General features: G+C 31.2%; 1 protein-coding gene and 3 pseudogenes across 2 annotated transcripts; 3 read left to right on the forward strand and 1 right to left on the reverse strand.

Moving 5' to 3' along the window:
- The first annotated feature begins 30,504 nt into the window (after window positions 1-30,504).
- On the forward strand, window positions 30,505-31,773 carry LOC100782673 (serine/threonine/tyrosine-protein kinase HT1). The gene has a single exon (XM_006598591.4). The coding sequence runs from the start codon at window positions 30,505-30,507 to the stop codon at window positions 31,489-31,491; it is 987 nt and encodes a 328-aa protein (XP_006598654.1). The 3' UTR covers window positions 31,492-31,773.
- Window positions 31,774-33,165: 1,392 nt separating this feature from the next.
- LOC100783214 (pentatricopeptide repeat-containing protein At3g49170, chloroplastic-like) lies at window positions 33,166-34,460 on the forward strand (annotated as a pseudogene).
- LOC121173516 (sucrose synthase 2-like) lies at window positions 34,460-36,823 on the forward strand (annotated as a pseudogene).
- An 8,706-nt stretch (window positions 36,824-45,529) lies between these two features.
- Window positions 45,530-49,149, reverse strand: LOC100782493 (vicianin hydrolase-like; annotated as a pseudogene). The gene is made up of 13 exons (XR_418606.3): window positions 48,964-49,149; window positions 48,470-48,539; window positions 48,034-48,092; window positions 47,870-47,945; window positions 47,713-47,784; window positions 47,534-47,621; window positions 47,188-47,440; window positions 46,942-47,057; window positions 46,614-46,828; window positions 46,486-46,517; window positions 46,213-46,315; window positions 45,978-46,086; window positions 45,530-45,878 (listed from the first exon to the last, which is right to left on the reverse strand). The product of XR_418606.3 is annotated as a vicianin hydrolase-like (transcript).
- Between the last annotated feature and the right edge of the window lie 11,799 nt (window positions 49,150-60,948).

Here is a 60,948-nt window from a genome sequence, read left to right on the forward strand (position 1 = left end):
CTTCAAATGAACAGAAGGTTGTTTAACCCTTTTTCCTCTACCAAGTAGTTCCTCAGACACCATGGGTCCTTCTATGTTGGTACCCCCTTGTCTACTGCTCTAGTGTTTACATCAATAGGCAGCTCCACATCATTACCAATCTTAACATTCACTTCGTGCTCCACACCTGAGGTTGGAACTTGCTGCTCCTCCATTTCATTTTGTACATATGAGTTCTCATCGTCTGCGGAGTAATCCGTAACCCCATTCTTGGTTACGAAAGAGCTTGCAATATTGGTAGAATATGGAAACTTTGTTTCAATGAAGACAACATCTCTTGAAACAAAATATTCTTCCTTTTCCAAATCATACAACCTCTAGCCTTTCCTTCCAAATGGATACCCAATAAAAATGCACTTTCGACTCCGACTAGCAAATTTATCTTTATCCTGATTATGATCATGGGCATAGCACAAGCACCCAAAAGTTTGAATATGTTTATAGGTAGGCACCTGTCCCTATAGCATCTCATACGGTGTTCTTTCATCCAAAATAACGGATGGTGTTCTGTTAATCAAATATCCTGCTGTAAGAACACACTCACCCCAAAACTCAATAGGTAAGTGTGCTTGAAAGCGCAAGGCTCTTGCTACATTGAGAATATGACGATGTTTTCTTTCGACACACCCGTTCTGTTGGGGTGTCCTGACACAAAAAGTTTGATGCAAAATTCCATGTTCATCAAAATAATCTTTCAAACACATGAACTCAATACTATTATCACTCCTAACAACTTTCACATCCTTTTCAAATTGTCGTTTAACCATTACGATGAAATTTTTAAGAGCACAAGCAACCTCATCTTTTCTAATCAACAAATATATCCACAGTGCACGAGAATAGTCATCAACGATAGTCAAGAAATAAACAACTCCACAAGAAGCAGGAACTCTATAAGCTCCCTACAAATCATAGTGGATCAAGGCAAAACATTCTGCAACTTTATTATCACTAGAAATGAATTCTTCTTTGGTTTTCTTAGCTCTAAAACAAATGTCACAAAACTTATTCTTGACACTATCACTTCTACCAACATTACTAATTTCAGAAATTAAATCTACTATCCTAGAAGAAGGATGTCCCATTCTTCTATGCCAAAGCTCAGAAGATGCAATATTGGTTGTCTTGTAAACACGAGAAGGAGCCATTTCTTTGAGAAAATAAGGCCCCTCGAGCTATTCACCCGCTCCAATCATCATCCTCGATGTACGGTCTTGTATAACACAAATTTTATTAGTGAATTGCACAACAAAATTGGAATCATCAAGCAACTATGACATAGAAATCAGATTGCACTTCAATTTAGGTACAAAAAGAACACGCTGCAATTTCAATTTCTCTCCAAGAGTCACGGTTCCTTCTTTCAAAGCTGTGGTCTCTGCCCCATTTGGCAACCCAATCGGACATGGTGTAATATCGTGCACTTCACTGAAACATTCATATGTACTGGTCATGTGATGCGAGGCCCCTGTGTCAATAATCCATGGCAAAAAATTTTGTTTACCTGTCAACCTCTCATTAACACCTCCCTTGTGTAAGTTTAACATGTTGAGCAGTGTGGCCCATTGTTCGTCATTTAAACTGGTAATTCCTGTTCTATCAAAATTAGACACAACATTTTTCCCACCACCAGCTCCTTGCGCTTGAACTGCGTTGGCACAAGCAGTCCCTCCGCGCCCTTGTCCTTTACTAGTACCCTGCTAGACCCCACGTCCACGTCCACCACTGTGTCCAACTATGGTTGTGCGTGGCCTGTCGCCCCACCATTATGGATAACCAATCCGTTGAAAGCAACTATCAACATTGTGTCATTTCCGCTTGCAATTTGAGCAAACGACATTCTTGTCCTTTCCATCCCCCCTTAAGTTTCGACCACCAACTTGCACCGCAAAACTAATAGGGTTCCCTCTTTCTTCCTTTGTTCGTGTCATGGTCCGTACTCGTTCTTGTTGCACGACCATAGCATATACTCGATTCAGATTTGGCAAAGGGTCAGTGCTCAGGATATTGGAACGTACTGTCCCATATCCATCTTCATCTAATCCCATCAAGAATTGATGAACTCTCTCTTCTTCTCGCTTCTTCTCCAATTGAGTGGTAATGTTACAACTACACCTAATACAACTACATACTGGGATCAAGTCATAATTTTTCAGTTCATCCCAAAGAGACTTGAGTCTACCATAATAGACGACAATGGCCTGCCCTTCCTGCTAGTAGTTTGCAAGGTCTAACCTCAATTGTTGTACACGTGGACCATTCCCAATGGAAAACCGCTATTTGATATCTTTCCAGAGATCCTTCAGGTTCTCCATATAAGATATGGTTGATCGAAGTGCAGGTTCAATGGTGTTAAACACCCGTGAGACAAGCATTGAATTGACATTCCACCAATCTTCAAGCTCTGGTGAATCGTCCCCTGGTTGTTTAATGGATCCATCGACGAAGCCATATTTCTTCTTGGCTCGTAATGCAGTACGCATAACACGCACCCATTCATCATAGTTCTCACCTTTCAACTGAACTTGGGTAATTATATTACCCGGATTGTCATTCGAAGTCAATGCATAGGGGGTCAGTATTTGCTTGTCAGATCTAGAAGTTTTCGGGTTAGAACCGGAACCCCCTCATCTCCTTTCTTCTCATCATCTTCAGCCATGATGGTGCCTGGCTCTTGATACCATGTAAAAGAAGGTTAATTCCCTTCGTTGCTTTTCATTCTCCTGGATGATAAATATATATACAGAGAAGAAATACATCAAGAATCTTAAATACGGGAAACTATACACATAAAATCCTCCAAGAGAATATTTACAGATAATAAATCAATATTTGTCTAGCAAAACTTAAGCCTAGAATCAAGAATTGCCAACCAAAATAAGAAAAGAAATCATGTCTACAATCTCAATCTCCAATATAAAGTCAAAATATTAATCAATACTACTTAAGAATTGCCCTAGAATCCACAGTCCACACCATGCACATTTAATTCCACATGTTGACTAGTCATGTTTGTTTTTGGGTATAAGGTGTTTCATTCAATTGGTTAAATAAAATATTTGAATTATTATAAATCACAAAATCTTTGATTTCTAAATATAAAAACAAAATAAAATTAATTTTATTATAAATTACCTTTCATTATAAATTTCATATTAAAATGTGTAACTATAAAAAGTTAATTTTTATTACAAAACAGATGAAACCTTAGATTTTGCATGCCTTCAAATAGAATTTGGGCGCACGTGAAAGTTTTTCCTTTATATAATTGTTTCGAAAACTGTAATTTTTTTTAACTCAATATTTGGTAAAATTTAAATGAAACATAATATTGGTGACTGCCTTTATATTGAAATTTTTTAATCAACTAACATGATAGAATTGGAAAAGGAATATGCCTGCTTCAAGCTCAGAAATGGTAATTCCTAGGAATGGTTTCCAGACCAACGACATGCATTCTTTCATAATTTGGCTTCGAATGTTCTTGTCGGATAAAAATCTCCCTACAAGACAAAGAGAGAGATCAACTTTGAGTTCTTCAGGTGGTTTAAAGTTTATTTCCAGACTTGCATCTTCATCCATGTGTAGGTTTTCCATATTTTGTGTTTCCATGAAAGGGAAAGGGTTGGACGTGTGCAGAGAAGGTTGAGGGATAAAATCACTCAAGTTAAGGGATAAGATCACTTAGAAAAGATAAAGGATCAATAGCTCACAGGGAAGAGGGCAAAACTCTCATTGGAGAGAAAATAGTATCAGGAAGATTATAAATGTTGGATTTTTAAATAGTGGAAATCAAATTAAAGAAATAGGCTAGTTTTTTTTTTTTTTTTTTAAATTAAAAATTTGTAAAATGAAATAAGAAGAAAAATAAATAAGAGAAAAGATGAAGAAAAAAAAGAAAAAAAAAATGTGTACCTGGTTCCAATTCTTAGCTTTAGTGTGAATGTGTTAAGATTGACTAATCAGACATCTAAGCACACTATTAAACAACAAAGACAAAAAGAAAAGAAGAAGAATGACAAATTTGAATCATGAGAAAGAAAAGACAAAAAAAAAGAGAAAAGAAGAAAAAATAATATAACCAAAGATAATTATTTGTATATATGTTAATGCTCTTCCTCTCTGATCATCCTGACTCAAATGAAATATTGAGAAAAAATTTCAGAAAAAGTATTACATCACCGCACTTGATCAAACATAACAAAAGCATAATAAAACAAAATCCATTAATAAAGCCAATATTGAACGCAATTTGAATTCAAAAAACAAATACAAAATATGTGAAATAAAAAAATGAAGACATAGATGATATGAGAAGAGAGAATGAAGTCAGGGAAAAATTGTAGCAATGAGTATTGGAAGAGAATGAGGGTACCTTTGTGGAAGAAGAAAAGATTGGAGAGAGACTTCATCATCATGGAGAATTTGCAGTCAATGAGATTGTAAGTGGACAATTACGAATAGAACCAAGTTTTTTTTAAAATAAAATAAAAGGATGAGTCGTTACAATTTGAAAGTAAGTGTAATTTTATTTTGATTCAATTACGATTTAAAAAAAGAAGAGTAAGAAGAAGTCACATGTCAAAAGTAGAATGAGACAAATGATATTTTTTCAAAATTAATTCACAAATTTATAGTATATTAATTGATTGATATTGATAAAACAAATTTTATGATAAAGTTTCAAAATTAATAATAAATTTGTATAACATATTATTTCATTTTTTAAAATCTTAAAATCGATAATAAAATAATTTAAAGTCGATGCTGATGACACTTAAAACTATCAAAATAAGAACTTGTGATATTTGTTTATAATTGCTAGAAAGTTAGCAAAATAGCTTCTATACAGCATTTAGCATTTTCATCACACATAATAGTCCTATTGCCAATCATACATCACAGCCAGGTATCCACTAATGACTAAACCACTGTCTAACATATTTTACATTTGTATTTGTAATTTTGATTGATATAGTAAAAATAAGGAACTTAAGGATTAGGACACATTAAGTATTCAAAAATCACTCTCAAACATTAAAAATATGATTCAAATTTAGACATTCAAGTCAGGTCATGTTTAATTCCCTAGCTTGTGTTTGACTCAAATTTAATTTCTCGACCGATTCTCAACTATTGGTTATTTCTGTTTTTTAAAGACAACACTATTAGCTTTTGACTTTAAACTTTAAATTAGTTAGGTTTCAAATAAATGTGAACTGATTTTTTCATGTTAAAAAGACTTAAAATTTCATTTTATTAGAAATTATATTATATTACAATTACAATGTTTTTTAAGGAATTTTACAATTACTATTAACACAAAGATTTGCTATGTTCTTTCGAAAGATTATAAACAATCAAACATACATCTTGTGTCTGTATCCTACGAGTAGATGAGTAGTATACTATCATACCTTGGATCATACCTATTATACTATATATACTGAAACCTAAATTATATATTTTAATCCAAAAATAAACTTCAAATAACTTTTGAGTTTGATTAATTGAGTCTGCGCGTATTTCTAAACATTACGTAAGCATTTTGTCCCTATTAATTTCTTATTGTTTTTTTGTATTCATATTTTCTTTAATTTTAAGACGTCATGAGCGTGACAACAGGTTCTGTCGATGTTTTTTTTTTTTTTTTTGGAATTTCAACTTAAATGTTAAAGAATTCAATTAGTCATTATTTTATAGTATCATTCTATAGTAGTTTATAAAATACAAATACAATGTAAATCGATTACTAGAGTAGTTTTGATTAAAAATCGTTTAAATATATACTTTTATTAAAAAAATACCATTTTAATCTCATAAGAAAACATAAAATACGATCATGTTAAGAAATACTTGGAGTAATGTGTACTTTACAAGAATCTTGAGCCTGTGACACTTGCTTCACTCCCTTTACGATATTACAAGACTTCATGACTTATTTACATATTATTTACGTTTTCATTCAATAAAAATAATATTTTACCTACACTAATTGCCGTTTCAATATAAAGAAATCACATGCATATTTATGCATAAAATTTGATTTCAATTATCAAATGCATGAACAAGCTAGATAGTTGACATGGAAGCATGTGACAACATCTATCATATATATCTTACTCCTAAAATTTAAAAAATATTATAGCACTATATATATCACCACCATATCACATTGATCTCATTAAGCTTGTAACAATCATTAATTAACGGTCACAAACATTTGTTTATTTTATCCCAAGAAACCCAGCCTTATTTTATTGAGACCTGAATCTTCTTAAACTGCATTTACTTTAATCATTTCATTATCAATACTCCCTCCAATTTTTTTATTATAAGGTTGAAATTAAAAATGTGATTTGATCATTTTTATAAGGTTTAATGTAAAATATCTTATATATTAAGTATTTTTTTTTTATTAAAATGTCCTTTATTAAAATCAGTTTTAGAACTACGCAATAGGAAGAAAAATATAACTCATTAATGTTTGTTAATTTTATTTATAAGAATAATTTTTTTTAAAAAATAATAATTTAAAATAAATTTAATATTCTCGACTAAATTAATCAATTTTTATAATTTTAATAAATTAGTTAATTAGACCTTATAATAAACAATAAAGAGAATAGTTGAGATTAGTTAACGTATTTAATTAGTACATATATAAGTACAACATTATCAAAATATGAAATTCATGAAGTTTAATTTCTAGGCTATCAATTTAGTTTTCGATTATGCTAACTTGCTATAACATTAATTTAACAGTTCTACAAAATAGGGGGAAAAAAAGTTTGTCACACTTTTTCTTTCTTTTTTCTTGTTACTCCAGTTTTTCCACATTTTCCCCCTGGTTAGCAACTTCTTTGACACGTTCAAATTATAATCCAAGTGATGATATCGTTTTGTCAAAGAAGTTTCTTTCACGAAAATTTTCTAGCTCATCAAATTAATTATTATACAAGCTAGAAATGTCCAAAAATGTGTAAAAAATTTGAAAATCAAGAATTGATTGTCACTGCTTAACTACAGCAATTGGACTAATGGTTTGGACCTCAAGAATGAGATTATTATATTAGTGACTTATTTGTTTGATTATATGTGATTATTGGGTGGTTGTTCATCGCTTCTAACCACTTAACATTAACAATATTGTCATACTTAGTCGAAAGTGGGTGTATTATTAGTTGTCTATATGTTCACAACTTTATACTTTTGGTTGATGGTTCTAACTACCAACGCGACGCACATTATATATACCAGTGGAAACATAGGCGTTTGCATATGTATCCGCATTTTTATCGCGCTATCATATTTTATTGTACTAAAATTTATATATTAAAATAATATCTCTGATTATATGTAAATTGATGTGCATATTAATTTTTGTTTAATATGTTTTTAATGTATAGATAATATTACTTGTGTCTATTTGTTTATGATAACATGATATTAATATATTATATTTGTAAATACATGTCTATGTATATATAATTGATGAAATCATTTGTGATATATATTTAGATATCATTTTATTTAATAAATGCATTATGAAATATAGAAATGGTAATATTATTATGTCACTTGTTGAATTTTCTTCTTTTTATTTTGATTTTTAATTATCTTTGCTCTTAGAGTGTATACACTTCAATTCTAAGGATTTTTTTATATATTTCCAAGTAAGATATGTGGTGAAGAGAAAAATAAGAGAAATAGATAAATATATAAAGTAAATATAAAATGTCTAGAAAGTAAAGATTATCCGAACAATTTTTCTAATTGTAATTTCAAAATAATAAAAAAAATCATTCAAGTCATGTTCCCTTTGAGAGTGTTTTTGAGTTTATTATCATTTTTTAATCATTTATATCCAAAATTAACAAATTATAGAAATATACAATAATATATGTTTTTTTGCTAGCATTTGATAAATAAGAAATTTCTTGGACAGTGAAAATAATTAATTAATCTTTTTATTTACTTTTTTAGAAGGAAAAAAAATTAAGGATAATATCATTTTGAAATCATTATAGGAACACGTTAGTTTAAAGATATTAAAATTCATGTTTTTTTTTGTATCGGAACATTCATGTTTCAATGACTTATATAAATTTATTTTATAAACCCTTCTTAAGAGGAAAAGTAATTTTAAATATCTTACAAAAATTCAATAAAACTATTTCCTAATATTATCAACTATTGATTAAACCATTTTTTTTTTCATAATTTGATGTTTATGATTCAAATATAAAATTCAGAAATTTTTTTTTATCCAAGTACAAATCCAAAAATCAAGTTCAATACAAATTTGTACGACTAAATATTATAAGCATGATATGATCAGAGACAAAAAAGAGAGATATATATCATCATATGCTTCACAATTAGGTTCCTTTCTTCTTTTTTCTTTTCTATAGGCTCATGACATGTACACTTCAAATCTTTCAACTACACACAAAAATGAGAGAAAAAAAATCAGAGGAATAAAATACAAAAGGAAATTAATAAAAGGAAAAATTAATTGAAAATGTAAATAAAGTTAACACATAAGAAGACAAATAAAAAATCTATAAAATGTAAAGAGGTTTCTAACTTTGTCTATCCTATTTCTTCTCTATTCTCTCTTCATATCAAAAACTTTATCAACACAGTAGTACCATACATGTTTTTACCATCCTTAAATATTAAAAAATTATTTATTCCCAAGACTTCGGTTCCTAAAGGCACATTCATATTGAGATTTCATTCTTCGACCAAGATATGAGGATTCCATGCATTTAACCCGAACAGAATTTGAAGGAATTGACGGAGTAAACATGCACAATCTTCCACAAACTTCTTCCCTAAACTCTCACAATTTGTTAGTTAGTTTGACCAATTCCAAATAAAACAAATTTTTTTGAAAGTAAAAGACAATAAATAAACAAAGAAAAACATATGCAACATCATGCATATACGGAAGAGAAATAATCATAATGCAGATGACAAGTATAAGAAAGGAACTAAAAAATGGTGCAAATTCTGGAATCATCATTGTTTCTGCACCATATAACTGCGACTCATCATGGATGAGAATGATTGAATGTGGAGAAAAAAAATAGTGACAATATGAATGAGACATAAAAGTATAACATAATTGAAAAGAGAAAACGATAAAGAAACAAGAATATTTGGAAAGTTGAATGAAAAAATGTTTCCATTAATCTATTTGGGGGAATGGTAAAAAAAGAAAAAAAGCCGGCATTACATTTGTAGTATCAATTTAATATTCTACAACATGATTTTAAAAAGAGTGGACATTCAGTTATAATTTAAAAAATAATAATGTAACTTACTTAAATTTGTGAATAAAAAGTACGTATTGTTGATGCAGTTTAATTACTCCAGCGAAAAACTCTTCATCCTTTAGTCGTCCAAGTGGAAAAACAACTCTGTAGTTTGATAATTAATTGGTGAGTAAATACTTTTTCACAATAGCGTGCGTGAAATAAAGTGTTTCATTTAGCTTATAGACGAAGAAATTTTATAGTGGACCTGACTTTTGGAATATGCTAGAAACTTGCATAATCAAAATCAAATGCCAGAGAAGAGAGTCGTTTAGTTAATCGTCATTATTATAGTTATCTTCATTTTGAAGTTGGAAGATATATATTAGGTTATATGGTTTTTTTTTATATTTATTTTGGGAAAATTTAAAAAATAATTGAAGCAAAAAATGGGTTGAATATACGAAGAGGTAGTTAACTGGTCAAAATCATAAGAGCAATTCATTTAGGAACTATATCAATGAAAAGGGGAATGATTCTATTTTAATAATAGCAATAATTGGGATACTGAAGTTGTGGTTGAAGATTAGTTCACGATCAAATTTGCTTAGGTAGGAAGGGTTAGAGGACATGGTTGAAATACGGCATAACAACTCAAGTTCTTGAAACTTAGCAATTTTTTTATCATTAAAAAAGAAAAGTCACACAAGCAACCGATTGAGCAAGTTTGGATTGAAATATTTACCCTTCTCTCAAGATAACATAATATGCATGTCGTTGGCTTTGAACTAATATACTGCACATTATTGTCATAATATTTTCTTTAAGTATAATTCAAGAAAATAATGTGTCATATGTTCTGCAGGAGAACGCACAAACTTCAACCCCTCCAAAACCGATAATAGCAAAAGGAAAAGATAAAATATATTGCACTTGCTCACATGGTTTGCAAATTATAATAAAGAGGTAAAGTAAGAGGATTTTCTTTCCACAGAGATCTACGTGAATTTGTTGAAAATGTTGGGAAGTCAGCCATGTGAATGGATTAGTCCGTTCTGTTCTTGATCAGAATAATCTTGCAAAGGTTTGTACCTTTCGAGATTCCCTTGGAAATTAGGTTAAATTAAATAATGTTCATTTGGGTAGGGATAGAATCATGGGAATCCAAGGCACTCTAAATTAATGTGAGGAAAATATGTCGTGTTGGTTTCATTCTATATCATTTAATAGGATATTTGGGTATTACATCATCAAGAAGTTAAACTTATCCAAAACAAAACCCATGTGTGATTGTGTGCCCAGCTTGGAGGACAAACAATCAATTGCAAGCTCCTGATCGTACAATTGAAGTTGTGTTCATGAGGAAATGCTAATCATGGAGTTGCCTGTATTATAGGGATAGCTAGAGAAACAACAAAGTGGGTCACGGACCAAGCACTTTTCTACAACATATAAGCCCACTATGTGTGAAATTACTAAGTAACCCATGTGAGTTTGAGCAACTATAAGGAATAAATGATTATTTTAGTCTTGAATGTGTAAGTCTCTAAAAATTTAATTCTTAAAAAATGAAAATGTTGATTTTAGTCCTTGAATGTGTAAAATGTAACATCATGTTTTTGGTAAAATAAATAAAAATTAATATAATTTTTAGAAATTAAATAAATGAGAGGAAATAATTTTTGTTAATTAAAATAAGGATTTCATAATATTAGAAAATAAATAGAGTAAAATGATGTTTTAGAAAATAAAGAGATATTTTAATTGGTTATTTATTTAATGAAAGAGTAAAATATAGTTTCTTTTTATAAAAAATAAAATAAAAAAATAGAGTAAATAATAATCTTAGAGTTCACTACCTTAGCTATAAATATAGACATATTAGGTCAGCTTTTACCATTACGATACATCTCTACACTCTTTCTTCTTCCCAAATTCATTCTCCCTTTTTCCTCTCCCAAAACTTTTTTTTTCCTCGCATACACCCAAACTTGTTCTAGTAAAACTATAATTTAGGATTCGTTAACCGTTGGATCTTTCTGGAATTTGGTCATCACAATCAAAAATCAGTTTTGCACATTTTCACCGTTGAGATTTTTGAAATAATGTCTATAGAGATAGAAATAACCCTTGCATGGAGACAATGAAATTGAAGCTTCAATTCATTTTCCTTCTCTCTAACGCTTAGAAATCCTAGCTGAACAAACAAAGAAAAAGCTTAAAGAATCTTAGGATGAGTTATGGATGAGTTTTCTTAGAAGTAATGGATGGGTTATTCACAGTTGGAAAGTAGTGAGAACATGTGTAGGGATCCTTAAAGAATCAATTGAGATGGGTTTTCGGGTGTTTCTAAAATTTTGATTTTATCTTTACAACTATAATTGTGAATTATATATGTTTGACAGACCAATTGATGTCTCCATGTGAAATTGTAGTGTTCTTGTATTGAGTGTGAACCCTAGAAATTGAGTTTTTTTCTTCTAATTAGCGTGAATTGATGAAACTGAATGATTAATATGATGTCTTTACTAGTTAATCTGGATTATGAGTTTATATTTGAATTTAGCATACTATGATAAAGAATAAATGGTCAAAAGAAAAAATCCCTCTTAGTTTGTTTTGCATATTGCGGTAGATTGAAAAAGGAAATTATAATGTTATATTAAAATAATTTTTTTAATTAAATATGCCATGCAAATATTACTACTCTGTGATGTGTATATGATTCATAAAGCGTGATAAATTGTTATATTGAGATTATGAAATTGTGATTGAGATTGTTTGTAAGTGATAAATTGAGTTGTGAGTTATGAACTTTACAATCACACAACTGTAATACCCTTTAAAGGCGACGAGTTAATGCATGAATAGTATTGTGATGAGATCCATTATGGGAACCTAACGGGTTGAATCACTTTGAGGCGCAATGAGTTAAAATGATTTTGAAAACAATTGAGTAGTTGTATGTATTGCATAGTTCATAGGTAAAGTCTGTGTTTGTGCCATGTATAAATTAATATTATGTGATGTGTATATGATTCATGAAGTGTGATAACATGTTGCTTTGAGATTATAACATTGTGATTGAGATTGAGTGTATATGATAAATTAATTATGTGTTGAATTGTAAGATACATGTGTATTGAGATATTGTAAGCATTGAGTTGTAAGTTATGAACTGTACAATCATACGACTGTAAGACCTTTTAAGGGTGACGAGTTAATGCGTGACGAATATTATGACAGGATCCACTGTAGGAACCCGACGAGTTTAATCACTTTGAGGCACGACGAGTTAAAATTATTTTGAGAACAATTGAGGAGTCATGTGTTTTGTATAGTTCACAGATAGAGTCTACGTGTTAAAATATTTTTTGGGTTAGACTCGAATCAGGGGGGGGGGAGGCCGTGACAGACTCTTCAAAGTCTAGGCCTTGGGGGTAATTATACTTGATTTTGGTGCTCCTTTAAGTCTGTGTCGATCCCACATGATTGGAGTATTCTCGCAAAATAGCATGACCTTGATTAGTCTCCCTATGATTTTACCTAGTGAAAATGTCTTGACTTACCAGTGTGTGGTTTGTTTTGTCATGTACTCCTAAGTACCCAATGACATTTTTTACTAACATGGTATCACATTGCATATAGGATTGAGTCTTAGTGTATCTGTTGTATAACGCCTGTGTAATGATCATTATGACTTGTTACATGATGGTGGATAATGAATTATGTGAGTGCGAGATGTTATGTGGTACTTGAAATGTATTGTTCTAAACACGTGATTAACGAGAAGGTGTGGAATATGATGAAATCATTGAGACAAGTGATGTTATGCAATAAGTGGTAACGTGAAGAAAATTGTGCTAAGTTAAGCTTGTTAAACTTATATGTGTGTGTGTGTATGTGATTTCGTTTATCTCTACCTATTTAAGAATGTGATAACTCGCTCCCTATGTGTTGTTTGTGTTTGGATCCTATGATGATCTCGAACCTTATGTTCGTGGGAGCAGATGGTTAGGTGGATGACTTTAAAGAATCTCATATTAGAGGACGCTGAGACACAATGCTCTAATAGGATGTGACATTGGAACATGAGTTTCTGTATTCATTGCATAAAGTTCTAAACATGTAGTTTTTATTATTTTTGTTTCACATGCTGAGTCTTTAGTTCATTCTCTAGAGTTTTGAACAACCTTGTTTTGAGTCGAAAATGTTTTCATACCCTTAATTGATAAGTTTTTAATTTGATGATAAACGCGAATGTGTGCATGGACCTTTTATCCATGTGAGCTCCTTTATGTTTATTGAATAAAATCATTTTATGTAATTTTGTATTTTCATGTATTTTATTATATAAATATGTATATCGGGATAGAGAGTGTCACATAAAAGATGCAACAATTATGTTCAGTTATACAACTTAATGGCTCTACAAAAAATTGATGTCAAATTAATCATTGAACATTACAATTTAATAACAAAATAGTTTCACGAAATTTAATGACAAAATATAATTATCGTACTTTTTATACATTTAGGGATAAATCAAAATTTTTATTCTTTCAAAAATTAAATTGTAATCTATTTATACACTTAGAGACTAAAATGATCATTTACCTAATGATAGATAACATATCCCATTGCTCTTGTACAAGTAATTGAATGGCCCTTGTAGCTTTTATGAGGACAAACAAAGCATATACACAATGGGGTTCTGCAAAGGGTGGCCCATTTGAGGCCATGATTTGGTCATTAGGGGAATAACGCTGGACAATTGGCTTGGCAAAGAGGATACGGAGAAGAGTTGATCAAATGCATTATAAGAAACCAAAGTGGGAATGCTTCGAATTCAACAAGCACAGCAATGAAGGACCATGTTTGTAACATGTGAGGATTGTCCCTCTGCCATGTGCATTTATTGGATCTTTTTAGGCGTTCAGTCACATAAGAAATGCAACTTTCTACAATAAATTTCAACTGCATTTTATATAAAAAGGAGAAAGATAAGAAGAAAATTAAGCAAGAGGAAGTATTATAAACCAAGAAAATTAGTATTATCAAAACTATTATAAAAATATGTATAAACGATAAAACTTCACATATATAGTCAATTTATCTTGTTTTTGAGCTAAAGCATTCAACTTGAGTATGGGGGAAGATGTTCTAACATCGTCAATTTTCGTAAGTACAATTTTTTTTAGAAAGATTTCAATTTTGCATATTCGTATTATATTTTGTATATTTAGATGTGTCTGGTTTAACTTATATAAAATACTCGCTTTTGTTTTTTAAACTTTTAGATTTGAAAAATAAACTAATTATTTCCTCAAAAATAATTTCAACCAAACATGGGATTCTTTTTTGTGGGTAGATTACCAATCGCATAATTGTACTGCTCAATGCATTAAAAAGATGTGATGTGTGTAGGTTGCAAGTTTTCTCTCGATCGTATTCCCTTAATAAAATCTTTTTTTTACTGTACAAAAGAAAAATACTTGTTCAAAGGCCAAAAATATTGGAGTAAAGGGTGGAGTGTAATTTACAGTCAACCCCAAGATTTATAATTATTTTTACAGTCTCAAAAGTAATAAAATATTATTATTAAGCCTAAAGAAGCTTTGTTAAAGAAAAAAAAAAAGCCTTAAGAAGCTGAAGAATGATACTTGAACTAAGTTTCTATTCACACATTATCAATCAAGTGGGTCATTAGGGTAATACTAAGTAGTTGCATGATCCGAACTTACTAAACTAGTCTCTGATTGAAGAATTCAAAACTCGTAGCATGTTTGTTTTAACATTACAAGTACTGAAATGAACGTTGACTTCAAAAACAACTCAGTAATTGTTCACATTTAATTGCTTTGGAACATACACTAACAGGCCTGCCGGATAATTTGGTAACTAGATGGTAATTTGTTTTTAGTGTTGGCCAAGTCAAACCTAGACAACTAAGCTGGTTCTTATTTTAACAAAATATATAGTTTATTTATCCTTTTAATATTACAGGTAAATTGTTTTTTTTATTGAAAAATATAAAATACATTTCATATGGTTTTTTCTTTAATTGTTGCTGGAAATTTTCAATTCAACTGTTTGATCCATAATCAAATAATTGTTCCGGGGAACCAACTTTTTGGCGAAGTCAAATAAACTCTGATCGGGTGGACCACCAAAACTATAACTTTTGAATGCCAAAGATGAATATAGTCAATCCACCTTATAGTTCATCAAGAGTTTATGTGAATAAAATTTAGACAATTATCATTATTTTACTTTTAAAGAAGATGCATCCACTCATTTATTTGTGCTTTCTAAAACACCTTTTTTAATTGAAATGCATATGAAAATATTACGATAATGGAATAAGATCTATGAATAAATTATTTTTTTTTATTGTTTTTTAATTAAAAAACATAAAACACGAAAGACAATCTTTTTATCCATAGACATAATCAAACCCCAAATAAGACCCACTATCAATGCATGAGAACATAATATCATTAGTGCTTTTCTCTCTCCCTGTGAGATGTTTTTCTCTTTGTGAGAGTTCCAATTATCCCCATCGATCATCTCTTCCACTACCTCGTTTTCCTAGTGAGTTTTTTTGAGCCTTAAACCTTTGTTAGTTGAGTGTTAGTGTTACGAGCTCCTTAGCTAATGGGCCACAGATGACAACAAGGCCCAAGTCACCTAGACCTCAACGTGAGAAGAGGCCCCCCTTTGGACCAAGGACTTTGTCTAACTTTCAAGGCAATTGCTTCGTGCACCCAGCATTCTTCTAATACACCCAGTATATTATTGTAAATTTTAAAAATATTCCTGCTAATAAACATACCAATCCTGAAAGGTGGTCCTTGGAACTTTGACAAACATCTGCTGATTCTTAGAGTGATCAAAGAAGGAGAAAGCCCTGCCAATGTCCCACTATTCAATGTTCCTTATTGGGTCCAAGTTCATGGCTTACCTATTGGTTTTATGTCCCAATCTATTGGCCAAAGTATAGGTAACTACATTGGTGATTTTCTTGAGTATGATGAGAAGAACAACACAAGCTCTTTTCGGCCATTCATACGTCTAAGGGTTCTTTTGGATGTTCGAAAATCATTAAAGATATCCAAAAAAAATAAAAAAATCAAGAAGCCAAAAAGGGTTTCAACTGAAGTTTTTTTTCAAGTACAAGAGGCTTGGTCCTTTTCGCTTCTTTTGTGGTTTGATAGGGCATGCTGATAAACTTTGTGAAAAATTGTTTGCTAATGGTGTTAATGATGGAGTTATCTTGTGGAATGGAGATCTTTGGTCACAAGCACGTGCAAACACCAGCATGAGGCTCCCAACTTAGAGGCTCATAGGTTTCCATGGCATCCCTGATCGTGAGAAAAGTCTGATTCATGGAATATCTTGAGGAGTTTGTATGAGGATTAATCCCTTCCTTGTTGTATTTTTGCTGACTTTAAGGATTTACTGTCTAATGATGAAAAAATTGGTCTCTTAGATCACCCCTCTTGGCTTCTTAATGGTTTTCATAGTGTTGTTTCAAATTCAAATCTCCACGACCTTCCTATGGAGGGTTACTAATACACTTGGGCAAAATGAAGAGGTAAACCTGATGCCGTTAAAGAGAAGCTAGACAGAGCCCTAACAACCCTTTATTGGATCGAACTTTTCCCTCTTTTGAGGCTGATTAATTCAGTGTGCTCTAAATCTGACCACTCCCAATTCTCATCAAATTGCATGGTGTTGGTCTATAAAACCAAGAAGACCTTTTCATTTGAAAATTCATGGCTACTTGAAGACGAGCTTGTTGATGTTGTGAAGCACGGATGGCTGAACTCCTTTGATTATCTAATGGAAGAAAAATCAAATCTTATTCTGCTGAAATGAATGACTGGGGGAAAAAAAGATCAGAACCAGATTTCGTGCAAAAATTGATGGTTTTATTGTTTTTGGTCAGAATAATATTTGTAAGGTTGTCTAGAGTTATTTTGACTCTCTTTTCCATAATAATAAAATTTCCCATGCTAGTTATTTTCCGGTTTTAGAGCATATTCCCTCTTGTATTACTTCAGTTGACTATGATACCGCCCCTTTCTCTATTGATGAATTCAAATGGGCTCTTTTCCAAATGAACTCAGATATATCCCAGGACCTGATGGCCTAAACCCAACTTTCTACAAACGCTTCTGGCATCATTGTGGACCAGAAATTTTCACAGCAGCTACCTCTTGGTTAGAAAATGACACTTTTCCTCCTCAAATAAACAATACAAATATTGTCCTTATCACAAAAAACAATAACCCTTTCTCCATAAAAGTCTTCAAGCCCATTTCCCTTTTTAATGTTTTGTACAAAATCATCTCTAAAAGGCTACTCAATTGCCTTAAACCTCTTCTCTCTTAATGCATTTTTGAGAAGCAATTTGCTTTTGTTGAGGGTCGTTCAATCTGGGATAATGTCATGATTGCTTATGAGATTGTCCATCATATAAGGTGCAACACAAGGAGAAAAAAATATGAGGTTGCTCTTAAAATTGATGTAAAGCCTTTGATAAAGTGGAGTGGAATTATCTTTTCAGTCTTATGTCCAAAATGGGTTTCAATCAAAAGTGGTTGGGTTGGATACAACGTTACCTTCAAATAGTTCAATACTTAATCATGATCAATGGAGAATTTGTTGGTCCTATTCTTCCAACGAGAGGACTTAGACAATGTGATCCATTATCACCCTATCTTTTAATTCTTTGAATAGAGGGATTATTAGCTCTTCTAAAAAATAGTGAGAGGAGAGGAGAAATTAATGGTGTTAAGGTATGTAAGGAATCACTAGTCCTCTTTTACACCTTTTATTTGTTGATGACTGTTTTCTTTTTTGTAGGGCACAAGACAATGAAACTAAGGCTTTAAAGGATATTCTAGAAACTTATGGCAATGTTTCTCGCCAGCAGACTAATTTCCAAAAGTCTTCCCATAATTATTTTTTCAGCGGTAACACTCCACATAACCTGTGAGCGAAATCCCATCTCTTCATTCTTTGGAGTCACTAAAGTTCTCGAGAGAGGAAAATATTTGGGTATTCCTTCTTTGATTAGTAAAAAAGAAAGAAAGCAGTATTTGGTTTCCTCAAGGATAAGCTTGTTAACCATTTAGCAAGTGTATCAAAATTTTCAAGTAGTAAAAACTTGAAAGTTCGAGTGTCGATTTTCATAGGGACTTTGTTTTGTACTTGTATTGGATAATTTCCAATTTATAAGAGAAAAAGATGAGATAAGGTGAAACATGAGCTAAAAGAAACAATAACTGAAATAATAGATATTAACAAGAGACAAAAGATATAATAGATAAATTTTAGATTTTTCTCTATCAATTAGGTGAATTTTTTTTACTCACATCTATTAGAATACTTGTCCTTGATGTCTCACGATGACAAGCCTATCTTATCAATCTATCTTTCAAATGTCTTTGCAAAGATTTAATAGATAAAATGCATGAAGTTCTAATTCTAGATATTTGCTTTGATGCATGAGCATAATGCAATGACTGTATATCTAACAATGATTTTATTAAGATACATCTTCCTTTTATTTATATTAGAAATTACCCTCTGTCGAGCGACTAATCTCTAAGACAGATGCATGCAAAACCTTTCTTGTATTTCTATTAAGGATTACCCTCTTTCAAGCACCTAATCTCCAAAAATGATGCAAGGATGAAAGATACATGAAATTAAAATAAGAAAGGATAATAGGAAAGAAAATACCTGTTTGCATTGATATATATGAAGCATACAATATATCTTTTGGCTTTTTAGGCTTGTCAGGTCCTAACTAAGGGTTTAGCCTCTCGTAATCATAAAGAGTGTTACACTTGAAAAGGGGTATAGAAACTGATGGAGGAGAAGGGATGGAAAAAGGGAATAGAAAATAATGAAAGAGAAGAAAGAATTTCCTAAGGAAGAGTTCTTAGGCTTTAAGTGTGTATTAAAGTGCTTTGAGACTCGATGTGTCTTCTCTCTTTGGTTTAGACTCTCTTTGGCTTGACTTTATATATATATATATATATATATATATTATTTTATGTATCTTTTTGGCTTTTAACTCCTCCTTTTCATATCTACAAGTCATGAATAGGAAAAACATCAATTCTTAACAATTAAGCATAAATAAATGATAAATAAATATTTTTAAGATTATTTTCATTATATTTTTATTATAAAAAACAACTTATATTTAGTCGTTATCAAAGCTTTTGGAAAAGGATCAACCAATGGTCAAGGAAATTGCTCTCAAAAGCAAGCAAGGAAATACTTCTTAAATTTGTTACTCAATCCATTCCCTGCCATTGTGCGAGTATTTTTTTTATTTCCATTTATTTTAGAGAATGAGCTCCAAAAAATGATAAATTCCTTTTGGTGGGATTCTCAAGATTCTTCATCTATAGGAATTAAATGGTTGAGTTGAGAAAGTATATATGACAATTAAAAAAGAGGATGGTGGAATTGGTGGAATGGGATTTAGAAATATTTATGCTTTCAATTTGACAATGCTAGAGAAGCAAGGTTGGAGACTCTAACCAACCAAAATACTATAATTTCAAAAGTATTCAAGGCAAAAAAATTTCCTCAAGGAAATTTTTTTGGTTGATCAATTGGGTATGGCGTAGTATCCAGCTTCATAGGTAATTGTTAAGCAAGGCATGACATGGAAAATCGGTGATGGATCCCTAGCTAATATTTGGAGACAATCTTGGCTGAGATCAAAGCATAATTCCTTTATTTCTTCGCAGCCAATGATTGGGAATGAGCATGCTACTGTCAATGCCCTTATTCACTCAAACTCTTTCCTCGTGGAAGTATGATTTGATTGTTCAAATTTTTAACCAACGTGATGTGCAGGAGATTCTACCCATTCCTTTACTCAACAAGGATGACACTGATCAAATCATACGGAAACAAAGTCCTAATGGTAGCTACACAGTTCGTTTAGCATATCACCCCACTCATGGATTCAATTGTAGATATCTCGAGTTTGAAGGTCCCTGGAAACTGGAAGCTCATCTGGAATTTAAATATTCATCCCAAGATCAACCACTTCATTTGGCGTTATCCTTTGGAGCATTTGGAACTCAAGGAACGACAAAGTATGGCAAGAAAATGACAATCCAGCTCAAGTGGTGGTATCTAACAGTTTGCAATACTTCAACGATTGGAAGGATTCAAGTGCAATGTCGAAGCGACTCTTTTCAAAGAAGATCTTTCTTTTGGCGTTGGTATGATTATCCGCGATCATCAAGGTAATTTCGTTAAAGCTCAAACTCTTGTACAAATGGTTTGCCTGAGCCTAAAGAAGCTGAATCATGCGGCCTTCTCCAAGCTGCAATCTGGATTTCCTCTCTTAATATGCACAAGGTCACCTTTGAGTTTGACTGCAAATCAGTCATGGATACGATCAACACAGCAACTCAAGGAATTTCAGAAACAAATGTCATCCTATCTTCATGTACTCAATTTCTTCTTGATTCTCCAAATTGGGTGATGAGTTGATCATGTGTTCATAGTCTAGTTAGAGTGTCAAGATTATATGCTAGCAACTAAGTGTTTGATTGTATTCCTTAACATATTTACCCAACTCTTAATGATATAAAATAAACATATTTCTCTTTTAAAAAATAAAACATGAAAATTGAGTGTTTTTCTTAAAAATAAACAACATGAAATTACCTCTAGAGAATTGCTATTCTCACTCTCATTTTTTTCTTCACACCCTATATGCATTAAAACAAGATACTCTAAAAATACCCTTTTAACATAATCATGTTTTTGTCATATAAAATATATAACAAATATGTGTTTTCATTGTGTAAGAGGGGATGACAACAAAATATATAATCAAAATATGTTTTTATTATATACTTTTCTTTTCACGGAAAATCGATTCTGTTGACAAAATACATAACATAATTATGTTTTTATTGTGTATTTTATCAACAAATTGTGAAAAAAAAATTGGAATAATTTTTTAAACCATATGAGGGTTGTATATAGTAATTCCACTACTTGTTTACAAAATATTTTGGGCCTCCCTATATGTAGTCTTGAATGAGTAAGCACAAGAAGAGATTAAATACAAGACACCTTGGTTGTGGTGCGACTGAAAGGGTACAATTCATTTTTTGTATTTTTAACCATTTTTATTTTTCAGTTATAAGTATTGTTTTCATTTTACTTTTCATTTTCATTATTATTGGTTAGCACACCATGCCTTTATCTATTTTTTTTTTGAAAAAGATAATAGAAGTTAAATGATAGTTAATGGTTTGCAAGATGTAACTCTTAGTATAAATTGTTTAAAAAGTTTTATCAACCAAGAGAAAGATATATTGTTGTTGGGTACAAGGGGTACCCCATGTACAAAAGGAAATGATCATGTCAATAAAGGTTGATCAAGTTGGCAAGTAGTTATGTCGCATAAGGACGTGAATTCAAATCCCGTTGTCAATACAAAGATTTTGTTTGTAGGCAATCTATAAATATTTTTATAAGCGCTTAGTAAGTCTTGAGGTATGTCGTGACCCTAATCACATCCTCTAACCCAACTCACCTAAAAAAAATTCATAAAAGAAAGGAAAGGACCACAATATTGTATGAAGTGATTCCTAGGCTCCAACATTTTGTATTCCTAACCAATTGTGTATAAGTGAACTTGACATCACATATTAACGCAAAACTTTTTCTTCACTTATATGATGTTCAACCTTCTCATCCCTATACGATGAGAGACTTTACCTGACCCTTGTACTCTAACAAAGAGTGTAGTTACAAAGATTAAAATAAAAAGATATTTGTGAACGCAATTATAAGAGTAAAATGGGATTAATTTTTTTTTCCATACCAAACTTATATATACTTTTATAGATGATAATATGAAGCCCCACCCTCTGTTACACCCTGATTTTTCCTTTTTAATATTATATATATATATATATATATATATATATATATATACTATTATTAAATATTCTATTTTTGTTGATTTTAATTAAATAAATATTTTGAGAGTATTTTTAGAGTTTGAAATTGAGAAAATGAGTTTTTAGAAAATAAAAGAATTTTATAAGCTAAAATGTATTTCTCTAAAAATTCTCTAAAATGCATTTCTCACTTTTTTTTCTCATTGAGAATTTCGTCATCATAATTGCAAATAAAAAGAGTGAAGGAAAAATCATGAGGAACCACCATTGCTCTTGCTCTCTTGTCGTGGAACCGAATCTTTTTAGGTAAGGGAAGTGGACACCTAGGATGCACCAAAACAGGGATAGGGACGGGGACATATATGGGTATGGAAATGGAGACGGGAAACGAAAAATCTAAAAATCCCAAGATATGGGTACAGTTAGGAAACGACAAATTATTTTAATATTTTTATTACTTTAAGATACAAAGTGCAAAATTAACATTAAAAAATACTACAAATAACTTAATTCAATGTCTAAAACAACAAATAAAATAACATCAAGCATTATTAACATAATATATTTCACAACACAATTTTTTTCCCTAAAACATGGGGTATATTAACATACTATTATCTTTTTCAAAGTTATAAGTTTTGTTTTCATTTTACTTTTCATTTTCATTATTATTGGTTAGCACACCATGTCTCTATCTATTTTTTTTTTAAAAAAGATAATAGAAGTTAAATGATAGTTAATGGTTTGCAAGATGTAACTCTTAGTATAAGTTGTTTAAAAAGTTTTATCAACCAGGAGAAAGATATATTGTTGTTGGGTACAAGGGGTACCCCATGTACAAAAGGAAATGATCATGTCAATAAAGGTTGATCAAGTTGGCAAGCAGTTATATCGCATAAGGACATGAATTCAAATCCCGCTGTCAATACAAATATTTTGTTTGTAGGCAATCTATAAATATTTTTATAAGCACTTAGTAAATCTTGAGGTATGTCGTGACCCTAATCACATCCTGTGACCCAACTCACCTAAAATTTTCTTTCATAAAAGAAAGGAAAGGACCACAATATTGTATGAAGTGATTCCTAGGCTCCAACATTTTGTATTCCCAATCAATTGTGTATAAGTGAACTTGACACCACATATTAACATAAAACATTTTCTTCACTTATATGATGTTCAACCTTCTCATTCCTATACAATGAGAAACTTCACTTCACGCTTGTACTCCAACAAAGACTGTAATTACAAAGATTAAAATAAAAAAAATATTTGTGAAGGCAATTAAAAGAGTAAAATGGGATTAATTTCTTTTTTATAGCAAACTTGTATATACTTATAGATGATAATATGAAGTCCCCACCCTGTGTTACACCCTTAGGCCTAAGGGCCAGCCCACTCGACCCTGCATAATGGCCTAATAGGGCCTTAACCCCATTAATAAGAGTCCCTACAGGGCCCAAACCACACAACCCAACTTAATATGGGGCTAGGGCCAAGGCTAGCCCACAGGTCAAGCTATTTTAAAAATGGTTTTTTTAACTGTTCAAAAAATATATTTTTAAATCAGTCGACTAGGATTAATTTTAGTCAACCTCGATTAAGGTTATTTGCAGTCGACCTCGACCAAGACTTTTTTTGGATGATCTCAATGGAGAGTTTTTTCCCTACCTCAGATAGATTGTTTTGTTGACCTTAGCCAGAGCATTTCTGATCGAACTTTGTCAAGGTAGTTTTTGGTTGACCTTGCTTGGACTATTTTTGGTCAACCTTGGTTGGGACTATTTTTTTATCAACCTCGGTCAGGACTATTTTAGGTTAACCTTGGCCAAGGTTGTTTTTGACTGACCATGGTCAAGGCTGTTTTCAGCCAATCTCGACCATGACTATTTTCAACCTACCTCAGTCAGGGTAGTTTTTGGCTGACCTCAAATAGGGTTATGTTTGACCAACATTAGCTAGGTTATTTTTTTACCAACTTCAACCAAGCTTGTTTTCTTTCGACTTTGACCAAGGCTGTTTTTGGGTAAATTTGTTTAGATCTATTTTCGGCCAATCTCGACCATGACTATTTTCAACCTACCTCGGTCGAGGTAGTTTTTTGGTGACCTTGATAAGGGTTATGCTCAACCATTATTAGCGAGGATGATTTTTTACCAATTTTTGCTAGAGTTGTTTTCTTTCAACCTCGGATAAAGTTATGTTCTATATCAACCTCGGCCAAGTCTATTTTTGGCTGACCTTAGTCGAGGTTGTTTTCGGTTAACCTCGAAAGAGCTTTTTTCGCTTGACCTCATTCAAGGTTGTTTTTGGTTGACCTTGACAATGTTCTTTTTGGTTGACCAAACTAAGGTTAATTGCGACCAACATTGGCTAGGATTATTTTTGGTCGACCTCGGCTAAGACTATTTTCTACCAATCTTGACTAGCGTTAATTTTGGTTTATCTCACCCAAGGCTATTTTCAGCCGACCTCATCTACAATTAATTTTAGTCTCAATTAGAATTATCTTTTGCTTATCCTGGCCAAAGTTATTTTTAGCCAACCTTAACTAGGATCAATTTTGGTTGGGATTATTTTTGGCCAACTTTGACCAGGGGTAATTTTTTCCAATTTTGGTCAACCTCTTTTATACAATTTTTTTACATACTATTTTATACAAATATAAAAAAATATTATAATAAAATATATATTTGAATTATGAGAATTAAAAAAAGTTCTAACTTTTTAGCCCATGGGCCGACCTTAACCCACAAGACTTTATGGGCTTTTTGGTCTTATGGACCATTTATATATGTGGCACATTTGTCCCTTTGGTCCATATTTGTCCTAACCCACATGGGCCAGGACCAAATGGATTAAGATTGACCAACTTGATAAGTAAATTTGACACTACACTTTAACTCAGAATCTTAAGATATTAGGTTTATTGGTTTTTTCACATATATATTATTCAACTTGCTTATTTCTATCAAATATTACACTGCACATTCACACTTGTATTACAATAATTGGCAGGCTAATAGAGGCTCAAATTCATTATTTTTGTTTTACGGGTTTGATAGAGTATTCTTCCAGGCGAGTTTGCTAAGTAGGATCATTGGACCAAAATAAACGAGAATAAGGTAAAGATTAAATTATAGTAGATGAATAACAACCATTTTACCCCATTCTAAGTTTGGATTGTTTAGTTAAGAGACGCTATCATGTTGCTAAACAAATATCATGTGAAGTGAGAAGATCAATGGGCTCCTCTTCATAATTAAGGCACCCCATATAAGATTAGACATTTCCTAGGGAAGGTCTTGCATAATGCTTTTTCGATCATAACAAAAAATTTTGCTATGAAGCATGGCTGCGCCTATGTACTGTATTTGTTGTCCCATCTGGTGCAAGAGAAGGATCAACATATATATTACTCTATCCCTCAAACAAAATTAATCACACCTACATAGGATTGTGAGAACACAACAAAGATGATTACACCGTAGGAAAAATAATAATGAATACAAGAATTTAGTGGAGTTCGACACCTCTTGCCTACGTCCACGGAACCGTCTCAAAAGTATTTCATTATCATAAAAATGATTACAAGATTGTAACTCTCCCTAAATTGTGTATCACTCTACAAACCCGAGTACCTGACTCAATGATTATAAGAAATGATAACACTTTCACACAAAGACACTTTTCTCTCAGCAAAGTGGCTTTGTTTCACAATCTCTCTTCTCACACATCCTCTTTTCATGTGTATCTTTTTCACTAATTTTCTTCTCTATTTATAGTGAAGATTGCAACCAATTATAATAAATAAGTTATGTTGAAAATTGAAACAAAAACAAGTATTGATGCATCCATTCAAATAGGTTTCATCTACTAAAATGTAATCTTTGGTTTTGCATTTAAATCATTTAAACCTTAATGGTAAAAGTTCAATTTTCACTATATATTAAATGAACCTTATCTTTTTACTTAAAACTCTAGATTATGCGCTCTCTCCCGTGAATTTGGAGCAGTTATTTTATGTTTTTGGTGACTTGGTTTGCAGGGTAGATATACATTTTGAATACATCTACATCATTGGATCTTACTCCTAGCGTTGCTTTAGTTGTCTAGGTTTCAAATTCTTCACTCATAATTTTATCCATAGATCCCCATTAATGAAATCAAACCCCCCAGTTGTTCAATTAATATTCACTCACTTATGAGTATCTATATATTTAAGATGTGATGTAATTCAAATGTTACGGTTTATATATATCATAAGAAGGAACCCAAGCATCCTTTCCTTCCAGAAATTCCACGAGGGAAAGTGTACAGTCAATAAGGTCATTAGGAGAAAATCATTACACTGAAGTTATTATACTTTACATACCAGACGTGGAAAATTCATAATACGTGCATTTGTAGATTGGCGCGTCTGAAAATTGGAATTAGGTATGCACTAAGGTTTCGTATATATGTGAATTGGAATCCGTTGTGCACTGAGTTTGTTTTCATTTTAGAAATTCTTAAAAAATAGTTTGTTTTAAAGGTTTTAAAAAACTATTTCTCTTATCATCACTTCTTTTTTAAATTTTCTTTCATTATTTTTTTCTTCCATCTTCTGATCCTTATGTTTGTATTGCTGGAGTGATTTTTTTCTTCATCTATTTTCAAAGTGTCAAACATCTCTCAATCTCTACGAATATGCTTTGAGGCAGCATAATCTATCACCTATTTTGTTTTAGTGACCTCATCATTTTCATTTTCAACACTTTTTACTACATTAGCTTGGGAGTTGGCACCATTTTTGTTTATATCTCTTAACTTCTTCAAGTCCTCCTTCATTTGTTTGCACCTAACTTGCACATGACCATTCTCCCCACAATAATAACATTGCATTGTTACTCATACCTCGTTGCAGATGTGATTGCGATTTTGATCTTCCTCTTGGCTCATCATGTCTCCTTGGATGATTCCTCCCTCGCTTAGACTCCACCACAACTAGTGCATGGTGTTCATTATCAACATTTTCAGTTCTTATCATTCTCTCATTTTCTCTAAGAATGACAGTCACCTCATCCAACTTCAAAGTTGATCTTCCCATAAGCAACATTTGAACCAAAACTTTGAAGGACCTTGGTAGTGAGGCCAACAACAACATTGCTTGCTCCTCATCAGAGAGTTAATCATTTGCATTCAACAATTGACTTACTAACTGATTGAACTTGTTGATGGAGATCTCCTCCCATCTCCATTTTGAGTTGATACAACTCCATCTTCAAACAAAGGCGATTGGTTAACGACTTTGATGCATAGATATTATCGACCTTCTCTCACAAGACCTTTGGTGTTGTCTCCTTTAACATGTTGTGTTTTATCTCGGGAGCAAAGGCTAACCGAATCGTGCTCACAACCTTCCTTTGGATCTTAGTCCACTTAATTTCATTTATAGAAGTCGGTCTTTCATCTTCTAATGCCTGATCAAGACCTTACTGCACCAAAAGGTCTTGAATAGTACTCTGCCAAATCATAAAATTTATTCTTCCATCAAACAACATCTCAAACCTTTGTATGCTCTCGGCCATAGCTCTGATACTATTGTTGGGTAATCAATGCTTCCTCAAACAAAATTAACCACACTCACGTAGGATCGTGAGAACACAACAAAGATGATTGCACCATAGGAAAAATAATAATGAACACAAGAATTTAGTGTAGTTCGGCACTTCTTGCCTACGTCCACGAAACAGTCTCAAAAGTATTTCACTATCATAAAAATGATTACAAGATCGTAACTCTCCCTAAATTGTGTATCACTCTACAAACCTGAGTACCCCACTCAATGGTTATAAGAAATGATAACACTCACACAAAGACACTTTTCTCTCAACAAAGTGACTTTGTTTCACAATCTCTCTTCTCACACATTCTCTTTTCATGTGAATCTTCTTCACTAATTTTCTTCTCTATTTATAGTGAAGATTGCAACTAATTATAATAAATAAGTTATGTTGGAAATTGAAACAAAAATAAGTATTGATGCATCCATTCAAATAGGTTTTATCTAGTAAAATGTAATCTTCAATTTTGCATTTAAATCATTTAAACTTTACTGGTAAAAATTTAATTCTTACTATACATTAAAAGAACCTTATCTTTTGATTTTAAACTCTACATTATGCGCTTTCTCCCGTGAATTTGGAGTAGTTATTTTATGTTTTTGGTGACTTGGTTTGCAGGGTAGATATACATTTTGAATACATCTACATCATTGGATCTTACTCGTAGCGTTGCTTTAGTTGTTTAGGTTTCAAATTCTTCACTCATAATTTTATCCATAGATCCCCATTAATGAAATCAAACCCCCCAGTTGTTCAATTAATATTCACTCACTTATGAGTATCTATATATTTAAGATGTGATGTAATTCAAATGTTACGGTTTATATATATCATAAGAAGGAACCCAAGCATCCTTTCCTTCCAGAAATTCCACGAGGGAAAGTGTACAGTCAATAAGGTCATTAGGAGAAAATCATTACACTGAAGTTATTATACTTTACATACCAGACGTGGAAAATTCATAATACGTGCATTTGTAGATTGGCGCGTCTGTAAATTGGAATTAGGTATGCACTAAGGTTTCGTATATATGTGAATTGGAATCCGTTGTGCACTGAGTTTGTTTTCCTTTTAGAAATTCTTAAAAAATAGTTTGTTTTAAAGGTTTTAAAAAACTATTTCTCTTATCATCACTTCTTTTTTAAATTTTCTTTCATTATTTTTTTCTTCCATCTTCTGATCCTTATGTTTGTGTTGCTGGAGTGATTTTTTTTTTTTTTAAATCAAGCGAAGGATATATCTATTTCTTGGTTTTAAAGATTAGTTTTCATTTTAGAAATTTTTCAAAATTATTTTTCATTTTAAAAATTACTTTTCTTATCAACACCTTTCTTTTTCTTATTTCTCCTTATTCTTATCTTTGGGATATTAAAGAGAATCCTTTTTGAAAAAAAAAAAAAATCAAATCAACAAACTCTCGAATTTACTATCGAGTCAATCAGTTACCAAGTTAAAAAAAATTAAAAAGTCATTTTCATCTTAATAATATTAAACCCTTGTTCTCTAATAACATCAAACTCTCGATGAGAATTATTATTAACATCAAACTCTCTCTCTCAATGAGAACTATTATAACATCTACAAGTTAATTGATAATTGATTGTCTGATGTATTATTACTAGACTTGCTTATTTAGATATTTTGAACTTTATAATTTATTGTTTTGTTTGATTATATTGTTGAAATATTTAATTAATATGTTATTTATATATTTTTTGTTATTATTTTTATAAAAAGTAGACTCTTAGGGTTCAGTCTATAGATATTTTGTTATTATTATATTTTGTTATTATTTCTAGAACTCTCAGAGTTTTTGGGTAAACTCTAGAGGTTGGTAACCTTGAAATCAAGGATATATTTGTTTCTCATTTTTTAAAATTTGTTTTCATTTCAGAAATTTTTTAAAATTTTTGTTTTAAAAGTTATTTTTCTTATCATCACCTGTTTGTAGTTTGTTACAACGAATTTCCTATCATCCAGTAAATTTGTTTTCAACTTATTGAAAAAGTAGTTGTTTCAAACAACTGTTTTTAAACATTTTTTCTCTGTTTTAAAAAAAACTAAAGAAGCGTAACAAATTTTATACTTATTGTGTTTCCATTTACTGAGATTTAAAACTGCCCATTTTTTTTAATTTTAAAATATACCAATTTGATTTAGTATTAAAAGCAATGGATTTTTTTTTTTGTAAGAGCAATCGATTAAATTTATGTTTAAAATGTTTTTTTAAACTTAAAAAATAATTTAATGTTTTTTCAAAAATCAAAATTGTAGTTTCAATTTTTTTTTTAAATTTTACTATAATTTGTTTTTTCAAAGCTTACCCAAATGCTCCTTATTTTCATAATATATAATGATAATGATAGGATTTTTTTTTTTAACCAGAATGATAGGATAGTTAAGAAAAAAATGCCTAATTAGTTTTAAAATTTGAATTAGCATAACACTTTAAGAAAATGGACATTTGTTAATTATTATGGCGGGAAGTTGATATAGGATATAAACAAACTTTTTGATTAGATCCGACTAACTAGGAACTAAACACTACTCATTCAGGTTTCGATCAAGAGTTTTTAGTTTCAGCGAAATCATAACCAGACACCATTCTTCTCATAAGAGAGTTATTAATTTATTATGGGGAAGTTATCAATCAAATTGCACGATAAGTGCAAGAACCGCAAGGAATCATCATCATGGCCATTAACAAAGTGTTTTCAGCATGGTAGTGGAAGAGATGATGCAATTGGAATTACACAAGAATGGGGTATTGACTTTTCTAATCTCTTCATTGGGCACAAGTTTTCTCAAGGTGCTCATAGTCAAATTTACCATGGTATATACAAAAAGGAACATGCTGCTGTTAAATTCGTCAAGGTTCGATATAATGATCAAAAGGGAATCCCAAAATCCCTTTTAGAGGCTCAATTTTTAAGAGAAGTCACACATCTACCTCGTCTCCACCATCAAAATGTTGTGAAGTTCATAGGCGCACACAAAGACACTGATTTTTATTGCATTCTCACGGAGTATCAGCAAAAGGGATCTTTAAGGGTGTATTTGAACAAGTTAGAGTCCAAGCCAATTTCTCTGAAGAGGGTGATAGATTTTGCTTTGGATATTGCTCGTGGAATGGAGTATATACATGCACAAGGGATCATTCATAGAGACCTTAAACCGGAGAATGTACTTGTTGATGGGGAAATTCGCCTCAAAATTGCTGATTTTGGCATTGCTTGTGAGGCTTCGAAGTGTGACTCCTTGAGGGGTACGTACCGTTGGATGGCGCCAGAGATGATCAAAGGCAAACGCTATGGGAGAAAGGTTGATGTGTACAGTTTTGGGCTTATCTTGTGGGAGTTGGTGAGTGGAACAGTACCATTTGAGGGCTTGAGTCCAATCCAGGTTGCTGTTGCTGTTGCAGATAGGAATTCAAGGCCAATTATTCCTTCACATTGCCCACATGTTTTGAGTGATTTGATAAAGCAGTGTTGGGAATTGAAACCAGAGAAGAGGCCTGAGTTCTGCCAGATTGTTCGAGTTTTGGAGCAATTAGATCAAGGCTGCAGCTTCTTGCCCCCCAAGAAACTCAAGCAACACCCTCTTTCATTACGAAAATGGTAATCAAGAGTGTACTTTTACATTCTGAATTACCCTTTCGGTAATGAAAGGGGGTCGTTGACATTGAAGGAACCCAAAACATGGTGCAAAGGTGTAGTAGCCGGGATCATTATCATCATTAGAATGAGTTTCCTCTTTGTATTCATAAAATTGGTCATGTGCATTAAGTAGTGGCCTGATTTTTGTAACTTGGTAGTTCAACCATTCCTTTGTTTTTAGAAAGGAAGAGTTAGTTGTTTTAGATATTTATCATCATGTCAACTATTTCATTTTGTTTGAATTCTGGAGTCAATTGTTCATTAGAAAAGAAGACATGAATTGATCGTCTATGTACAAAAGGTTTATATATATATAATACAGTACAAAATCAAAAGCTAATGGATGGTGTGAGTGAGCACTTTATTTTGCTCACTTTTATTCAGTTAATTTCAATCTTTATTTCTTTCTCTATTTATATTCTTTCATCTTTGTTTATAATTCACTATACTCTCTTTTCAAATGTTTGCTTGCTTAAGCAAATGCTGATTGAGTGGAAGTAGAAAACTGATAATTTATTACTTATATACTCAGTTACTCTCGTTCAACATTTTCTATTGCAAGCTTTGTAGTTGTTCATTTTGATATCCATTCATTTGATCAAAGATTTGTTGATCCCATTCTTGCCCTCCAGCTGGTGGAACATATCATTTTGTAGGATTTCTTCTTCTGTTGTTGTGTCACGTTGTGTATGCGTCATGAATCATGATTGGATTATAATTTGAAAGATGTGGTTAATACTAACTATGCTAGAAAATTGCTAGTTATACACGTTTTCCTTTTATCCCTTTTTATAGTCGTGTATGAACATATTGTCCCTTTTTATAGCCTTCCCATGGTGAGAATTTGGTATTATGATTTATGACATATTCTGAATTGCAGTTGGTTTTAATTTCGTATACAGCTGGCCTTGGTGCTCTTTGAATTCTAATTCATTGTTTTCACCTTATGAGATCCTTTGCACTCATTCTGTTTGTGATGTTGAACCTTACAGTAAGAGTAACAATGTTTAATAACATGAGAAGAAGCCAACAGCACTAGTATACTTTTCTACCATACTGAAATCAATATCAGAATTAGATATATGGTGGCACAACCCACAAACAATCTAAACAAGACAGTTGCTTGCTGCTGTATATTTCCAGGATTAATGGACTTCACTCATTACTGGATTCTCAATCAATGGACAAGGAAGAGATTCCTGCTTCTTGTTCAAAGAGATGTTATGCACCCAAATTAAGCCCAATTGTTTTGCCTTTGCTAGTGTCATTAGTGCCTGTGTGGGGAAAAATGGGGCACTTCAACATTGTTCAACTCTTCATGCTCATGTCATCAAGTGGGGCTATGATACTAACAATTTTGTAGTCAGCTCATTAATTGATTGTTACGTAAATTGGGGACAAATTGATGATGCTGTATTGTTATTTGATGAAACTAGTGAGAAGGATACTGTTGTATACAATTCTATGATCTCTGGATATTCTCAAAATCTGTACAGTGAAGATGCATTGAAACTATTTGTAGAAATGAGGGAAAAAAAAATTGAGTCCTACTGATCATACTTTATGCACCATTTTAAATGCTTGCAGCAGCCTTGCAGTTCTCCTTCAAGGAAGACAAGTGCAGTCTGTTGTTATTAAAATGGGTTCAGAAAGGAATGTGTTCGTGGCCAGTGCTTTGATTGATATGTATTCAAAGGGTGGTGATATTGACGAGGCTCAATGTGTGTTAGATCAGACTTCTAAGAAGAATAATGTGTTGTGGACATCCATGATCATGGGTTATGCTCAATGTGGGGGAAGTTCAGAGGCTGTGAAACTTTTTGGTTGTCTATTGACCAAGCAAGAGTTTATTCCTGATCATAATATCTGCTTTACTGCTGTCTTAACAACTTGTAATCATGCAGGATTTCTTGACAAAGGGGTGGAATACTTCAACAAAATGACAACAAATTATGGCCTGTCTCCTGATATAGATCAATATGCTTGCTTGATCTTTATGCAAGAAACGGAAATTTAAGTAAGGCAAGGGATTTGATGGAAGAAATGCCTTATGATCCAAATTATGTAATTTGGAGTTCTTTCTTGAGTTCTTGTAAGATTTATGGAGATGTAGAACTCGGGAGGGAGGCTGCTGATCAACTTATTAAGATGGAACCCGGTAGCGCAGCACCATATTTAACACTAGCACATATCTATGCAAGAAAAGCTTTATGGAATGAAGTTGCTGAAGTCAGAAGGCTTATGCAACAAAGGAGAATAACAGAACCCGCAGGATGGAGTTGGGTAGATGATAGCACCATATTTGTGCGCACCTTGAAGTCAGATGTCGATGTGGTTAATGTTTTGATAACTCTGTATGTGAAATGTGGGGATGCCAACACTGCTAGATTGGTATTTGACAAAATGCCCCAACATCATCCTGTATCATTTCATGATTCTGCATTTCCTACACTGGCCTTTCACCTCGACCACACATGGAACCAGGATGGTTTTCAACCGAATCTAGAGATTCATCTTCTTCCTTTACTCTCAATGAAACCTGAGGACACTTCTTTAGAATTCAACTCCAGGGACTTGTTGTTTTGTTTGAAGGATGTCATATTTTTGCCTCCTTTTGTGGCAATACCAGTTCGTCCAAGACCTGGTGTTTGGGAATATGTCCATAATAATGTCTCTGACCTCAGCGTGGAGCAATTAAGCATTTCTGAATATCTTTGCTTCAAGGAAGAACTTGTAGATGGAAAGATTAATGACAATTTGTATTGGAGCTTGACTTTGAGCCATTTAATGCCACATTTCCTCGCCCATTCCACTTCGCATACATTGGCAATGGTGTCCAATTTCTTAATCGCCACCTTTCACCAATTATGTTTCGCAACAAAGATTCCTTGCTTGATTTCCTCCGAGCTCACAAATACAAGGGCCATACTCTGATGACAAATGATAGAGTACAAACCTTTTCCAATCTTCAGTCTGCATTAGCCATGGCCGAGGATTATCTTTCTAAGCTTGCTAGTGGTACACTCTATTCAGAGTTTGAATATGTATTACAAGGAATGGATTTTGAGAGAGGTTGGGGCGATACTGCTGAACGGGTATTGGAATTATCTGATATGCTCCTAGATATTCTTCAGGCTCCTGATCATTATACACTAGAGACTTTTCTTGAGAGAGAGCCAATGGTATTCAATGTTGATATATTATCTCCTCATGGCTACTTTGGACAAGCCAATGTCTTGGGTTTGCCTGACACTGGTGGGCAAGTTGTTTATATACTAGGTCAAGTGCGTGCCCTTGAAAATGAGATGCTCCTTCAGATCAAGAAACAAGGACTTGATTTCACTCCTAGAATTCTAATTGTTACCAGGTTAATAGCTGATGCAAAGGGGACAACATGTAACCAGCGGTTAGAAAGAGTCAATGGTACTGACCATACTCATATTTTGCAAGTTCCATTCAGATCAGAGTTAGGAACTCTCAGTAAATGGATCTCAAGGTTTGATGTGTGGACTTAGACTTATGTAGAAGCTGTTGCAAGTGAAGTTGTTGTTGAGTTACAAGGGCATCCTGCTTCCATCATTGGAAATTACAGTGATGGGAATCTTGTTGCATCTTTATCGGCTTATAAAATGGGAGTTACCCAATGCACAATCATGTATGCACTTGAGAAGACAAAATATCCAGATTCAGATTTATATTGGAAGAAATTTGAGGATATATCCCACTTTTCATGCCAATTTTCTGCTAACCTAATAGCCAGATATAATGTTGATTTTATCATCACCAGTACATACTAGGAGATTACAGGAACAAAAAATACTGTCGGCTAGTATGAGAGCCACACTGGTTTTACTCTTCCCGGGCTCTATAGGGTTGTCTATGGCATTGATGTTTTTAATCCCAAGTTCAATATTGTCTCTCCTGGAGCTGATATGTCAACATATTTCCCCTACTATGAAAAGCATACTAGGCTTACATCCCTGCATAGTTCAATTGAAAAGCTGTTATTTGATCTTGAGCAGACCAATGAATACATTGGTTCATTGAAAGACAAGTCAAAGCCCATAATTTTCTCCATGGCAAGGTTAGACAGTGAAAAACATAACTGGATTGGTAGAATGCTTTGGTAAGAACAACATATTGAGGGAACTGGTCAACCTTGTTGTAGTAGCTGGTTATATTAATGTAAAGAAGTCCAGTGATAGAGCAGAAATTGTAGAAATTGAGAAGATGCATAAGCTCATGAAAAAGTATCATTTGAATGGTAATTTTCGTTGGGTTGCTGCCTAAACAAATAAGGTATGTAATGAGGAGCTGTATCGCTTCATAGCAGACACACTTGCAATCCTTTACAACCTTGAGGACATGGTTGATTTTCCAAAGGTGGGTAATGATAGCAATACCAGCAGCACCTACCAGGCCCAAAAGGAATGTTTCTGTTAGAAATTTGGCTTTTCTGCCTCTTCTCTCCATTCATCTCTATATATAATACATAGCATTTATAACTACTTTAATGACAATTGGTCCTAATTCCTGATTTGTACAACCTAAATTAGGAATCCTAAATATATCTAATTAATAGGCTGAATACTATTCCTAATTTATAATAGGAAATAAATATACATATAACAGAGCAGCTGATTTTTAGGAAGATAATAATGGTCCAGCGAATTCCTTTTCTAACATTACCCCTCAAATTGATGCGGGTGGTCAAGGAGCATCAATTTGTTATTGAGAAACTCATGCCGAAGACGAGGAACAACCTTGGTAAATATATGTGCAAGCTGAAGTTGCAAGGTAATGTGGGGAAGAGAGACAATACGATTATCAAGAGCCTCACGAATGGAATGACAATCCACTTCAATATGTTTGGTGCGTTCATGGAAGACTGAATTGGCAACAATTTGAATGGCGCTAGTATTGTCAGCAAAGAGAGGTGTAGCCTCGGTTTGAGGGAAACCAAGCTCAGCTAAAAGACCATGAAGCCAAATAATTTCAGAATAGACTAGAGACATAACCCGATATTCAGACTCAGTGGAAGACTTAGAGACTCGAGCTTGCTTTTTGTTTTTCCAAGAAATAAGTGTAGAACCAAGAAACATGCACCAACCTGTGACAGATCTTTGAGTATCTCGACAACCTGCCTAATCAGCATCACTATAACCCACCAAATAAAGAGACGTCCCAATAGGAAAGAATAGCCCCCTATGAGAAATACCTTTCAAGTAACGAATGATATGTCGGACAACAGCTAGGTGAATGTGGAATCGAGGCTACACCTCTCTATGCAGACAATATTAGCGCCATTCAGATTGTTGCCAATCCAGTCTTTCATGAACGCACCAAATAATTTCAAAACAGACTAGAAACATAGCCCGATATTCAGACTCAGTGGAAGACTTAGAGACCCGGGCTTGTATTTTGCTTTTACAAGAAATAAGTGCAGAACCAAGAAACATGCACCAACCAAGTGCATTTCCTTTTCTCGAGTCACCAAAATATGTGATGCAGAAAAATGGGTCCGGCATATTTTGTTGACAAACTCTGCCTTCTAACTAACTAATTAGGTGACCCTACGTTGCATGGATTTTTAATGTTTAACATTAAATATGATTTTAGTTTTATTTAATAGACTAATATTTAAAATATAATTTAAGTAATAGTTTCAATTGATGTATCTGACCAAACTATTTATAAAAAATTTGGTCAAATTATTTTAATGTGAAAATATCAATTCAAATATATTTAATTATTTAAATATATGTATGTATAAGATAAAATAAAAACTCATTTTAAAATTTAATAATCACATGATTTACTTTTTCTTTTTTATGATTATGTTTACAGCGTTATCATTCATTAAAAATGGCATCAACAAATGACCGCATTTAAAGATAAATTCTTTATTTCAAAATTTTAAATAAGCATAATCTTTTAAAGCAAAATAATTTAAGGATATTGTATAAACAAAGACACAATTTTCATGATATTTAATGTGAACAATTATTTTTTCTGTAATATGAGACAAAAAAAAAAAAGAGCAAATCTTGTTGTGCATAGTAGTCTAACAAGAGTGTCAAATTTTTACGCAAGTGTTTGAGCATATCTAAGTTGTATCTCTTCTATTATTCTTCCGAACGAAACCACCTGTGCATGCGGTTGATAATTATTTGCATGACATAATTAATTGATTTTGAAGGATTTTATCTAAAGAAATAATAAAGAGGACGGACACTAAAAAGAAAAAACATTTGATAGTGTTTGACAATATATCTATTTGATCATGTAAATATTTTATACACGGTTGTTTAATAACAAATCACTATATAATAAATTTTAAATTTTTATAATAATTATATTAAAAATCATACTAATTTTTTAACTAATTAATAAAATAAAAACTTATACACTCCAAGAAAAAACATGCATTTGTTCACAAATGGAAATTGAATTTAGGTGAAGTTAGTTTCTCATGACATGATAAATTGGTTCAAATGCTTATTGAAAGAGATGCTTATATTTTTAATGTTAGATTGTATTTTGAGAAAAATTACATTGCTTGGTTTAAGTGTTCATTTTTTTATTTTTTGAAATTTTTTTTTTAATTTTAAGATTTAGAAAACATGTCTCAGGAAAAAAATTAATTTAAGGTGTCATTGCGTTTTTACTCATTCAAAAAATACTGAAAACATTATGTTTTTTTTTTTTTAATTTTTGGTCGGTCTTTCTGAAAATATTTTCCAAATTTTAAATAAACGTATTTTCAATCTTATGTTCTGTTTTCTTTTAAAATGAAAATAGAAAACACTCATCAAATCAAATTTCAGCTAACTTTGTGGTTAATCTTTGTTGAAATACCTACTACTTGTATTTTTTAATATTACCTATTGCTTTAGTTTTCAATGAGATATTAAAACTTTTTTCCCCAAAATTGCTCCAAATAAATTATACAAATTTTTAAGCACAATCATTAATCACTTAATAATTACAATGTATAAATAATGCATTTATATTTTTTAAAATATTATAGTAAATTTTGTTTTTAATCCTTAAAGAAAAACTTCACACATTACTAGTTTATCAAGAGGAAGTAGGTATTAAAAAAAAAGCATAAATACTCCCAACCACACTAGATAATTTCTTAGTTGTTTTTTTAGGTGTTTTTGCTTCATTGCACTCTCATTCCTTGTTTTGGCTTCGCACCTCCCTTCAAAATCTCAAAAACCTCTCTCTCTCTCTCTCTCTCTCTCTCTCTCTCTCTCTCTCTCTCTCTCTCTCTCTCTCTCTCTCTCTCTCTCTCTCTCGTGAACACACCAAGAGAACCAAACTCCTCCATTGCCTCTCTCTATCGCCTCCTCTAGCCACTTCATCCTCCTACCGAAGCAGTCCCTCAACCAATCCCTAACGGACACAACTTTCTCTCTTCAACCCCTCTTTTCAACCTCTATCGAAATCCATCCGCCAATTAGGTTTTGATCAACGTTTCACAGGTATACTACTTCTCTTTCAATTCATCTCTTGCGTTCCTCCTCATTCACTTTCTCTTTCTAATTCCTCTCCGTTAGCTATTTATTTCTATGCATGCTTTGATCTTGTTCAAACTCCTCGCAAATTAGGGTTTTTGCCTTAGGAGAGAAGCCGAAGTGTCCCGAGGAGGACCACATAGGAATAATGTTAAACTTAAATTTGATGTCATATTTGATTTGGCTTTGTTATGACTTGTGATATTTTTAAAAGAAGTTTAATTTTAAATATTATGTAATTTTTAAATTTGGTATTATTTTGTATACTATAATAAAAACATTATTTTATTATTATCGATTCAATCATGGTTAGACCATTATACCTCGAACCAATGCTTTCATGGGTTCTCAACTTGTCTATTTCTATCCAATGTGAGATTTCACCTTCACACTTGTATTCCAACAATTATTGTGCATCGCTCATATTCTATGGGTGGATAGATGATGGAATGTAGTGGAGCTGAACACAATAGAGCATATGCCCTTTGGACTTGGGTCACTTGTTGTTGGGTTACAATCTGGGTTGAGGGTGCGGGGGTAAAGCCTCACGGTACGGTACAAGGGTGATTTGGTAATAATGAATCATAGATTTATTTTCATACAAATGAAGTTATCCTATTATGGATTAAAAAGAGAAGAAACTATTGCTCTGCTCTTGAGGATGTGAACACACTTATCGAACCTCATTAAATTGTTATTTACGTGTGTGTGTGGGTGCACGCGTGTGATTTTATCTTTAATATTTCGGTTGTCGTTGTTAACAATCCCATTCAAATAGTCATGTTGATAATCTTTCTTTAAATAATAGCGCCTACTATTTTTAAAGACTTATGTATAAATTTTGGACGATCTCAATGGAGAGTTTTTTCCCCTACATCTGCTAGATTGTTTTTTGTTGACCTTAGCCAGAGCATTTCTGATCGACCTTTGTCAACATAGTTTTTGGTTGACCTTGCTTGGTTATTTTTGGTCAATCTCGGTTGGGACTATTTTTGGTCAACCTCAGTCGGGACTATTTTAGGTCAACCTTGACCAAAGATGTTTTTCACTGACCTTTGTCAAAGTTGTTTTCAGCCAACCTTGGCCATGACTATTTTCAGCCTACCACGGTAAGGGTAGTTTTTGGTTGACCTCGACTGGGGTTATGTTTGACCAACATTAGCTAGGTTATTTTTTACCAACTTCGACCAAGCTTGTTTTCTTTCGACTTCGACCAAGGCTGTTTTTGGCTAAACTTATTCAGATCTATTTTCGGCCAATCTCGACCATGACTATTTTCAACCTACCTCAGCCGGGATAGTTTTTGGATGAACTTGATAAGGTTTATGTTCGACCATTATTAGCCAGGATTATTTTTTTACCAATTTCGGCTAAAGTTGTTTTCTTTCAACCTCAGACAAGGTTATGTTCTATATCAACCTCGTCCAAGTCTATTTTTGGTTGACCTTAGTCGAGGTTATTTTTGGTCGACCTCGGTAGGGCTTTTTTCGCCTGACCTCATTCAAGGTTGTTTTTGGTCGACTTTGACAAGGTTCTTTTTGGTTGACCGAACTAAGGTTAATTGCGACCAACATTGGCTAGGATTATTTTTTGTCGACCTTAGCTAAGACTATTTTCTACCAATCTTGACTAACATTAATTTTGGTTGATCTCGCCTAAGGCTATTTTCAGCCGACCTTGTCTGCAGTTAATTTTGGTTAACCTCGATTAGAGTTATCTTTTGCCGTTTCTGGCTAAAGTTATTTTCAACCAACCTTAAGTAGGATTAATTTTGGTTGGGATTATTTTTGGTCAACCTTGACCATGGTTAATTTTTTCCAATTTCGATCAACCTCTTTTATACAATTTTTTTTACACACTCTTTCATACAAAAATAAAAAATATTATAATAAAATATATATTTCAATGATGAGAATTAAAAAAAGGTCTAACTTTTTTAACCCATAGAACAACCCTAGCCCACAAGACCTTGTGGCCTTTTTGGCCTTATGGGCCATTTATATATGTGGCCCATTTGTCCCTTTGGATCATATTTGCCCTAACCCACAAGGGCCAAAGCCAAATGGGTTAAGACTGACCAACTTGATAAGTAAATTTGACACCACACTTTAACTCAAAACCTTAAGACATTAGGTTTATTGGTCTTTTCACATATATGTAATTCAACTTGCCTATTTCTATCAAATATTAGACTTCACATTCACACTTGTATTGCAATAATTGGAAGGCTACTAGAGACTCAAATTCATTATTTTTGTTTTACGGGTTTGATAGAGTATTCTTCAAGGCAAGGAGTTTGCTAAGTAGGATCATTGGACCATAATAAACGAGAATAAGGTAAATATTAAATTATAGTAGATGAATAACAACCATTTTGTCCCATTCTAAGTTTGGATTGTTTAGTTAAGAGACGCCATCATGTTGCTAAACAAATATCATGTGAAATGAGAAGATCAATGAGCTCCTCTTCATAATTAAGGCACCCCATATAAGATTAGACATTTCCTAGGGAAGGTCTTCCATAATGCTTTTTCGATCATAACAAACATTTTTGCTATGAAGCATGGCTGCGCCTATGTACTATGTATGTTGTCCCATCTGGTGCAAGAGACAAATCAACATACTCTATTACTCTATCCCTAAACCTAACTAGTTTGATTTATGACACAAATACAATGCTATTTTTATTTTATGTGTCAAAGATTAATGAAGTACATTCTATAATGTCCCTTACGTTGTGGTACTGGTGTATTTGAAAAGCAAGAAACAAATTCATCAATCAAAAAAATTACTCCCAATCCTACCATTTAGTTTACATTTAATCAATGCAATAATTAAAACGATATAGTCTATGAAAACTTTTTTTATTATTGAAAAATCAATATAATGTATATGATAAACAAAACTATTATAAAAGCTTGAATTATATGTCACAACACGGATTGAAGTTTTTTCATCCTTTTCTTCGATAATGTCAAGAATGTGCCACTTGATATTGCACGTACATGGCATGCTAATAAAGAAACACCAAATTCATCAACTACAACCATCTTAATTGGTTCTCTAGAGTGCTACAACAGCTAATAATAAGTCTTAAGGGCTCAAAGAAAAGGCGTTAAAAAATCTAATCCTATATATCAGCTCACACAAATTATAGGAGAATAAAAAAGGTAAAACGAATTCAATTGAATGAGACACGTACTAGATGCAGCAACACCAATATGCCCTCACGACCCCCATGACGACGATGACAACTTCAACGGTAAGAGAGCGACGGTGCAGGAAACACTACGGCGGTGGCACTGAGAGGCGCAAAGAGATCAAGGCGGAATGAGCTAGATGGAGTGAGGAGGGCTATGGTGCAAGTCCAAATCAAAAACAAAAAATTAGTCATCGTCTTTGAATACTGAATTTTCATGATAATTTTCCTAAAAATCATTGTCATTTTACGATTTCAATGACGTTTTCGCAAAAGTCGTCGTTAAAATGTTACTTGTATTTAGAAAAATGTCACCACTTTAAAAGCAACATCAATTTTAGGAGAACCGACGTTGAACTAGCATTGTTAAAAGTAATTTCTTTATTAATGACTAGAAATGATTGAATAAAAGAAGCATTCATAACTTGTGATTTGTACTTAAAAAAAAACCCAACAATTATGATATCTCATAAAGCAAAAGAACTCATCATTAATATAAGTCATGCATACTTTACATGCAAAGAACAAGTTGTGACTATAATGATACTATTATGTATGCTATATGGTATGCAATTTCTTGACCCTTCTTCCCATTTCTTGTGTATGCGCAAGGATATTCTTAATATTAAGTAAAAGTTGCAATAATCCATTTGCAAAGGCGAAGTTAACCGTTTGCTTCTAACTTAAAACTTTAACTTAAAATCTTAAGATATCAGATTTATGGATTTTTCTAAATATATATTATTCAACTTACCTATTTTTATCTAATGTGAGATTTTACCTTCAAACTTGTATTCCAACAATTATTGTGCATGGCTTGTATTCTATGGGTGGACAGATGATGGAGAGCAGTGGAGCCGAACACAATAGAGCATATGCCCTTTGGACTTGGGTCACTTGTTGTTGGGTTACAATGTGGGTTGAGGGTGCGGGGGTAAAGCCTCACCCTACGATACAAGGGTGATTTGGTAATAATGTATCATAAATTTATTATTATACAAACTAACTAATCTTATTATGGATTTAGAAAAAGAAAATATGGCTTTGCTAATGATTTTATGTGCATGTGTGTGATTTTATCTTTAATATTTCGGATGCCGTTGCTAAAGATCTCATTCAAATAGTCATGTTTATAATCTTTCTTTTAATAATAGTGCCTATTATTTTTAAAGGCTTACTTATAAAAATATCAATATTAAAAAGCAGGAATGTAATTCCAACATACACTTGCCGAAGGTCGTTAAATCATTGTTTGCATGTGTGTGGTTTTATCTTTAGTATTCCGGTTGGTCGTTGCTAACAATCCATTCAATATTAAAAAGAACGAATTTAATCCCATCGAATATTCTAAATAACACATTAATCTAATATTCTTTATGCACATTGGTATAGAAAAAATATAGGGATATTTTTTTTAATTATTAAATATATAATATCATTGATGCAACAACTCGAACACATTGTTGAAAAGATAATTTATTCCATTCTTTGGCATGCCATTATTTATTTGATATCAACGATGACTTGATTACATTGATCCGAATCGAAGAGCAAGTGATACACACTGAATGTCTGTGATATCCAGGAAACAAACAAGAAGAAAAACTGGGCATGCATGCCAAAGGAACACTTGATACTGCACGTACATGGCATGCTAATAAAGAAACACCAAATTCATCAACTACAACCATCTTAATTGGTTCTCTAGAGTGCTACAACAACTAATAATAAGACTTAAGGGCTCAAAGAAAAGGCGTTAAAAAATCTAATCCTATATATCAGCTCACACAAATTATAGGAGAATAAAAAAGGTAAAACGAATTCAATTGAATGAGACACGTACTAGATGCAGCAACACCAATATGCCCTCACGACCCCCATGACGACGATGACAGCTTCAACAGTAAGAGAGCAACGGTGCAGGAAACACTACGGCGGTGGCACTAAGAGGCGCAAAGAGATCAAGGCGGAATGAGCTAGATGGAGTGAGGAGGGCTATGGTGCAAGTCCAAATCAAAAACAAAAAATTAGTCATCATCTTTGAATACTGAATTTTCATGATAATTTTCCTAAAAATCGTTGTCATTTTACGGTTTCAATGACGTTTTCGCAAAAGTCGTTTTGAAATGTTACTTGTATTTACAAAAATGTCATCACTTTAAAAGCAACACCAATTTTAGGAGAACCGACGTTGAACTAGCATTGTTAAAAGTAATTTCTTTATTAATGACTAGAAATGATTGAATAAAAAAAGCATTCATAACTCGTGATTTGTACTTAAAAAAAACCCAACAATTATGATATCTCATAAAGCAAAACAACTCATCGTTAATATAAGTCATGCATACTTTACATGCAAAGAACAAGTTGTGACTATAATGATACTATTATGTATGGTATATGGTATGCAATTTCTTGGCCCTTCTTCCCACTTCTTGTGTATGCGCAAGGATATTCTTAATATTAAGTAAAAGTTGCAATAATCCATTTGCAAAGACAAAGTTAACCATTTGCTTCTAACTTAAAACTTTAACTTAAAACCTTAAGACATCAGATTTATGGATTTTTCTAAATATATATTATTCAACTTACCTATTTTTATCCAATGTAAGATTTCATTTTCAGACTTGTATTCCAACAATTATTGTGCATGGCTTGTATTCTATGGGTGGATGGATGATGGAGTGCAGTGGAGCCGAACACAATAGAGCATATGTCCTTTGGACTTGAGTCACTTGTTGTTGGGTTACAATGTGGGTTGAGGGTGCGGGGGTAAAGCCTCACCTTACGATACACGGATGATGTGGTAATAATGTATCATAAATTTATTATTATGGATTTAGAAAAAGAAAATATCGCTTTGCTAAAGATTTTATGTGCATCTGTGTGATTTTATCTTTAATATTTCGGTTGCCGTTGCTAAAGGTCTCATTCAAATAGTCATGTTTTTAATCTTTCTTTTAATAATAGTGCCTATTATTTTTAAAGACTTACTTATAAAAATATCAATATTAAGAAGCAGGAATGTAATTCCAACATACACTTGCCGAAGGTCGTTATATTAAACCATTGTTTGCATGTGTGTGGTTTTATCTTTAGTGTTCCGGTTGGTCGTTGCTAACAATCCATTCAATATTAAAAAGAAGGAATTTAATCCCATCGAATATTCTAAATAACACATTAATCTAATATTCTTTATGCACATTGGTATAGAAAAAATATAGGGATAATTTTTTTAATTATTAAATATATAATAGCATTGATGCAACAACTCGAACACATTGTTGAAAAGATAATTTATTCCATTCTCTGGCATGCCATTATTTATTTGATATCAACGATGACTTGATTACATTGATCCGAATCGAAGAGCAAGTGATACACACTGCATGTCTGTGATATCCAGGAAACAAACAAGAAGAAAAACTGGGCATGCATGCCAAAGGAACAATAGATTTAGATCACTTGAGAAGGAATTTTTTCAGCCAAAACGCAGAGGACTTAGGGTATCTACTCAAATTGTTCTTGTAATCCACATATATGATGCCAAATCGAGCTGTGTAACCAGCATCCCATTCAAAGCTATCTGAAAATGACCATATATAGTAGCCCTTCACATTAACTCTATCTCTGCAAGATAAAGAAGGAATAACCAAAAATCATCAACATATTATATATTTAATTATGCTTAAATTAATTTTCTATTAAACCAGAGAGAAACCCTTTTACTTGATCGCATGAAGCAGGGATTTGAGATGGCCATCATGGTATCTAATTCGAATACCATCCTTTCGGGCTTCATTGATTGCAAGTGAGTCATTCTTTGATTCCGCAACGCCTGAGAACAAAATAATAATAATAATGTTATGTTAAGTAGAAAATATAGTAAAATGTTTCATATATGTAAGGATTGTTTTAATATAATTTTTCCCTCTCTATTAACATAAAAAAAAATAGTATATACCATTTTCGGTAATGTACACCGGTGGATTATTGTAGTTGTCCCTTATGTATGTCATGAGCTTATAAAGTCCCTCCGGATAGATAAAGAGCCAGCTCAGAGGAGTCTGCACAACAAAAAGATTTTGCTTCATTAATTTGAGTAGAATATTGCAAAAATGTTTTTTTTAACATAGATAAAAAATTATGTGCTACGTACATGATCAATGGTGTACAATGGCTAGACTAAAAATTAAAAAAATAAAGCACGATAGGAAGCATGGAGAAACAATTATACCGGTGTGCCAATGGGTACACCTTTCCTGGTCGCTGCAATGAAGAGAAAATTGATTATTCATAATGTTAAAATCCAATATATTAATCACAGAAGATTTTAATTAATTGAGTGTTTCCATATGAACTTACAAGAAAGTTTGGCTAGCATATCAGTGAAATAGGTCTTGTTAGTGGCGGTTGGTGGAGCATATTCCGCGAAATTTGAGGTGTAATAATTTATACCAAGAAAATCATATGAACCTTTGAGACTTTCAGATTGAGCTTTGGTGAATGTGGGGAGTCTAGAACCAACTAAAGATCTCATACTCTCAGGATAGTCACCAAATGTAATGGGATTAGCAAACCTGAAAAAATAAATATATAATTAAGTTCAACCATCAATTGCTTATGAATTAAAATTTATTGGATAATCCAATAGATCAAAGTTGTATCTTTAATTAATAGGAGAAATACATACCAGCCAAACATAAAGTCCAGAGCTCGCCTTGCTGCCTTGCGATCAGCATCACTATTAGATTTTGGTTCAAAGAAGAAAGTCACTATGGTGACTCCAATTTGTCCTTTCTGATGAGCCTATATATATATATGGTACATTTAATATACAACAAATAAAGCAAATATTTTACAAAACTTGTGTGATGTTAAAATAATAATGTTTAGTAATGAATAAGAAATTTAATTGGTTAATTAGTATATGCATGACCTGGTATTTGTTCTTGTAGCAATTGACTGCTGCTCCATGAGCAAGTATTAAGTGATGGTTAACAATGTAGGGCTCGGTGGAAGAATCACCAGTAGGGCATTTTCCAACGTAGTTAGAACATCTACCTGGTGCAAAACTTCCACCACTGTAGCCATTCACGCTGTAGCCATATGGTTCATTTAGGGTTACCCAGTGCTTCACCCGATCACCAAATGTCTTGAAGCAAAAGTCAGCATAGTTACGGAAGTCCTCCCTATTTTTATTTTTCCATAAACATTTACTATATTTTCTTTTTCATTATTTAAAAATACTATAGTGAATCATATATAATTGAGTATTTATTTACACTATTTCAGGTTTGAGAAATCCCCCATATTCATCTTCAAGAGCTTGTGGGAGGTCCCAATGAAACAGCGTGACAAATGGTTTTAAGCCTGCCCCAAATAAAATCCAAAACAAAGTTATCAACGAAAAGGTTGAAAATAAATGAATGCATGGGTAACTCAAATATCAATTCATGTTTACCATTTGCTATAATCTCATTAATGAGATCGTTGTAGAACTTGACCCCCAAGGTGTTAACTGCTCCCTTGCCCTCTGCACCAAATAATTGAATGCTTAAATATCGTTTTTAACATGACTTAATATTTACTTTGGGCAATTAAACATAGGATTATCTTACTGGGGAATATTCTGGACCATGAGATGGAAAATCTGTATGAATCCAACCCAACTTCTTTCACCATCTTTATGTCGCTCTATGAAATTGTATGGGCATGCAGTTTAATTCTCTAATTCGACATATATAGAGGACTAATAATTAATTAATCTTGCCAGTAAGTTTACCTTGTACCGGTGATAAAAATCAATTGCTAGACTTCCATCACTATGATCCCAAATCTTCCCTGCTCAATACACAAGAAAAACCTTGTTAGAAGGGTATGGTAGCTATCCAGTGACATTTTTCATGGATGAGATCCTACCCACTAAAAAAATATTATTATAATATGTTTTTAGTATAAAGTAGAGTTAAAAAAATATAAGTTGAAAACCATCACAGTTGGCAACAACAATATAACACTTAGCCATAGTATATTTTTAATTCAGACAGTGCTTTGGCACCATTCAATCCATTTCTTGTAACAAAAAAAAAAGAAGGTAGATTTAGGCTAATATAGTGTCCAATTATTGATTAAGTAATGATGTATTAAATATATTAGGGATAACAAGAATTTTGGACAAAAAAACCAACCAACTCTTTTGTTTAGTCAAGAGAGTTAACCTGGTTGTTGTTTAGTGTAGGTGTCTCATATACTTGGTCCTCTGCCGTCTATTGCTGCTGCTCCTTCTATCTGAGAATTAACAATTGCTTCTTACAGATCAGTAAGTTAAGAGAAGAGATCTCAACAGTTTGTAAGAAAATTAATTTATAAGTTAAACCCCTGATATGTACTAACCAAAGAAACCACAAAAGAATTAATATATAATTTGATTGATCATTAGAAGTACAACTAACCATAACTTTAGAATTAATATACAATTTGATTGATCATTAGAAGTACAACTAACCATAACTTTAGAATTACACCTTTGAAACTTGAAAGATGAAGTTATTACAAGTTGACAAGTAGAAAGGATCAAATTGTTAGCAAGTTGAAACTTTCATACCGAACTTTATAATGATCATTTTAAGGGACCAAAACAACAAAATTTGTCACACACCGAAATGTATATTATATTTATTAACAGAATGCATTGTTGTGTGGTGACTAGAACCTGGTAAGCTGCAGAGCCTATTCCAAATAGAAAACCAGAAGGAAAAACACTCCTATTGAATGGTGCAGCATAATGGCTTGGCTTCACGCTTGCTGGTGCACTTTCAATGCTACCAGCCAAAAGGGCCACAAGAGTTATAAGGCAGAGGAAGGAGGGACTTATTGCTTTCATTGCTGCTTTTGGTATCCAAAAATCTCAGGCCAATGCGATCTATTTATACACCAAGGAGGACTACTGCCACACCTAATTTCCCTATCCTGCATTTCACACGTTCTATTTTTCTGATATCTTTACTAATAACCTATATTCATCTTTATTAATGATAAAGTAAATATCCATTTTTGGTGTACAGAATTTTTAAACAATTTATTATTACGTCAGTTTTTGAACTTTCATTATTTTCTTCTTTTCTTCAGATAGAGAACAACATGACTCTCTTGGGAATTCAAGCTTAATTCGTCTAAGCACAATAAATGTTACCATATATTAATGCTTCGAGGTTCCAAAAGCAATTGGAGTGGCGAGATAAAGTGCTTAAGACAAGAAAAGGAGAAGACATGAGAGTTAAAAATAAAAGCATCTCTAAAATAGATAGTCAATTACCTAGAATCCTTATTGAGATCATGTATATATCATTCCTTTTGGTTTCATGTTTTTTTTAGCATAGATTTGCTTGCTTGGAAGAGGATTAGTATAATTTTGTACTCCCAATGTATGAGAGTTAGTTTATGTTCATGGAAGGCACAGAAGTATCAAAAAAATTTGTTTAAGTTTTATTCATGTTATGCATCATTAAGTTTTAATTTCTACATAGTTATGTATGATATTCTTATATTTTAACTTTTCAAAATTTAGTATTATAAGCCGATAAAATGTAATATTTTTTAGGGTGTTACAATTAATGATTTATTCAAAAATATATTAATATCTAAATTATTATCATAAAATCAATTTTTTTTATTATAATAAGTTTCATTGAAATTTACTTTTTATGGTTTTCTTTTTCCTGACTTAAATAATGTATTGAATGTTTTATTTCACAAACATAAAAAGTATATAAAAAAAAAATAACACGGGGTGAATGATAAGTTGTTATTCTGGCTTTTTTCTAATTTTAATAATTGACTCCTGTATATAATCAATACATATCTTATCATCTTTGTCTCAGTCTTCTAAAACAGCAACAACATGGGTCCTACCTACACTCTTGCACTCCGTTTCAAATCACAACAATTATATGTAAGATTTTTTGAATAATCAATACATATCAACGGAAAAAGTATAAAAAAAATAACACTGCGGGGGGGGGGGTTGAATGATAAGTTGTTGAAATTGGAAGCAGATCCTTCTTCTTTAAATGGTCAATCACATAATGTTGAAAAACTTCATGAAGAAATTGACATTTTAAAGAAGCATATGTTCAAATTTGTTGGAGGATATGAGAACTTAGATAAACTTCTAAGATATCATATAAATCCTAATGACAATGATGAGTGTGTAGATGTTTGTTAATTTTGAGGAAAACTTGGACATGTAAGTCTAAATGCACACACTTACCTAAAAGAGGATTGTCCAATACCTCTTGCTCTAACAAATGTGGAAAGAGTCACATTGTTCCTGTTGCAGACATGTTTGACAACATGAAGGATACTTCAATCATGGTATCTAGAGAGTGTTTTCTCAAGATCGACACATGGCATGAAGATCTATGTTGTTATTAAATTGATTCTACAACGAATTTTATGTCTATATTATGTTTATAGCACTTTTCTTGGGATAAAGTAAATCAATTTAATTTTGACATATTGATGTAATATTTTCAAAATGATAATCTATTTATTGTGGATAAAAAAATCATGATTAATTTTATATCTATATTATGGTTTTCAAAATGATAATTTATTTATTGTGGATGGAGGAAAATTCTACCAAAGATAATCAGTCAAGTTTTTTTATGAAAATTAATTGTTGATAAAGTTCAAAAATACTCGTACTAATAACATGATAATAAAAAATATTAAATTTAATTTTTAAAATAATTTTTATAAAATTAAGAATTTTAAGGGAGAATTTGTTTCACAGAAAATGTTTTTAGTTCCCAAGAATATTATTTTTGGGAATAAGATATGAAAATATCATTATACAAATGTGTTTGATTAACTATTAAAAATAGCCAAAAATATTTTTCATACGCCTAAAAATAATTAAAATATGTGTTTGTTTGACATTTTTTCTAGGAATATATATATAATAGTTACTAAAATATCTTTATAGCACACTTGGTATATATAGAAACTTTCCTAAATTGCACTTGACAGATGTAATAAGGGAAAAAACAATTATAAGAAACTGGATTTGCTTTTCTCAAAATAGACATGATTATCCATTCCACAACATAGACAAGTTAACGTGGCTGTAAGCTTTTCCTATTATAATTGAGCGAGGGAAAAGACTTGTCAGACCCGCTCATGCAGTAATCAATGCCAAAAGACAATGATCCAAATTTCATTATTGACAAGATTTTCCAATTGTACAGTTATCATACCTTTTTATTTGTTTTGTGCAAAGATGTTGAATGTTGATGCCCCACATTAATTCCTGGTTTGGATTCTTAACACTGCATACATCAAGTCAGATGGGTCATCAACAAAATTAAGATTTACATGAAACTTCCTTCAAATTAAAATACAAACACAATCAAATAATTTTTATGTAAATTAAAAGCTAGTTAATTTCAATTAATTAAAAGATAATTTTAGAATAATTTCATTAAATATGCTGTAATTAATCTACTATCTAATATATATATATATATATATATATATATATATATATATATATATATATATATATATATATATATATATATATATATATATATATATATATATGTGTGTGTAAAGAAGATTTTGTAATATGAGATGATATTACATGTCCAATATTTATTTCCTTCAAAATAATAAATGTAATTAGTATCATTTTTGTTTTCTAATGATTAATAATAGTTATTTTTAAAATAATTTCCTTAATTATAATACATTTGTTTCGGCCGAATTAATAGAAATTAATAAAAAAATACTTTGCAATTTAGCTTTTGCACTAACTATTTTATGAATTTTATTTTCTTATATAAGTTTTATTTGATGTATTTTTTAGTTCAACAATGATATGATAAATGATTGTATCCTTTACAATGATTATTATAAAATAATTATGCAAAATAATTTAATAATAGTTTTTTGCATATTATACTAAAATTTAGACCTGCAAATTAAAATGTATACGATTTTACTATTGATTAAAATATATCTCTCCGGTCCATGAATATTTGGTTCAAATATAATTATAGAAAAATATTTATCTATCTTAAAAAGTTTCATTTCTTCTGACATTTATTCACGAAAAATATTTAATAAATTATTTAATAATATTTTTTATCATGGTAAAATTTAGACCTTGCAAATAAAAATCAGACAATATTTTATTATTGATGAAACATATCCGTTCGAGAATATTTGACTAAAAATTAATTATGAAAAAATACTTATTTCTTTATTTTAATAAAATTTCATTTCTTATGATATTTATTCATGAAAAATATTTAATGAACAAGTTACTTTTTAAACAAATTTAATTTAAAATATAATTAAACATAGTAAAACTAAAAATAAAATTTATGTAGGTAAATGACTTAATATATTTTTAAAAATAATTTAATTTGAAATTAATCAAATTTTCAAGTATTAATTTAAATAATTAACATTAATATAATTTAATTTTTATTTCAATTCCTGCCCAAACTACATGACGTCTTTTTAATAACATATTTATATGACATTTAAAGCTTTACAAAATAAATTATATTGTAATTAAATAATTTCACTATTTCTTTTATCCCAAAGCAAGTACGCAAATCACACAAAAAAATTAACTAAATTAACTTTTTTAAAAGAAAATAAAAAATGAGCATGCAAGACATCATCAAAATGAAGGAGGTCTTACTTAGGACAATACTTTCAACAATAACATTTTTGGAACATGTGTGTATATAAAAATATATTGACATATTTACTAACATATATTTATTAAAATTTAAATTAAATAATTAATAGTATATGAAAATTTTAAAATACTAAGAAAACTACTCTTATAAATTAAAAAATATGAATTTAATGTCCGTGTAAAACACACAACACTAATTTATTTTTATTTATATATATTTAAGTCGAAGAGGATCAAATTACATCCATGTAACATATGTAATTATTACACTATGTAATAAATTGATATAGAATGAATTTTATTGATCTAGTCATTGAATTATATCTATATATTACCAAGATAGTTATGTGACAATTTTTTTAAAATTGAACAACAATAAAAACATAATTAAATGCTTCATATTTTAATATAGACTTAATTACTCATTTAGTCCTTATAGTTTCTCAACTTATCTCTTGGTCTCTAAGTGAATTTTTTAGTTCCTAAGTTTAATAAGTGAAATTCTTAGGCTCTAAAATTTACATTTTAATTCCCAAAAGGTTTTTACCATTAATTTTTTTAAATTATTGAGAATTAAAATGTAAATTTCAAGGAATAAAAAATTTATTTATTAATTATAGAGACCAACAAGGATAAGTCTGGAAACTATTGAGACTAAATAAATGAAATAATATATATATATATATATATATATATATATATATATATATATATATATGATCCGGATGAAAGCAACCCAACATGCAGCAAAGATACTATAATAATAATCATAGCAATTAATATGGATATCATACATAATATTAAACTAATTAAATAAATATATTCTCAGAAAAATACTATAGGAGCAAAGATGGACAAGCCTCCAAAGTCGGATGGAGAGGATATAGAGCAAGGCAAAGATACGGAGAATATACTCCTCTGAGTACTTAACGGGGACGGATCCCAAATGAAATCTTAAATGTGGAACAAACGGAAGAAGACTTGGATGTTATCAAACCATTGAAAGGAAAAAGCCAAGTATTGCAGATATCACGAAGTAGCAGGATATGTTGCTGAGGATGCATGATTGCTTCCAACTATAAAATGCTACACTTATGAGACTCTGCTATTTTTTATTATTGATCAAAATAGAGAGCACTTGAATTTTTGTCTTAAATTTTTGGTGGAGTTTGCTGATATATATGGCCTAATGCACACTAACTAGGTTGAATATTAACAATTCTTTTTAAATTATAATTCAAATAAGATAGGAATTAAATTAGAATTGAATAATGTAAAAATTAGAAATAACTTTATAATAATGAGATTTGACAGTAAAAGAGATTTTTTTGCTGTTTTTTTTTTCTTGAGTGAGCGGTAAAAGAGATAACACACTAGGGCGGTCTACAACAAAGTGAATAAACAAATTAGGCGATTAACAAAAAGTGATAAATCATTTATTCAATATTTATATTTTTTCCTTACAATTTTGAAAGCGAATAATTGCACTTGTAATAGCCTAAAACTCAAACAAAAAAGTAAACATAAATGAAATGGACATGGGTAGAAAGTAGAAAGAAAAGGCATCTTGGTCACCTACTGTGAGAAGGAAAATTAATTAAACCCCTTCTGACTAAATGGCGATTGGAATAATTAACTAAATGAAAAGTAAGAAGAAGAACAACTAAAGAAATGCATATGAAATGATAAGATAAACTAATAATTGTACCTACTATTTTTCAAAATGGATACAGACAAACGAAATAATGCATGGAGTGTATTCCGAGAAAAGCCAATTTTGCTCACATGTTAAACGGGAAAAGATGCTAGAGTTTCAAAGATACATATTTTGAATTGGTGCTTAATCAGAAGAAGAAAAAATCCCAGATCTCTATTAGAGATTATCTTAAAGTATCTCCCATACATGACCTCTTTTTGAATTCTTAAGCATTACTTCCTTTTAGCCTTTTCAATTTAAGAATCTCAATAATTCAACACTAAATCTCTTCAATCCAACAAAGATATTGGTCATCAATAAATGTCATAAGTAAAGCTTATTGAAACTCTGCAATGTTTCACAATGATCCAAAAATTTATCAAAAACAACACTTCTACAAAATTAACCAGGAAAATGCTAAAAAGTATTCTAAAACACTTTTAAAAAACTTAAAATAGAAAGACTTTTTATTGAAATGCACAAAATTTATATTTTTTACGTTCTCCTATATTTTTATATTAAATATGTTTTCCTTTTAATTCCTTAACGAAAGTTCTTAGGACACAAAACAATACCCAATTAATTAAATGAGTTTGATTAATAATTTCACATCTTTATATTTCATGTAGTATAATTTATTTATTAAGTTATAATTATTATTATTTTGGAGAAAGTTGATACTATAAAATATCACAACCCCGAGTCTGGCGAAAAAGAATGAATGATTTGATTAAGGTATGGTTTGATTGAGTGTAAGAGAGGAGAATGATATAAAATTGAGAAGAAGTATTTGTATTAATTAAAATAGAAAAAACAAGTGTGAGATCCATATTAAATAGTAATTTTTTCCCCTCAATTTCTCTTCTTTTCCTAGCGACGAAACCATGGATAAGGTGTTCATCCGTTCACCGTGGAATGCAGATGAAACCTTCGTGAAGTTATTTTTCTTTTCTTTTCTTTTGGTAGCATTGAAAGTGTCTTTTTCAAATAAAAAATTTGGTAGCATTGAAAGTGTCTTTTTCAAAAATTGAAAAGAAAAGAAAGATAAATAATTGATCTATGTAGTGCGAGTGGAGATTTGAACCGGGGCGGGAGGGTATAGGACCATGCTGTTTTAAAAGACTTAAGACCAAAATATGTATGATTATATACATGAGTCAATCATTAAAAATAAAAAATAAAAAGTCAGAATAATCAAGTTGGTGGCATATTATTTATTTTGATCCAAAAAAGTATGTGATGTTAACATATTTATTTTTGAAAAAAATAATAAAATTAAATTAAATTTCAAAATACACAAAAGTGTAACATATTTATCCTGTACTATTAACCAAGCCTAGATGACACTTATGATGATGATATGATAGTTGATTATTATAATATGTGTTATCTATATAATTATCACATGCATGTTATACATATAATATCATGTGTTTAAAAATTAATTTATTAATTTAATTTATGAATTTAATCACTTAATCCCTTAATCCCTTAATCCCTTAATGATATTTTGATTCTTAAACATAACCACGTACTAATATTTTGATTCTTAAAATATTTTCAAATTTTGTATTAAGTCTCACAGTATGTAAATTATTAACATATATATAGATATAGACAGAACTCTTATTTGATACACCGTTAAGTACCTATGAGTAAGTATTAGATACACTCCAAAATCATTTTTTAAAAAACAAATAGATACTTATTTTGGGTTAATATGAAAACTATTTAGTATCCAATAGCTGAAACAGACTCAATTCAAAAAAATGTTCAATGTTTAGGATTTATATACCAATCTTCTTCTTCTCTAATTAAAGTAACAGCAAAACATGTAAGATATTGGTAGAGATGGACAAGATCTATTTAAAGGGGTTGTTGTTCTTGAAATTATATTTAGAGGTGATATTTTTTTCTAATAATAATAAAAAATGATGACATTGAAATTGATAAAAGTGTAATATTACAATTATGCTTAAAAATTTAAGTATTACAGTTTTTATGGTGAGATAATTTTTATTATATTAAAGCTTTTAATATTCTTATATGTTGTAAATTATGTTTTATGCTTTTATAAAAACAAATAATCACGTATATCTTGCCCGATATTGGTTTATACCTATATGTAATAAAAGTCATACAATCATACACGTAGTATTTTTTGACCTAGCACTTAATAAAAATATTTCTAAAACTTTTTGACGCATTTAAAAAATATTCCCAAATATAAATAAATGTCATTAATATTTTTTCATATTATTTTATCAAATATTATATATAATCCATGTCACTAATATTAAACAAAATTTATTTTGGTACCATAGGGTAATCAGAAAGGACAAATTGGAGTCACCTTAGTGACATTCTACTTTGAACCAAAATCTAATAGTGATGCCAATCGCAAGGCAGCAAGGCGAGCTCTGGACTTTATGTTTGGGTTGTATGTGACAGCTTGATATATTGGAGATCATAGTTTTCTTATAACATATTAATCTAATAGAGTTTCCAATATCCCTTAATGGGTTAACACTACATATGCTCATTTTAGTTCATATCATCTTATCTGATTGTCTAACGGGTTCATTTAATTTGATTACATAAAATAAACCTCACTAATGATAAATAACTAATATAATTGTTTTATAATATTAACACACATTAATTATTAATTATTGGAATAGAAAATTTCAACAGTCTCCCACTTGGGCTACATATTGTAACAATTATGTAAAAAACCCTTAAGCGTGCATTTGTATGCTATTTACCTTTAGACTTTCACCTTAACAACCTGGTGCATCTTATGTATTAATAATGGAATTATTGCATCTTTCGTCACTACAACAAATGTAACTAGACCTTAATGACCACCACATGAATACACTTAATTACATAGGTTAATATGGATAAGCAACATGGAAATTACATGTAATGTGATCTTAGTCATGTCTATTTTCTACTGATCCAAATTTTATTCTTTATAGAGATCTATTCAAACACAACATAAATATTGCAAACAAAACAAGCTGATAATGAAATGATAAACTTTAACTTTATTTCTACAAAAAATCCAAACAATAAAATATTTGTAAACCATAAGATATAGAACATAAGTAAGACTCCCACTAAACTAAGGTACTATAAGGAATTACAATGAGCAGTGTGCTCATGAAAAACTTTAAGTGTCATACCTTTAGTAAGTGGATCAGCTAACATTGAATGAGTCTCTATATATTTTATATAAATTTGTATTGTATTTTTTGGATTCTTTATTTAACAACCAAATTTTTTATGTCAACATAATTTTTACTTGGTTGAATCCTTAATAATACTACCAAGATATTGTCCCAATAAACACCCGGTGACCGCTTAATGTTAGCGACAACAAGCAAGTTAGTTACAATAATTTAAGAATCATAAATTTTGTATGATGTCTCATAGCAAAATATTAACTCCACCAACACATTTAAATGTGGATCCTTATATGGAGTGATTGCTATTAAAACATTCTCAAAAAATCAAGTCAGAATACCCAATGATCTCTAAACTTCGAGACTTTCAATATGAAAATATTTAGTTTCTTGTTCTCTTCAATTAATGCATAATGCGCTTTACTACATTTTAGTGTTGCATACCAAGATTACTCATATATCACATTAGGACTCCCACAAAAAATTATTTTATACATGCATATTTGGGATTTAAATAAAATGAGTAATTTAAACCATACTAGTAACAACAACAACAATTAAAGAAGAGAAAATAAGCATACAATGCAAAAATAATATTTATGGTAAATTTCAAGACCCAAACAAGATACCTAACACATCATTAATCCTCAATATTTGGATTGAAAAATACTAACTCCAAGTGATACTCTCAACACATTGATCAAACATTGGTGATAAGTCCTATAAAATAAAGGTTGTCTTTAGACACTTCATTGTTCACATGGAAAACTTATATGATGATTACTCTAGTCAAATAATGATTGTCTTTGAACATTTCATTATTCACAAGGAAAATCACACTATTTATAATCACCACATGTTTACCATTGTAAGCATGTAATTATTCTGCAAAATTATTTCTTCCTTTGAGCTGAGCACAATTTGCATGAATAATTTCATGCAACATCCATGTAAATTCAATCAAATCAACTTATGCAACAAAGATTACTTTGTCAACATGTTGTTTCAATCAATTTAACCAAAATATACAAGACAATTTAATATAATAAATGAGAGATATTAAAATTACACAACTTTCACATATAATTTAATTATATAAAAATATATATAACAGAACATGCACATATTTTGTGGAACAAACTCATTACAAGATATCCAACACAATATTAATTCATAGAGAAATTAATTTGTAATGGGTACTCTTAACGCAATGATCAAATATTAACAATAAATTCTATCATATAATAGCCTTTCGTTGGATTGACTATTATTCCCATGAAAATACCTTTATAATTGTTACACATTTATCATCACATGTATAAAATATTATTTAACCAAATTACGTCTTCCGTTGGGCCGAACACAATTCGCATAAATAATTTTATACAAAAATCTATGTAATTTTAATCAAATCAATTTTCACAATAGGGATTACTTTGACAATATATCATGTCAATCAATTTAATTAAAAAAATCACTAGATATGCAAATAAACGGGAAGGATCTGTTATTGCTAAATTAACTTCAAAACAAACAAAACTAAATATTTACCTTTCTTTACACGTAACTTGGACATTCTTTCTTTTGTTTCTTTTGCTGAGAGCATCCTTAGTTTTCCCTTATTTTATTTTATTTTGAGAGGTCAAGCTTAAATGAGCATTTTCAGATATGTCTTTCTACGACCTCTCTTCCTCTTGCACACAATGAGATATAATTTCATTAATGGACCATTTGTCCTTTTGAGTGTTATAGTTCACTTTGAATTGCCAAAAATATCCAGGAAGTGAGATCAAAACTAAATGCACGAACAGATCTTCACCAAGCTCTCGCTTAAGACAGTTTTGATGCCAAGTTAGAAATTTTCATTATGTACTCTCCTATATAACTTTTTCCCTTTTTTAACCAAACAAATAAATAAAATAAAACAAAAAACTGCACACCCAAAAAACTTCCTTATATATATTATGAACAGTAGCCATGAAGAGAAGTCGTTCACAAAACCAAATAATGATGCCCAAAAATAAAATACACCTGAATTTAAATCAAATATCAAATTTACCAACAATTAATATGTGTTGTTCCAAAAAAAATTGGGTTCATATAACCAAAGAAATCTAGGTATAATTGGAATCAAATAACTTTAAATCCCAATAGTCTAACAGTAATGGCGGCTGTGATATCACTTGTTGGAATTTTAAGGGATCCTTATAAAATACCATTAACCACCAAAAACACATTACGTTAGATTATCAGGAAGAGTTTTAGGAATACCTGAATCCATAATGATTAATCAAACAAACACAATGGAAACTGAATCCATATGTGATTTCTGATCTATGTAGTCTTCTTAGAATTTGTTACAGAACGCATAACCGGCTAACATCGTAATCAGTGGCTTCATGATTCTTCCTCAACCAGAATCTCTTTATTCCTTAACAAGACATTCGTAACTCTTCATATGGGGAGAAGAGAAACTATATGTGGCAGCTCGGTATATTGGGAACCATAGTCTTCTTATAGCGTATTAACTTAATAGAGTTTTCATTATTCCCTAATGGGTCAACATTGACATCTGCTCATTTAATTTCATATCATCTAATTTGGTTGTCTAACGGGCTTACCTAATTTGATCACATAAAATAAAACTCACTAATGATAAATAACTAATATAAGTGTTTTATAATATTAGCCCATATTAATTATTGGAATAGAAAATTCCAACACACCATTCATGATGTAGCACATAATTTTTTATATATGTTAAAAAAAACATTATTGCCATACTCTACTAAAATTAATGAAGCAAAATCTTTTGGTTGTGCATACTCCTTTGATTATTAATTATATAATAATTATCTTGAAAATTATATCTAACATTTTTGGTTATCATATTATTAGTACAGAATATCCATTGATTTTACAGAAGACTAATCTCCATCACAAAATTTGGCTAATCACCTTTGGTGGAGTTCACCTCTCAACCACATTTTTTTCATGCGCAATTAATGGATTATCATTTTGAAAATATTAGGTTCATAATATGTCAAAATAAAATTCATTTACTTTATCTCAAGAAAAATACTATAAACATAATATAGA

This window comes from Glycine max, chromosome 15, assembly GCF_000004515.6.
Source record: "Glycine max cultivar Williams 82 chromosome 15, Glycine_max_v4.0, whole genome shotgun sequence".
Classification (NCBI taxonomy): Eukaryota; Viridiplantae; Streptophyta; class Magnoliopsida; order Fabales; family Fabaceae; genus Glycine; species Glycine max.

Bases quoted from the DNA above. Each gene is read 5' to 3' on its own strand.
- LOC100782673 (XM_006598591.4), top strand. From the start codon at position 30,505: ATGGGGAAGTTATCAATCAAATTGCACGATAAGTGCAAGAACCGCAAG.